Genomic DNA, 72,089 nt, shown 5'->3' with positions numbered 1-72,089 from the left:
TGCCCCCTTGTTTTTTGAGGGGGTTTTACAAGGAACAGGATTTCACCATATTTTTTGTATGTACCATTAATATATTTATATAAGTTAATCATGTCCCCCCTTAGTCGTCTTTTTTCAAGGCTAAATAGGTTTAATTCTTTCAATCTTTCCTCATAACTTAAATTCTCCATGCCCCTAATTAGCTTCGTTGCTCTTCTTTGTATTTTTTCCAACTCCAGGGCATCCTTTCTATGAACTGGAGCCCAGAACTGAACTGCATATTCTAGATGAGGCCTCACTAATGCTTTGTAAAGTGGTAATATTACATCCCTGTCCCGCGAGTCCATGCCTCTTTTAATACACGACAATATCCTGCTGGCCTTTGAAGCAGTTGATTGACACTGCATGCTGTTATTGAGTTTATGATTTACAAGTACACCCAGATCCTTCTCAACAAGTGAATCCGCCAGTGTAGCTCCCCCTAGGACATATGATGCATGCAGGTTGTTGGTACACAGATGCATAACTTTACATTTATCTACATTAAACTTCATCTGCCAAGTGGACGCCCAAACACTTAGTTTGTTTAAATCTGCCTGCAATTCATGAACATCTTCCATAGACTGAACTATATTACATAGCTTGGTGTCATCTGCAAAAATAGAAATAGTGCTATTAATCCCATCCTCTATATCATTAATAAATAAGTTGAATAATAGTGGTCCCAGCACTGAACCCTGGGGTACACCACTTATAACTGGGGACCATTCAGAGAAGGAATCATTGACCACAACCCTCTGGATACGGTCCTTGAGCCAATTATCAATCCAATTACAAACTATATTTTCGAAACCTATAGTCCTTAATTTACCCATTAGGCGTCTATGGGGGACAGTGTCAAATGCCTTTGCAAAGTCCAAAAACACTAAATCCACAGCGGCCCCTCTGTCTAGACTTCTGCTCACCTCTTCATAAAAACAGATTAGGTTAGTTTGACAACTTCTGTCCTTAGTAAAACCGTGCTTGCTGTCACTTATAATGCTATTTATTGTCACATAATCCTGTATATAGTCCCTCAATAGCCCCTCAAACATTTTCCCCACGATGGATGTTAAGCTTACTGGTCTATAATTACCCGGGGAAGACCTAGAGCCCTTTTTGAAAATAGGCACCACATTTGTGCTGCGCCAGTCCCTTGGCACTATACCAGTCACTAGAGATTCTCTGAATATTATGAAAAGGGGGACAGAAATAACTGAACTAAGCTCTTTAAGAATTCTAGGGTGTAACCCATCTGGTCCCGGGGCCTTGTGCACATTTATTTTATTTAATTTAGCTTGGACCATCTCTACATTCATCCAATTCAGTATATCAACTGATATATTAACAGCACTGGCACCGGCTACATCAGCTGCTCTTTCTTCTGTTGTATATACAGAGCTAAAAAAACTAATTTAGTAACTCTGCCTTCTCTTGATCCCCTGTGATCAACTCCCCATTACCATTATCTAGGGGTCCTACATGTTCAGACCTTGGCTTTTTAGCATTTATATACTTGAAGAATTTTTTGGGATTTGTTTTACTATCCTTGGCCACCTGCCTTTCATTTTGTATTTTTGCTAATTTTATTACATTTTTACAGATTTTATTAAGCTCTTTATATTTTACAAAGGCTACAGCTGTACCCTCAGATTTGTATTTTTTAAATGCCCTTTTTTTGTCATGTATTGCCCCTTTCACAGAAGGTGTAAGCCATGTGGGGTTTAATTTGAGTCGTTTATACTTGTTACCTATAGGAATAAATTTTGCACTATAATAACTCAAAGTAGATTTGAAAATCTCCCATTTATCATTTGTTCCATTATTTGACATTAGTTCTTCCCAGTCTATATCCTGAATTGCAGCCCTCATCCTGGGGAAATTGGCTTTCTTAAAATTAAATGTTTTTGCCCTCCCAGCCTGCGTTTGTTTTTTACAGTATAGATAAAATGTAACTATATTATGATCACTGTTACCGAGGTTTTCACGAACATTGACATTCCCAACAAGATCTGCATTATTAGAAATGACCAGATCCAACAGAGCTTCACCTCTAGTCGGGTCTTCCACAAACTGGCCCATAAAATTTTCCTGCAACAGGTTGAGGAAATGTCTCCCCTTTGCAGTTGAAGCTGAACCATGACACCAATTAATATCCCGGAAATTAAAATCTCCCATTATCACTACAGTACCCGCCTGTGCAGCCCGCTCCATCTGTTTATATAGCTGAACATCCATCTCCTCAGTTATATTGGGGGGTCTATAGATTACACCAAAAGTAATTTTTTCAGTGTTTACCTCCCTTTCTAGTTCCACCCACAAGGTTTCAACCTCCTCACAGTATTCACCCACTATTGTCTCTTTCACACTCGCCTTCATATCACTTCTCACATACAGACATACACCACCTCCTTTCCTATTTGTCCTGTCTTTCCGAAAAAGTGTAAAACCCTGTAGATTTACAGCCCAGTCATGTGAAGAGTCCAGCCATGTTTCAGCAACACCAACTATATCTATATTTTCTTCCAGTATCAAGGCCTCCAGCTCCCCCATTTTGCTTGCTAGACTTCTGGTATTTGTGAACATACACTTTAACTTGCCTGTCAGTTTTTCACTTTTATTATCAGAAATGTGATTTGACATTAATCGGGCCTTTTTATTTACACTGATGTTTTGTAACGAAAGGATCTCCTTATCTTGTTGTCTAGTCCTCTCCCCACATTCTGTTTCTACCCCCCCCAACAATATAGTCTGACCCCTCTCTAACCTGGCTACCCCTTTTTTTTCTACATTGACCTCCCTCCTCAGCCCTAGTTTAAATACTCCGCCACCCCAGCTAGAATTCTCTCCCCCAACACAGCGGACCCCCTTCCATTTAGGTGCAAATCATCTGCAGAATACAGTTTGTACCCCAATGAAAAGTCAGCCCAGTGCTCTAGGAACCCAAATCCTTCTCCTCTACACCAAGACTTAAGCCATGCATTTAACTCCCTGAGCTCCCGCTGTCTTTCCTGTGATGCGCATGGCACAGGCAGTATTCCTGAGAATACAACCTTGGAGGTCCTTCCCTTCAGCTTGTAGCCTAGTTCTTTAAAATTATTCTTAAGGCTCCTCCACCTACCATTTATTCTGTCGTTGGTACCGTCATGGACCACGACAGCTGGATCATCACCAGCCCCTCCCAGCAATTTGTCCACCCGTTCCACCACATGCCGAACCCTGGCACCAGGGAGACAGCAAACCATTCGGTTGAGGTGGTCTTGGCGACAAATTATTCTATCCGTCTTCCTGATTATAGAATCCCCTATGACTATCAATTGTCTTGGCTTACCTGCATTACCATCCCGCCGACTACTAGCTGGGCTGTTCTCCCGGCTGTTAGGGAGATCAGTATCCACTAGGGCTGCTATTTCTGAGACTGACACCCTCGCATCATCACCCAACTTGGCAATTTTGCCTGGAATGTCAGAAACCGGATCGGCCTTCCTTTTCTTTGACCCCTTTCTACTGCCCCTAACTACATTAACCCAGCTACTTACCTGATCCTGCTCACCCATGTCTTCACCCTCCAGTTGTAACCCACTAACTGCATGCTCCGTGAGCAGCAAATTGGTGTAAGTATGTAACTATAGGCATTGGCAGTGGCTGTCACACTTATATTGGTGCTATTGTAGCAATAACTATTCTTTGAGCATTGTTATGTGACTGACAAATCACTGAAAAAGAACTATATGGGTGGGTGTTTATCAGTATTTTGCACCTGTGTGATCTCCCTCTATGTAGCATTGTGGTTCGTCTGGGTCCTGCGGGGAGGTGTTATACCTGCCCTCATGAATAAGTATGGCCTGTTCAGGAGAAGTCAGTGACTACACTGTTTATATATGGACATAGCGAAGTCACTCACTTCAGAAGCGGAATCCCCGACTCTATGGCCGGGGATTCCGCTACAGGAGAAGTGAGTGACTACACTGTCCATATATGGACACAGCGATGTCACTCACTTCTGCAGCGGAATCCCCGACGCTATGGCCGGGGATTCCGCTACAGGAGAAGTGAGTGACTACATTGTCCATATACGGACACAGTGAAGTCACTCACTTCTGCAGCGGAATCCCCGACTATATGGCCGTGTATTCCGCTACAGGAGAAATGCGTGACTACACTGTCCATATATGGACACAGCGATGTCACTCACTTCTGCAGCGGAATCCCCGACTCTATGGCCGGGGATTCTGCTACAGGAGAAGTGAGTGACTACACTGTCCATATATGGACACAGTGACGTCACTCACTTCTGAAGCGGAATTCCCGACCTGTGGCAGGGAATTCCTCTCCAGGAGAAGTCAGTGACTACACTGTCCATATATGGACATTGAAGTCAGTGACTTCTCCTGGAAGGGGGGGGATGGGCGCAACCTACAGGGGGCTGGGTGGCATCACCTACAGGGGGCTGGGTGGCATCACCTACAGGGGGCTGGGTGGCATCACCTACAGGGGGCTGGGTGGCATCACCTACAGGGGGCTGGGTGGCATCACCTACAGGGGGCAGCATGGCATCGCCTACAGGGGGCAGGGTGGCATCGCCTGCAGGGGGCTTTGTGGCATCACCTACAGGGGGCTGGTTGGCATCACCTACAGGGGGCTGGGTGGCATCACCTACAGGGGGCAGGGTGGCATCGCCTACAGGGGGCTGTGTGGCATCGCCTACAGGCGGCTGTGTGGCATAACCTACAGGGGGCTGTGTGGCATCACCTACAGGGGGCTGTGTGGCATCGCCTGCAGGGGGCTGGGTGGCATCACCTACAGGGGGCTGGGTGGCATCACCTACAGGGGGCAGCGTGGCATCGCCTACAGGGGGCAGGGTGGCATCGCCCGCAGGGGGCTTTGTAGCATCACCTACAGGGGGCTGGGTGGCATCACCTACAGGGGGCTGGGTGGCATCACCTACAGGGGGGCAGGGTGGCATCGCCTACAGGGGGCTGTGTGGCATCGCCAACAGGGGGCTGTGTGGCATCACCTACAGGGGGCTGTGTGGCATCACCTACAGGGGGCTGTGTGGCATCACCTACAGGGGGCTGTGTGGCATCACCAACAGGGGGCTGGGTGGCATTACCTACAGGGGGCTGGGTGGCATTACCTACCAGGGGGGCTGTGGCATTATCTACAAAGGGCTGTGTGTGGCAACAAATTTAAATGAAATTCATCCGATTTTAAAACGGACAGGGAAAAAACGGATGCAAATCGGGTTCAAATCGGCCGGTAAAAACGGCAACACGGGCCAGAACGGAATCGGAACGGATGCAAACCGGATGCAAACCGGCCGGGAAAATCGGCCAAAAACGGCCGATTTTCCCGGCCGACACTCGGACCCTGTCGTGTGAATGAGGCCTAAGGGACCCCAGTTGGCCTTTGACTACCATTGCCTGGAAATCTTCGTCAATAGAGACAACTACCCAATCAAGTTCACTAGATGCAGTCAAGTTAAATGCCGTCATATTGAATAGAGGAACAAACAATGTAGTATGAGACTAGATTTAGCTCTCTTTATATAGTTATATATACTATATTTTGCATAATATTTGTAACAATAGGATATAATAGAAACAGTATTTTCCCAAAGTAACAATACTGTACTCGTCATAAAAATATGGAATTTTAAACTGTTCCAGAATTCAGGAAATACTCTGGATTGAAAGTGTATGGCTATGTTCACACAGGGCGGATACACAATGTAAAAGTACACAGCGAATCTGGCCTGGTCCCCCCCCCCCCCCTTGCAGGGAATTCTAGCCGAAAAACCGCACCAAATTGTGGTGCAGCTTATCGACTGGAATGTCCTGTGTGGAAAACAGCAGGTAAAAAAAAAAAGTCTATGATTACCCGTAGTCATGGCGACGCGTCCCTCTGGCACTTGCAGCCCGGTCTCCTGGGATGACGTTACATCCCATGTGACCGCTGCAGTATGTGATTGGCTGCAGCAGTCACATGAGATGAAGCGTTATCCCTGGGGCCAGGCTGGACGCAGAAGCAGAGAGATCTGGTTATGTATAATCTTTATTTTTTTTTCTGATTTACAATTTTTGCGGTGGAGTCGCAGCTTTTCCGCCACAAAAAAATGCAACATCTGCTATTTGTTACTGGATTTACTTCCCCATTGAATTCAATGGGAAAAGCCAGCAAAAGAAAAGCAGCGATTCCGAAGCATAAGTTCACATGCTGCGGATTAAAAAAACACACCGCAGGTCAATTTATGAACGGATTTTCGGCTTATTTTTCCCACAGCATGTCGATGAGATTTGTGCCAATCTCATCCACTCTGCTGCTACTGTATTATTATCAACATATGTCTCATGGGACTGTAGAGTATATGGGCTAAGTCACCAGCAGGTGCGGTTTTTATTATTGGACTCCCCAGTAGCAATAGAAACTCCAATCAATATTAAATAGAACACAAGAGAAAACGGAGTCAGAAACTATTAAATAATATAAATTGCCAATGGCATAGAAAAATACAAATTTTAATGGACAGTACAAATAACATGATTAAAATTAGACTACAAATCAGAGGAAACTGTATATCTCCAATAGTATAGGAGGGGAACTCAGGTCACAATAGTAAGACAAATAACGCTACAGACAATTCTATCAGTAATTCTGAGTAGTTGCGATATAATAGATACAAAGAGAAGAATGGCTGCAAACATGCACAGTAGTGTTTGCACTTAAAGAGGCTCTGTCACCAGATTTTGCAACCCCTATCTGCTATTGCAGCAGATAGGCGCTGCAATGTAGATTACAGTAACGTTTTTATTTTTAAAAAACGAGCATTTTTGGCCAAGTTATGACCATTTTTGTAGTTATGCAAATGAGGCTTGCAAAAGTCCAAGTGGGTGTGTTTAAAAGTAAAAGTCCAAGTGGGCGTGTATTATGTGCGTACATCGGGGCGTTTTTAATACTTTCACTAGCTGGGCGCTGTGAAGAGAAGTATCATCCTCTTCTCTTCAGAACGCCCAGCTTCTGACAGTGCAGATCTGTGACGTCACTCACAGGTCCTGCATCGTGACGGCCACATCGGCACCAGAGGCTACAGTTGATTCTGCAGCAGCATCAGCGTTTGCAGGTAAAATTGACTTACCTGCAAACGCTGATGCTGCTGCAGAATCAACTGTAGCCTCTGGTGCCGATGTGGCCGTCACGATGCAGGACCTGTGAGTGACGTCACAGGTCTGCACTGTCAGAAGCTGGGCGTTCTGAAGAGAAGAGGATGTTACTTCTCTTCACAGCGCCCAGCTAGTGAAAGTATTAAAAACGCCCCGATGTACGCACATAATACACACCCACTTGGACTTTTACTTTTAAACACACCCACTTGGACTTTTGCAAGCCTCATTTGCATAACTACAAAAATGGTCATAACTTGGCCAAAAATGCTCGTTTTTTAAAAATAAAAACGTTACTGTAATCTACATTGCAGCGCCTATCTGCTGCAATAGCAGATAGGGGTTGCAAAATCTGGTGACAGAGCCTCTTTAAGATAGGCTCAGTTTAAATACTCTATGTCGCCTTAGATAACAGGCTTCATTTTACGGAGACTCTTTCTGTTTTCCACTGTGTTCACTCCTCATTGCCTGCTATTAGACATATTGCTTTTGGTTATATGTAGCAATACTGTGCATGTTTGCAGCCAATCTTCTCTTTGTATCTATTATATCGCAACTACTCAGAATTACTGATAGAATTGTCTGTAGCGTTATTTGTCTTACTATTTTGACCTGAGTTCCCCTCCTATACTATTGGAGATATACAGTTAACTCTGATTTGTAGTCTAATTTTAATCATGTTATTTGTACTGTCCAATAAAATTTGTATTTTTCTATGCCATTGGCAATTTATATTATTTAATAGTTTCTTACTCCGTTTTCTCTTGTGTTCTATCTGCTACTGTATTATGCTGCGGATTTTCCACAATGAAATCCGTTGGGGAAAATCTGCATGTGTTTATGCTATATGTGGACATGCCCTATAAAGTCAATAAGAATATGATTAGATGGTACAGTGGAATTGCCCATAATTACTCTTCAAATAATTCGTAATAACCAGTCTTTTAAATATTTCTGGTGATTTGCATGAGAATATTAAGCTAAATGGATTTAGTATTAGTTATGAATAAATATGGCTCAGCATGTGGTACTGGTAAATATGGTATTGTCACGAATGTGTGGGTATGTGGACCCACTAAGCCGCACCGCCGTAGCAGGGAGGCAGCTGGCCAAACAACAGGGAACCCCAGCAATACAAAGTCCCGCACAAGTGTACCTGGATAGTCCAGACAGTGGCCGCAGCTCTGGCATGGATGAAGATGGGTGCAGCAGCAGTAACGGCAGACGTGGCGGATGACAGCAGGTGCCGCAAGTTGCGCCAGACGAGGCAAAACCCTCTGGACGTGGCAGATGACACATGACGTGGCGGATGAAACAGGTGCAGTAGACACGACTCCAACTAGTAGGAACAGGAACAAGAACACAGCACGGGATACAGGAACAGGTAACAGGGCACTGGTAACAACTGGAACGGGAAAAATGAAGGGACCATTTGCAAGACAGACTTGGGAATTACTAACAACGCTCAGGCAAAGATCAGAAGGGCTGGGGCCTTCTTATAGTCCAGGAAACCATGTGTGTTGATGATGATGAGCGGGCACAAGCGTGCTCGCGCACCATATGGGACACAGCGGACCGGACTGGAATTGAGCGCTGGCATCTCCTGGGAAGGAGATGGGGACCAGTCCTCACAGATCCATGGCTGTGGGTGTCAGGGGGTGACCCGACGGCCCGCGGCCATGGATGCTACAGTATCCCCCCTCTTCTTGGGACCAGAGCGAGAGAGGAACTTCTTAACAAGAGCAGGGGCATCGAGGTTCTCCTCTGGCACCCAGGACCTCTCCTCAGGACCAAACCCTTTCCAGTCCACCAAATAGAAAGCCCTTCCTCCTACCCTCTTGCAGTCCAGGATCTCCCTCACCTCGAACACATCAGAAGAACCGCTGGGAGCAATTGTGGAACTGGAAGTCTTGCTGTAGCAGTTCAGGACCACTGGTTTCAGGAGGGACAAATGAAAGGAGTTGGGAATTCTGAGGGTAGGAGACAGCCGCAGTTCATAGGAGACAGGGTTCATCTGTTGCAGAATCTCAAAAGGACCGAGGAACCTGGGAGCAAATTTGTATGAAGGCACCCTCAAACAAATGTTCCATGAGGACAGCCAGACTTTGGTACCTGGAAGATACTAAGGCGGCTCTCTTATCTTTGTATCCGCCCTTCGCTTCATGCGGTTGACAGCCAGCAAAATAGAAGACCGGGTCTGTTGCCAGATTTGCAGATTTGTGGAAGTGGTGGACTCGCTTGTGTGGTTGTTGTACGAGAACTCGGCCCATGGAAGAAGCTGTACCCAGTTATCATGCTGTAAGGAGATGAAGTGCCGGAGATAATTCTCCATGATCTGGTTGATCCTCTCGACTTGCCCATTGGACTGGGGGTGATAGGCTGAGGAATAGTCCAATCTCACATCCAGGAGTTTACAAAGAGTCCTCCAGAATTTCGAGGAAAACTGAACCCCCCGATCGGACACAATGTGAATGGACAAGCCATGTAAGCGGAAGATGTGCTAAATGAAGAAACTCGCCAGCCAGGGAGCAGAAGGTAGGACGGTCAACGGGATAAAATGTGCCATCTTCGAGAACCGGTCCACCACCCCCTATACAGTGTTGCATCCTGCTGGGGGAGGAAGGTGAAAAAGTCCATCGCAATGTGCTGCCAGGGGGCACTGGGTACAGGCATAGGTTGAAGCTGGCCGGCAGGCTTGGAGTGAGTAACTTAGTTAGAATCACACACTGTGCAAGTAGAGACAAAGTCCACAACATCCTTTGGCAGCGCGGGCCACCAGAAGTGACGGGCAATCAGGTCTCGGGTTTTACAAACACCAGGGTACCCAGCTAGTTTAGAACTGTGTCCCCATCGGAGAATTCTTCTCCTGTCTGTCAACCAAACAAAAGTCCTCCCCGGAGGGATGTCTCTAACCTGCAAAAGATTGGCCGTGACAATGCAGGACGGGTCGATGATACTTTGAAGGGACTCCACCGTGTCATCCGTCTCAAATGACCTGGACAGGGCATCAGCCCTCACATTCTTGTCAGCGGGACGGTAGTGGAGCACAAATTGGAAATGGGTGAAGAACAGCGACCACCTGGCTTGACGGGGATTTAGTCGTTGAGTGGACTGAAGGTAGGTGAGGTTCTTGTGGTCGGTGTAGATCAGGATGGGGTGAGCTGTGCCCTTCAGCAGATGTCTCCACTCCTCCAGAGCCAATTTGATGGCCAGTAGCTCCCGATCCCCAATAGATTAATTGCGCTCAGCAGAAGAAAAAAGTCTCGAGTAGTAGCCACATACTACTGCCTTTCCTTTGGAGCTCCTCTGGAACAGAAGTGCACCTGCACCAACAGAAGAGCTGTCCACCTCCAAAGAAAACTGCCGAGATACGTCAGGATGATGGAGGATCGAGGCTGAAGTGAAGGCTTTTTTGAGACTAATAAATGCGGACTCTGCCTCTGGGGTCCACACCTTGGCGTTCACACCCTTCTTGGTAAGGGTGGAAATGGGTTATGTTAGTGATCAGAAGTTTGGGATAAACTGCCGGTAGAAATTGTCAAATCCGAGGAAATGCTGTATGGACCTCAGGCCTTGAGGATGTGACCACTCCAGGACTGCTCTCACTCTCTCAGGATCCATCTTGAGACCTTTATATGAGATGATGTAGTCCAGGAAGGGCAGAGAACTCTTTTCAAAGATGCACTTCTCCAGCTTGGCGTATAAATGATTCTCCCTTAATCTTAGCAGAACTTGACGGACATGCCTCCGATGAGTCGTCGGATCTGGGGAGAAAATCAAAATATCAATCGAGATAAACAACAACACAGATATAGAGGAGATCTCGGAAGATATCATTAACTAATTCCTGGAAGACCGCGGGAGCGTTACACTGTCCAAATGGCATCACCAGGTATTCATAGTGACCGTCTCAAGAGTTGAACGCCGTCTTCCACTCGTCACCTTGACGGATTCGGATCAAATTATAAGACACACGCAAGTCTAGTTTAGAAAAGATTCTGGCTCCTCGTATACGGTCAAACAGTTCAGACATAAGTGGCAACGGGTATTTGTTCTTGACCGTGATCTGGTTGAGCCCATGGTAGTCAATGCAGGGTCGAAGGGATCCATCTTTCTTTTTAACGGAGAAGAAGAACCCAGCCTGGGCCGGGAGGAAGACTTTCATATGAAACCCCTCTCCAAATTCTCCTTGATATAGGCCGACATGGATAGAGACTCTGGCAAGGAGAGAGGATATACTCGGCCATGGGGGAGAGAGGCATTAGGAACCAGTTCAATGGGGCAGTCATAAATCTGATGTGGAGGCAGCGTCTCAGCCTCCCTTATGCTGAAGACATCTGCAAACTGAGCGAACTGCGGGGGGGGCAGTCCCGCCAATGACTGATGCAGAGGAGGCTGGACAAGAAGAATCTGTAACAGACAACAACCAAGGCACTTAGAGCCCCATTGGAGAACCTCTCCAGAATTCCAGTCCAGGACTGGGGCATGCAGTTGAAGCCAAGGCAGGCCCAGCAGAACAGGATTGATGGGTTTGGGCAAAACAAGGAAAGAAATTAGTTCAGAATAAAGGACTCCAACGGCTTGGTTTTAGAAACGATGGGATCAGGCAGAGGCAGTCCAAGGTATCTCTAGGTGAACTGTGGGCAACTGAAGATGATCCCCTAGCTCCTTCTGGATGAAGTTTGTCGCAGAACTAGGGTCAAGATAGGCAGAAACTTGATGCGTCCTCTCGCCGGATACTAGGGTCACAGGAATAGTCAGCTTGGAACAGAATGCTTTATTAGGTACCGTTCCACCTAGGGTTGTCTCTCCAACCAATCCTAGGCAATGGGGTCTCTCTAGCCTCTGGGGAAACAGACGCACAATATGGCCTCCGAGGCCGCAATACAGACAAAGTCCAGAAGTGCGTCTGCGTTGTTTCTCCTGGATAGACAATGTGACATGGTTTATCTGCATAGGATCCTCTGATGGGACAACTGAGGAGGATAGTAAGGATTACTGGAAAGTAGAATCCAGCCTGGGAAGTTTTCTCTCCCAGAGAACCTCTTGGGAATGCTCCCGTATCCTCATGTCAACCCGGGTGGCAAGTAGGATAAGATCGTCAAGGGTAGATGGCAGATCGCGAGCGGCCACCTCGTCCTTAATCCCTGAAGACAGCCCCTGCCAGAATGTGGCCACCAAAGCCTCGTTGTTCCAGGTTAACTTAGCAGCCAGGATACGGAAATTAATGGCATACTCGCCCACGGAGAGGTCTCCCTGGTGTAAGATCAGCAGAGATGCAGGTTCCTCAAAGATCGAGCGGAAGGACGGTAAGAAGCACTGCAATTCACGGGTCTCTGGTCCCTGATGTTCCCACAGAGGATTTGCCCATGCTAGGGCTTTGCCAGTAAGGAGAGAGATGATGAATGCGATCCTGACGTCATCCGAAGTGAAGAACCTGGCATGTGCTCTGAAGTGGATCAGGCACTGATTGAAAAATCCCCGGCAGGTCCTCGGGTCCCCGTCATAGCGTGGAGGTAGCGGCAAGAAGCTCAGGGGATCGGCACTGGTACAGACAGGAAGTGTAGCACGAGGAACAGCAGGAATGGGTGCGGTGTTGACTGTGGTTTGAGCAACCAGCCAATGGGCAATGGCGTTCACCGACAGGAGGAGTTGGTCTTGCCGTGACTGGAGGTCTTGCATCTCGGCCAGCACGGCTTGTGTCATCAAGGTCTCAGGTTGGCCAGCGGGGTCAATTGCCTGAGTGTACTGTCACGAAAGTGTGGGTATGTGGACCTACTGCACCGCCGTAGCAGGAAGGCAGCTGGCCAAACAACAGGAAACCCCAGCAATACAAAGTCCCACACAAGGGTACCTGGATAGTCCAGACAGAGGCCGCAGCTCTTGCACAGATGTAGCGGATGACAGCATGTGGCGGATGACAATATGTGCCGCAGGTTGCGCCAGACGTGGCGAATCCCTCTGGACGTGGCAGATGACACAGGACATGGCGGATGACACAGGTTCAGTAGACACGACTCCAACTAGTAGTAACAGGAACAAGAACACAGCACGGGATACAGGAACAGGTAACAGGGCACGGGTAACAACTGGAACGGGAAACACTAAGGGACCATTTGCAAGACAGACTTGGGAATTACTAACAACGCTCAGGCAAAGATCAGAAGGGCTGGGGCCTTCTTATAGTCCAGGAAATCATGTGTGTTGATAATGATGATTTTCTTCATGTGCGCGCGCTGGCGCTTTAAGAGCGGACGCGTGCTTGTGCGCACCCTACGGGACACAGCGGACCGGAGCAGAAGTGAGCGCTGACGTCTCCTGGGAAGGAGATGAGGACCAGCTCTCACAGATCCATGGCTGCGGGCGTCAGGAGGTGAGTAGACCCGATGGCCTGCGGCCATGGACACTACAGGTATTATTTCGAACAATATAATATGTTATCTCAAATAGCTCAATATGGTTGCCAGATTGTATTTTTAGAATATTTGAGAGACTTTTTAGAGGTCTAGTTTCGTAAGGAAAACCTAGGATGAGACTTTTATACTTGCAAAAACTTACAGAAAGGCGGGTGTGAATTAAACTACTAGTAAAAAAAATAATATTTTTTAGCATTTCAAATAAAACTTATGTAGGTGATAAAAAGGTTACCTATAAATAATTCTTAACCCCTTATTGACCAGGCCTGAAAGGACCTAAATGACAAGCTACATTTTTGCCTCTCTGCATTTCCGTGCCCCGAACTTTCTTTTTTTTTATTTAAATGTTTTATGTGGGAGAATTGTATTTTTCTTGGTGCAGTTTGGAGTGTAAAAATAAATGACTGTGCAATTTATGTAAAAGAAAAAATTGGCATGTGAATATAGAATATAGTGATTTTTGTTTATTTTTATACCGTTTTTCATTTCATACTAAAATAACAAAATATATGTAAATAACCTGTTACAGTAATTGTAGGTTATTATGGTTATGTGCATATCCAATAAGTGCATGTTTTTTTTATCTAATGTATGCTCAATAAAATGTATTTTATTCTAATTAATTTTAAAATATATATATTTTTTTGCGGACATTTACATTTTTTACATTTTTTTCAATTTCATGAAGGGATTACTATTTAAAAAAATATAGATATTATGTTTATAATGCAATATAATAGCATACTCCTGTATACAGATGTAGCCATCTTTATCTTGGCTTTTAATGCAGTAATTTCACAGTGGCAAGAAACTTTAACTTGACCTTTTCAATGGATTTTCAATGGCTTTTGTTGTGTGATATAATGCTACAACAAGTTATCAGAGTCAAGTTAAGGATTGCTACATTTTTAAAAGTACATTATACTCTGTCCCTATGACACAGGAGGATTTTAAGCTAAACAGGGCAGCGATCAGCCGATAAACGAGCGTTTGCTGATTGTATCGCTGCTAATTGTATCGTTTATGCTGCACAAAATATTAAAAGGGAGAAGTGCTGCCAACATTATAGAAATGTATGAAAATGAGCGATCGTAGTAACAATCGCTTCTCTCAATATATAACCAAGCAATGCTCATTGTGAAAGAAGCAAACTAACGCCGATCAAGGCTGTCTCGTTGATCCGCGCTCGTTTGCATGGCCCATGTAAGAGGACCCTTAGTGTGCCATAACAGTAGGCTAACTGTACAGACAGCCCTGGGGTCCTTTCTGGGTACCTAGGGCTGATTGCATTGCATGTCATCAAAAGACAGTGGGCGGTCGTTAAGGTGTTAAGGAAAATGTATTCATTTATACTAAACTACAATATGAGTGAATTATTAGAAATTTTGACTTATTAAACAAGTACTCCACCATGAAATTATTACGTTTTGAGGTCCATAAAGTGCATAAATAATAAAATTTAAGGGAAAGGCACGTAGGGGTGTGACCCAGGAACAATGGACAAGCATTTTTACGAACATTTCCCAGCTCTCTGAAAGCCTGACCTATAGTCTTACCCAATGCTCATGATCTAGAGATCATACTTTACTCTTTGCAGGTTGGCTACATTTGATAAGAATAATGACACAAGATGCCTTAAACGTAGGGAAAGTATTAGGGACTTGTACCATATGTTACTGTCCTAGAATCAGGCAGTTTTGGAAGGAAGCGCTGGAGTGTATAAGTGAAGTGTATAATATCTTCATATCAGACAACCTTATGTTATGTATATTAAAAGACTTGGCTTTGACCGAACTTGTCAGGGGCAACGTAGGTAAAAACAAAGCTATTGTTCTTTACGAGGAAAGTCACAATGTCTAAATAGAGTATGTGAATTTATGCCTTGCAATATGAAAAAATACATTGTTATAAACTAAATTCGAGGCACATTTGTACACATTTGTTACATAGTTACATTGGTTGAGAAAAGACACAGGTCCACCAAGTTGAACCTTTCTCAAATAATTACACGCCTTTTATTGCCTTTTATTGCTAGATCACTTACAACCCTCAATACCATTGGTGATTAAAAAAAAAAAATAGCCCTTTTTAAATGCTGATCTGCCATTGCTAACTTTTGGGGTAGGGCATTCATTAGTTTTACTACTCCAACTGTAAAGAGCCTTTTCCTACATTGATGTAAAAAAAATGCCTTTCTTTCAAATGCAATGAATGTCCCTTTGTCCTTTGTAGAGTCCTTGGAAAGAACAAATTGTGCTAATTCTTTGTATTGACCACACATATTCCCTTACATGCTAAAAAGATCACTTCTAAGGCGTCTTTTTTCAAAGATGAACAAACTCAATTTGTTTTAGCATTTCAATGTAGGTAGGAGAGACCTCATGTCTATTTAATAATGTAACTGTCCGCCTTTGAACCCTCTACAACTCTCCTATATCATTTTCACAATGTGGAGCCCAAAAGTGAACATATTCAAGATGTGGTCTTACCAGGGATTTATAGAGGGGTAATGTTTCATTTGAATTACAGATTTTTATCTCTCCTTTTATCCATCCTAAAATCTTATTTGCTTTTGCAGCTGCTGCTTGACATTGAGTACTGCTGCTTAGCTTTCTTGTGGTCAGCATACCCAGGTCCTTCTCTTGTTGTTATCCCCAGTTTTATTCCATTTAATTTATTCACATTAATACTATTACTGTGGCCTAGGTGTATCCGTTTTCATTTATCAACATTAAAATTTATCTACCATGTTTTTGCTCATGCACCAGTTTATCTAGGTCTTTCTGTAATATTTTACAATCAAGTTGAGTTTTACAAAGTAATCATAAACTTACACCTGACTATCAATCCCATTCACAAGGTCATTAACAAAAATATTAAAAAGAATTGGGCCTAACATAGATCCTTGTGTGCTCCCACTGCTGACTTCAGCCTATTTTAAAGAGGCTCTGTCACCAGATTATAAATGCCCTATATCCCACATAATCTGATCGGTGCTATAATGTAGATAACAACAGTGGTTTTTATTTTGAAAAACAATTATTTTTGAGCAAGTTATGAGCAATTTTAGATTTATGCTAATTAGTTTCTTAATGCCCAACTGGGCGTGATTTTACTTTTGACCAAGTGGGCATTGTACAGAGGAGTGTATTACGCTGACTAATCAGTGACCAATCAGTGTCATACACTTCTCATTGTTCCAGCCCAGCTTCTTTCACTGCACAATCACACTGTGCTGTGAATCATGCTGGGCTGGAACAATGAGAAGTGTATGACGCTGATTGCAAATAGAGGAGGGACCCTAGTGGTTGGCAGGCAGGTAGCGCATACAAGAAGAAATAAATGTGCCTGGGGCACACCAAAAGCCAAATTTCCCAGCCACTAACAGATATATTGTATTATTAAAATATAACTTTTATTATTTTACCATTAAAGATGTCCAAAAGGACATATACAATGAGCACAGACGATTAAAATTTCCAGCCAGTATTAGTTTAGCACACGCTCTGTTGGCACTCTCTCTGCATGCTTGCCAGATAGAGTGTGAGTAGATTAGGTTCAAACGTATCAGGCCAGCAGCTGCAGACTGCTCAGCCTCAGTATATCGTGATAGGCGTGCTCTGGTTGCTAACAGGACCTGGCTGTTTAAAAAATTGTGTATAGCAACCCCCGACATGTTTCGCTGTTAACACAGCGTCCTCAGGGGATCAAAATGGGGCTAGTAAGCGCGTGTGTCGAATGTTACTCCTTTTAAAGACTACAATGTACGTCACACAGGGAATCACCTGTGTGAGAGCCAATAGAAACTCTGTTAGAAGGCCAAGCCTTCATTTTAGAAGATTGGCACAGAAATTGGCCAATCAAGAGAATGTATGCTGGACCAATTAAAATGTGCCACGTGCGCCTGCGTGCTTCAGCTATACCTGGACTTAGTAAATTTTGATCCAGGTATGTGACAGGCGCATGCGCATATGGTCAAACAGTTATACTTAGTTATACTCAATGTTGCCCATCACATTATCTAATCTGGATAAACCTTCAACCAACTGAGCGAAATAATTGTCTTGTATTGTGTATAAAAACGTACAGCTTTTAGCACATCCAGCAGCCTCTATGTCCCAATTAATGTCAGGATAGTTGAAATCCTCCATAATAAGGACCCCATTATTATTTGCTGCCTTTTCTATTTGTTGCAGCATTTTATCCTCTGCCTGTTCCGCTATGTTCAGAGGCTTATAACAAACTCCAATTAGTAGTTTACCGTTATTGCCCGCTCCAAGAATATTTACCCATAATGACCCCAAAATGTCACAGTCTTCCCCAGTGTCTTCATTCAGCACTGGTTTTAGGCTGGATTTAGACAAACTCAATTATGTTTCCCCTTTAAGATGTAAAGTTTTTTTTAGTACAGAATACAACAACACTGCTCATTCAAAAATTACTAAACCTTCACCACTTCTCGGCTTATGACATACAGTTAGGTTACAGCCAGGTAGGGGATTTATGAATCGGGCTGATGGGCTGATCCCGCTCCATACAATGTAGGTGTCGGCTGTATGTTACAGCCGACACTTCACCGTAACAAGCGGGATAGCGCTCGAGCACGATCCCGCTAGTTTAACCCTTTAAATGCTGCGGTCAATAGCGACAACAGAATTTAAACCATTAGAAAGAGGGGGCGACCCTGTCTAACAGCCCATTTCACTCCCCCCCCCCCCGCAAAGCGACTGCAGGGTACCGATGGTTGTTATTGCAGCCTGGGGGCCTAGTGAAGGCCCCCAGGTCTGCCATTATTGTGCTCCTATTAAGCCGTGCCTCTGGCAGGGCTTAATAGAAGCCTGTCAGAAAGACGATATACTGCAATACATTAGTATTGCAGTATATAGTGCAAGCGATGCAACGACCGCAGGTTCAAGTCCCCTAGGGGGACTAGTAAAAAATCTGTTAAATAAAGGTTTATTAATGTTAAAAAATAAATAATTTAAAAGTTAAAAAAAACTTCCCATTTCCCCCTAAAGCATTGTAAAAAAATAAATAAAAAATAAACATAGTTGGTATTGCTGCATCCGTAATAGTCTGGACTATTACAATATATCATTGTTTAACCAGCAAGGTTGAACTCCATAAAAAATAACCCCACCGGAATCGCTGTTTTTTGGACACCTCATCACTCACAAAAAAATAGAATATAAAATGATCAAAACCTCGCATGTATCCCAAAATGGTAGCAATAAAAACTACAGCTTATCCCGCAAAAAATATGCCCTCATGCCGCTCAATCGACGGAAAAATATAAAAGTTATGGCTCTCAGAATTTGGCGACACAAAATGAATTTTATTTTTTACAGTTAGTTTTTTCGTTGTAAAAGTAGTAAAATATAAAAAGACTATATAAATTTGGTATCACCATAATTGCATTGACCCGCCGAGTAAAGTTAACATGTCGTTTTAATTGCACAGTGAAGAGGTCGTAAAAACGAAGGGCAAAATATAATGGCGGAATCGCTGTTTTTTTAAATTTTCTACCTTACAAATATTTTTTTTCAGATTTCCTAGTATAATATATGGTACAATAAATGGGGCCATGAAAATCTACAACTCATCCCGCAAAAACCAAGCCCTCATAAGGGCTTGTCCACACGCCATTCCGGACGGAAAAAATGCAGCGGAATACAGTAGTAGCATAGTGGATGATATTTAACAAATCTCGTCCACATGCTGCGTAAAGTTTCAGATAATAAATTTACCTGCGGCGCGTATTTTTCGTACCACAGCATGTCAATTCCTGCTGCGGAAAGTGGACTGAATTGCTGCGTTTTTCAGAGGAGATGTTTTTTCCGCAGCGGAAATCCTGCTAGTTTCTGCAGCAATTCCGTTACGTGTGCACAAGCCCTAAGACTATATAGACGGAAAAATAAAAAAGTTATGGCTTTTGGAAGGTGGGGAGGAAAAAATGCCAATGAAAATAATAATCTGGAAAATTGCTGCGGCAGGAAGGGGTATTTACCACATTAAACTATGGCCTTGTGCTCAACTATGCACTTTCTCACTTTCGCACTTTACTGCACACTTGCAAACCTCACTCTAGTTAACAAAACCTTGCTTGCAGTCACTGCAGCTTGCAGCTCAGACTTCGGTCAAGCTACAGATGCAGATTTTTTTTGGGTGGAATTCTGCAAGCCTTTGTTATCAATTAATGCATTAACCCCTTCCTGCTGCAGCCACTTTTGACCTTCCCGACAGAGCCTTATTTTTCAAATCTGACATGTGTCACTTTATGTGGTAATAAGCGATTCTGAAATTGTTTTCTCGTGACACATTGGACTTTATGTTACTAGTAAAATTTGGTCGCTACATTCAGTATTTAATTGTGAAAAACACCAAAATGTCAAAAATTAGCATTTTTACAAATTTAAATGCATCTGCTTGTAAAAAAAGATAGCAATACCACACAAAATAGTTGCTAATTAACATTTCCCATATGTCTACTTTAAAGTGGCATCGTTTTTTGAACACCCTTTTATTTTTCTGGGATGTTACAAGGCTTAGAACTTTAGCAGAAATTTCTCACATTTTCAATAAAATTTCAAAAGGCTATTTTTACAGGGGCCAGTTCAGTGGTGAAATGGCGTTGAGGGCCTTATAAATTAGAAAGTCCCCATAAATTAGAGTTTAGGAAGGGGGAGGTAAGATCGTTGTTTTTTTTTTTTAGTATTTTAGATATTTAATATTTTATATTTTCTAACTTTAGCTTGTTTTGAATGAATAGAAAAAAAGATATGGAATAAGTGCAATCGTTTGTAAAAAAAAAAAAGTAATCATGGCACCTTCCAGTACTGTAAACCAAATAAGTACAATCCTACTGTGCCCCGTTATAACATGAGGACAACAGGCCAGCAGAATTAATGGATAGGATTAGCTTCTGTACTTTTACTGACAAAGGAAGCTTTAAACATTTTGGGATCAGTGGCATTCCAAATACACATATACAATATAGTACACGTTTACAATGACCTATTGTCATCTCATGTATTTTAACTTACTGGAGATGTCAGCATAAAATGTTTAAAGCATTTATTCAATTCTGAGCACTATTTTACATTATAAATAAGAGTAACTTTCTAAACATATTGCATTACTTATTTTGGGCTGATGCTGACTTAAATCCTATATTATAAGTCAGTGCTGCTTTTATAATTCTGCTGGTTAATATTGGAAACAGTCACCAAACCCAGGGCCGGCCTTAGGATAGATGGCGCCCCGTGCGAAATGATCTTTCGGCGCCCCACCACATCATTAAGAAAACAATGCCCCATAAAAAAAATTATAATGCCCCTTTAGTGCCCCCATACAGTATAATAATAATATTTAATAATATATTACAAGCCCTTCAAGGACAAAGTATTTTGTCCTCTAATTGTGTCCACAGTATTACGCCACCTGTAGTACCCCTACACAGTATAATGTCCGCTTAGTGGCCCCCACACAGTACACTGCCCCCCCTTTAGATTTTGCCATACAACCTCCCGGTAGACAGTGCCATAATCCCCCACCTCCTCCTTGTAGATCGTGCCATACAACCCCCCCCCTCACCTCCCCTTTGTAGACAGTGCCATACAGTCCCCCACCTCCCCCTTGCAGACAGTGCCCCCAAACTAAAACAAAAATTGTACTCACCTGGGCCCCGTTCCCATAACGAACTGAGCTGCTCCACGATGGGATCCTGAAGCCTAGTACAGAGTTTCCCAGACTTTCTGGACTCGAGGCAGCACTGGAAAAATAAAATTTCCTCAGGGCACCCCTACCAAAAATTGTTTCGAGAAAGACAGAAAATGGCTAAAAAAAAAAGCACTGCACTCGTAAGGATATACACACGTTATTTGTAAGGCAAAAAAAATCTGCCTCAAAATTCCTTCAGGAACTGACCGTTGTTTGACCTTTTTTTGTGTTTTTTCTTAAGCCGTTGAAGCTAAAGCAAAAGATGCAGGCAAAAAAGCTCCAAACGGGCGCCGCAGGTATTTTCTGCCTCCTATTAAGTTCAATTGGAGTTCAGAGGTGGAAACCACTTGAAGACCATCAGCCCCCAACTCACAGTAAAATAACCATCAGCCCCCCACTCACAGTAAAATGACCATCAGCCCTCCACTCACAGTAAAATCACCATCAGCCCACCACTCACAGATTCCCCCTGTAGGTAGCGCCACACAGCCCCTTGTAGGTAGCGCCACAGAGCCCCTTTTAGGTAGCGCCACACAGCCCCATTGTAGGTAGCCCCACACAGCCCCTTGTAGGTAGCGCCACACAGCCCCCTTGTAGGTAGTGCCAGACAGCCCCCTTGTAGGTAGCACCACACAGCCTTTTGTAGATCGCGCCACACAGCCCACTTGTAGATAGCGCCAGACAGCCCTCTTGTAGATAGCGCCACACAGCCCTCTTGTAGATAGCGTCACACAGCCCTCTTGTAGATAGCACCACACAGCCCCCTGTAGAGAGCGCCACACAGCCCTCTTGTAGATAGCGCCACACAGCCCCCTGTAGAGAGCCCCACACAGCCCCCTGGTAGGGAGTGCCACAAAGCCCCCTGGTAGAGAGTGCCATTCAGCCCCCTGGAAGGGAGTGCCACAGATCCCCCTGGTAGGGAGTGCCACAGAGCCCCCTGGTAGGGAGTGCCACACAGTCCCCTGGTAGGGACCGTGACATCAGGGGAAACTCCTGCAGCGGAGTCCCCATCCACAGTGTTGCCAACGCTGTGACCGGGGATTCCACTCCAGGAGAAGCTCCTGTCTTCTGTGTCCATTTATGGACAATGACGTCATTGTCTTCTCCTGGAGTGGAATCCCCGTTCACAGCATCTGCAACGCTGTGGACGGGGATTTCGCTGCAGGAGTTTCCCCTGATGTCACTGTCCATATATGGACAGAGACATCACTGCGCTCCAGGAGCAGAATCCCCAGACACACGGGGATTCTTCTCCTTCAGGGAGCTACAGTGGCGCTAGTAGATAGCAGAGCAGGGAGATACCTCCCTGCTCTGCTATAGTGCCGTTGCTACCACTGTAGCAGCCGCAGTGGTTGCTAGAGGCACCACCGCCCTCATCCCCAGTGTCGCCGCTAACAGCCGCTATGGCTGCTACAGCGGTAGTGATGGCCACTAAGTCAAGAAGCGCTGCTGAGTCACCGGGCCCGGGCGCTTCTGAAACAAGCAGGGGAAGGGAGCCAGAGCAGCGCCCAATTCCACCTGCTGGAGTGATGCGCCCTGTGCGAAGGCACAGGTCGCACAACCCTAAGGCCGGCCCTGACCAAACCCCTAATGGCTTGTCTGAGCTTCTATGTGACAGTGGGACCATTTTTTATACATCAGATTGCTATACGTTGTCAGGTGTAAAAACTACACTTATCAGGAATCACCGAATAATCTGTGGAGACATTGAACCCGCAAAGTATACTGGTAGATTTTAGCTCTAAAGTATTCAGAACTGTGCAGTTTTAGGTTATATTACATGCTGTAACACAAGATCAGTACAATATAAGTATTTACCAGGGGCGTAACTAGGAAAGACTGGGCCCGATAGCAAACTTTTGACTACCTCCCCTAGGTGCCACTCGCAGCCCTCCTTATAGATAGTGCCCCCTGTAGATTATGCCATACACCCCCCTGTAGACAGTGCTATACAGCCCCCCCTGTAGACAATGTCACACCCCACTTGTGCATAGCGCCCCCACCTCTCCCTTGTAGAAAGTGCCATACAGCCCCCCCCAGTAGATATCGCTATAAGGGACCCCTGTAGACAGTGCCATACAGCTCCCCCTGTATATAGTGCTACACAGCCCCCTCCCTTGTATATAGTACCACACAGCCCCCCTTATAGATAGTGCCACCCAGCCTCCTGTAGATATTGCCACACACAGACCCCTGTAGATATTGCCACACACAGCCCCCTGTAAATAGCGCCACAGCCCTCCCCTTGTAAATAGTGCCATACAGACCCTCTAGTAGACAGTGCCACACAGCCACACAGCCCCCCTTAGTAGTGCCACACAGCCCCTTGTATATAGTGCCACATAGCTCCCCCTTGTGTATAGTACCACACAGCCACCCCCTGTATAGTGCCACACAGTCCCCCTTGTAAATAGTGCCACACAGCCCCCCTTGTATATAGTGCCACACAGCCCCCCTTTTATATAGTGCCACCCTGCTCCCCCTTGTATATAATGCCCCCCTCTTCTCCCCTCTTGTATTAAGTGCCACCCTGCTCCCCCTTGTATATAGTTCCACCCTGCTCCCCCTCCTTGTATATAGTGCTACCCTGCTCCCCCTTGTATATAGTGCCACCCTGCTCCCCCCTTGTATATAGTGCCACCCTGCATCCCCCTTGTATATAGGGCCACCCTGCTATCCCCCGTGTATAGTGCCACCCTGCTCTCCCCTTGTATTTAGTGCCACCATGCTCTCACTTTTATATAGTGCCACCCTGCCCCCTTGTATATAGTGCCACCTTGCTACCCAATTTGTATATAGTGCCATCCTGCTCCCCCTTGTATATAGTGCCACCCTGCTCCCCCCTTGTATATAGTGCCACCCTGCATCCCCCTTGTATATAGGGCCACCCTGCTATCCCCCGTGTATAGTGCCACCCTGCTCTCCCCTTGTATTTAGTGCCACCATGCTCTCACTTTTATATAGTGCCACCCTGCCCCCTTGTATATAGTGCCACCTTGCTACCCCCTTTGTATATAGTGCCATCCTGCTCCCCCTTATATATAGTGCCACCCTGCATTTTAGGATGTTACAAGGCTTATAATTTTAGCTTAAATTTCTCACAGCTCATGTATATTTCAAAAGCCTCTATTTCAAAAGCCTCTTTTTTTAGGGACCAGTTCAATTCTGAAGTGGCTTTCGGTGGCTCATAAATTAGAGGCCCCAATAAATCAACCCATTTTTAAAAAAAAAACTGCACCCCTCAAAGTATTCAAAACATTTAGAAAGTTTCTTAACTTATTAGGCGTTTCACATGAATTAAAGCAAAATGGAGGTGAAATTTACAAACATTTTTTTTTTGCAGAAATAACATGTTAACCCATTTTTTTCTGTAACAGAAAGTTATCAGAGAAACACAACTCAATATTTATTGCGCAGAATCTGCCGTTTTTAGAAATATCCCAAATGTGTCCCTACTGTGCTAATATACTGAAACACAGGCCTCAGAAACAAAAGAGCACCTAGTGGATTCTGGATCCTTCTTTCTATTAGATTATATTTTAGGCACCATGTCAGGTTTTAAGAGGTCTTGTGGTGCCAAATCAAAAGAAACTCCCCAAAAGTGACTCCATTTGGGAAACTACACCCTTAAAGAATTCATCTAGGGGTGAAGTAAGCTGTAATATCTGGGTAGGGAGACGGACAGGTGAGCCCTAATCTACCCGCCACTCAGTCCCTGCCTACTTGCACGGCCCGTCCTAGGCGACGGCGTACAACTGGGCGACGGTCCCTACGCTCACTATGTGAACGACAAACAAAACAGACAAGGGAACACAGAAGCAAGGGAAGAGGGGCAGTTGCCCACGGAAACACCGTGAGCAACAGAGTAGTGAACGAGCCGAGTCAAACCTGGAGAGTACGCGGTAACAAAAGCAGAACAGGAGAATAGTCAGTCAAGCAGGATCAATATAAAGCAGAGGTCAATGGTATTAGCAGGACCAGCAGAGCCAGAAAACACAAGACTCACAGGCAAAGGACAGGCAGCAAATGAAGGTCTAAATAGACCAAGGGTGGGAGCTAGAACCGTCTGGCCAGGCTGTGATAGGTTCTCCCACTCCTCAGCCTACCAGCCTGAGTGGTAGCAGATCGAGTCACTCTATCAGACCTAGGGACAGGTGCAGACTGATTAACCATGGGTGTCGACACAGAAGCTGTGTCAGGCAAATCCTTCATATAAGCATTTTGATCCCACAGGTGTTTTATAGATTTATTAGAATTGGGCAGTGAAAATATTTTTTTTTACATTTTCTCAGCAAATAAAGTAAAAAAACAAACAACATTAGTAAAGGAACTTCTCCGGAATACGGAAATACTCCATATGTGATTATAAACTACTGTTTGGGCACACGGTAGGGCTCAGAAGAGAAGGAGAGCCATTTTGCTTTTGGTGTGCAGATTTTGCTGGATTGGATTCTGGGCAGCATGTCGTATTTGCAAAGCCCCTGTTGGGCCAAAACAGTAGAAACCCCCCAGAAGTTACCTAATTTTGGAAACTACACCCCTCAAGGTATTCACCTAGGCAATACCAAATTTTTTGGCACATTTTTATGTTTAACAACTCTGCACAATAAAATTACTTTTTTGTAAAAATAATGCTTTTTCTGTTGCCATGTTCTTTTTAAACTATTTGTCGACGGAGCTGTATGAGGGCTTGTCTTTTGCAAGATGAGCTGTAGTTTTTATAGGTACCCTTTTTGATCACATTTTATTCCAATTTTTGGAAGGCAAGGTGTCCAAAATGAAAAGCAATTCTGGAATAGTTTTTTACATCATTCACCATGCGGGATAAATAATACAATATTTTTATAGTTCGGTCCATTATGGATTCAGTGATACCAATTATGTATAGTGTATTTATTTTTTTCATTTTTTCCAATAATAAAGGACTTAAGGTAAAAAGGGTGATTTTTTTCATTTTATTACTTGAAACTTTTACTCTTTTCACTTTTTTTTTTCACTTTTTATTTTATCCCACTAGAGGACTTGAAGGTCCAAATGTCTGATTGCTATTCTAAAACATTGCACTCTCTATGTAGTGCAATGCATTGGAATGGTCAGTCTAATGCCTTGGTCAAAATCCACCACGGCATCTAAGTGGTTTGTAGCCGGCACCCCTACAAACGTCGCAGGGATGCCGAATCGGCTACAAACCACCTCTTCTTTTTGTAAGTATGGCGCTAACAGCAAGCCTATTAGGCCCTGCCTCCGGCTTCTGTACTTGGCAGACCAGGAGGCCATTGTTCAGCCTCATAGCCTCATAGCAGCCATCGGCATCCGCCCGATCGTGCCGTGGGGATGCCGTTCAGCTACAAACCACTCAGAAGCTGTGGTCGCCTTTGATTTAAATGTAAACAAGATCGTTTCATCCCCTGACAGAAAGCAGTACACTGAAATTGAAACACAAATTATATTATTACAAAGCATAAAATAAAAACCAGAAAATCTCTTTAAAAAAAATAAGATTGATAGCTATGGTACTTTTTACTTTTATTCCTCCATCCAAGCTTGCATAGCATAATATATATATATATATATATATATATATATATATATATATATATATATATATATATATATGGTGTATACTTTCCATTCAACATTTCTAAATGTTAAATTTTATTTTTTTTCTTATGAAACAATCTCTAAACTGTATGTTTATCTCCAAATGAACACCTATTCACATTCCTTCCTGAAAGAAGCTGGAGTCGGAGTGAGTAAAAATTTTATAATTTTTGTATAGTATATTCTGGCCAGGATTTGTTGCCTGCTTTACATGTCAAAATGACAAGCATCTTAGCTAGGCTAAAATTAGTTTGACATCGCTTCTGTAAAAGTAGCAGTTCTTGCTACTGCTTTTGTTCGGAGGAAGCCCTGACCAGTTTTCAAGAAGCCCCAGAATTCAAGGGAATTTTTGGTTAAAGAGACACTCTGGCCAAAATGAAACTTTCCCATGTGTACTATTATGGTATTCCATGTGTCAGTCTCTCACCTGTTATTTATCTCTATATATCAGACTGGGATGGATGGTTGCTTAGCAGCAGTGTGAATCAGGCTCAGTGACACGCTTTCTCTGCTTGATTCTATGGAGATCTATGTGTCACCCATCACAGGCTTCAGCAGTTACTGTACCACACTAGGGGCTTTTATTGTCAGCTACCTCTCATACTTAGACAGGTTCCTGTCTAAGCTTATTGACGAGAATATAGAGATAATGATAATCACAGTGTCACCCAGAATGCAGAAATGGTATGGTCTTTAGCTGGTTATTTGATGTTGCGCTGAAGCATCATGGGATTGATAGCAAAGCAGAGAGGAAGAGAAAGTTGGGGAAATCTAAGAATTAAGATAGTAAGTTCAAATAGTAAGTACACGATACATAAAATAAGTGTAGAGTTTGTGGAAATGCAGACATGGAAAGTTGTGTTTCCACTGGAGGTCTTCTTTAAGAGAGATATAACTGTAAGCGCCTACTATTAAAGCTGTATTATGCTAACAGTATCATATAGGGGTGATATTTTACTATGTCTGTCTTTTAAATTCAAGATAGGTTGAATCATATGCTCCTCACCAAATTATTATTTTAATAATGAAAATAATCACAACAACCTTACCAAAGAGGAAGAAAAAAGATTATGCATTTGTCTAAATCCCCCCTATTTTTTATACAATTATGATTCCAATGTATCTGCATAATAGCTGTTTTATACAATGTAAAGTGCTGATAAAAAGTCTATAAAAATATTAAACTCTAAAAACCTAATGAAATATGCATGGAAATTTTCTAGTTTGTCCCAGATTAAGTATTGATAGCATAAATAACACTCATTGAAGTAATAGTCATTTACGAACCCATTCCTGTTGCTGGAAGTACCACTTACTGATTAATGTTTGCATCTTGTCAGGTCATTAATTACAAGATTATGAGCACTTCATCATAAGGAAGAGCCACCACAAGAAGCTTAGAACATATTTAATCTTCAATGCAAGTTTAAATGAAAATTGAAAGAGTTCTTTTTTCCCAACACTTATCAGCATTACCTTATTAACTGAAATTCGTGCACAAAGAATTCTAGGTTAAGGTGCTGCAGCATGATTGTTCTTACATAATAATAGAGATGAGCGAATCATTTCTAAACTTATCAAATTCATTCCAAATTTCCCCAAAGTTTCGGATTTGGCGAAATCCAAGACTTTTGGAATTGCTGCACACGAATCGGACATTTAACAGATTAGAAAAAGAAAGAAGAGATTAGAAAAAACAATTAAATACTTACCTGGTTTCCCATAACCGGGCGCCCCTGACAGCCTCCTGAGATGACGTTGTTCTGTCCCATGTAACCGCTGCTATGACGTATCCCTGGCGAATTCTTGAGTTGACAATCACTGGCTATAGTGGTCATACGGGACATTACTATGTCATCTCAAGAGGCCACCAGGAATGCATCACCGCAGCTGTTCACATGGTACCAAAGAAATAGTTAATATTTGTTAGTGGCTTACTAGAGAGGCTCCAAGCGGGAGACCCCTCTCTATGACATCCTAATAGGATATATGGAAAAGGATTGTCTTGGTGAGGCAATCCCTTTTAGGTGGACCCATTTATATTAGGGCATATATAAAATGCCCCAGCAAAAATAAGTTGGCAATAAAATACAAGGCAGTCCTTCCCCCATGTACAAGTCCTTCTCAATGAATTAGAATATAATCAAAAAGTTCATTTATTTCCGTAATTCAATTCAAGAAGTGAAACTCGTATAGTATATAGATACATTACACACAGAGTGATCTATTTCCAGCATTTTTTTTTTAATGTTGAAGATTATGGCTAACAGTTAATGAAAACCCAAAATTTGGTGTCTCAGAAAATTTGAATATTGGGTAAAAGTTCAAGATTGTAGACACATGGTGTCACACTCTAATCAGCTAATCAACACAAAACACCTGCAAATGTTTCCTAAGCCTTTAAATGGTCCAACAGTCTGGTTCAGTAGGCTACCCAATCATGGGTAAGACTGCTGACTTGACAGTTGTCCAGAAGACAGTCATTGACACCCTCCACAAGGACATTGCTAAAGAAGCTGGATGTTCACAGAGTGCTGTATCCAAGTATATTAATGGAAATTTGAGAGGAAAGAAAATGTGTGGTAGAAAAAGATGCACAAGCAACAGAGATAACCGCAGCCTTGAAAGGATTGTCAAGAAAAGGCCATTCAAGAACCTGGGGGAGATTCACAAGGAGTGACTGCGACTGGAGTCAGTGCTTCAAGAGCCACCACACACAGACGTATCCAGGACATGGGCTACAACTGTCGAATTCCTTGTGTAAAGCCACTCATGACCCAGAGACAACGTCAGAAGCATCTTACCTGGGCTAAGGAGAAAAAGGACTGGTCTGTTGCTCAGTGGTCCAAAGTCCTGTTTTCAGATGGAAGTAAAGTTTGCATTTCATTTGTAAACCAAGGTGTCACAAACAAATACACAGTAAACAGTGACGTCCCTGTTTTTCCTAAACCTGTGTCCCTACCGACTTGTTCGACCAGACCTAAACGACGGAGCACAACTAGGCGGCCTTCCTTATACTGGTACATGTGAAACTGACAAACGGATAAGACAGAGACAGTATGAAACAACAAAGGGTAACTTGGGAAGTACATGGAGGGAGAGGCAGGGCAATTGCGCCATGAACAAGTCCGGGCACAAAAGACGGAGTCAGGCAGGCAGGGTCAAAACCTGGAGAGTGCAGAAAAGACAAAAGTCAGAAGGCAAAGAAAAGTCAGGAGTCCAGCCGGGGTCAGGTCACAAATGCAAGACGCTCAGGGAAGTCTGGAACAAGGGAAAGCACCAGGTTAGGTAACTCTAATTACAGACAAAGGCCTACAATCCCAGACTGAACTAAATAAGGAGAGGGCGGGAGCTCAGGAACATCAGCCAGGCTTTGACTGGCCTGATGCTCCTGAGCTCCAATTGGCTGCAGACTGCCTCAGTCTGCCAGACCGGGCGACGCCCGAGAAAGTAGCTCTCGACGTCCCGGAGACCAAGGGAGCCGCAGGCAGAGAGTACGTGACACAAGGTCCCAGAGTCTGGAGGAAGAGTGGAGAGGCACTCAATACAAGTTGCTTGTGGTCCAGTGTGAAGTTTCCACAGTCAGTGGTGGTTTGGGGAGGCATGTCCTCTGCTGGTGTTGGTCCACTGTGCTATATCAAGTCCAGGGTCAACGCAGCCATCTACCAGGAAAGTTAGAGCACGTCATGCTTCCCTCTACTGACAAGCTTTATGGAGATGCTTATTTCATTTTCCAGCAGGACTTGGCACCTGCCCACACTGACAAAAGTACCAATACCTGGTTTAATAACCACAGTATCACTGTACTTGATTGGCCAGAAAACTCGTGTGAATGCAATTTAGCATCCCACTACGCCTTGAGTTTCATCCAGCTCCAAATTAGCTTTTAAAAATCAATTTATGAATATGAGCAGCTCGGAGTAGCAAAAACACACAGACACATTACTGTATGAAAATGCTTCTACTTTATTTTTTATCAGCAGCGAATATTTATAGTCAGACAATAACAAAATGACAATAACAAATGAGTCAGAAAGTTTAGATATAGTTCCACAACTCAATTTGCTCTTAGAGGGGCCATTCACTCATCTTCCCTAATATTGCTGCATAGTGCTTCGCACATGGCGCTATGATTCTCCATTTTAATTATTATTATTGTTGCGTAGTGTTTTGCACACGGCACTATGATTCTCCCTTTTAATTATTATTATTGCTGCGTAGTGTTTTGCACACGGCACTATGCCTTAAAGTCCCAGAGCACCTACCTTCTAATATAACTAACTTGTACAAACATATAAGGATATAAGTATATAAGGTATACAGTAGGTATAAAACACTTTGGAAAAATACATTTCCTTTCACACTCGCCTGACCTAAACCCCATAAAGAATCTATGGGTTATTGTCAAGAGAAAGAAGAGATTCACCAGACCCAACAATGCACACGAGCTGAAGGCCGCTATCAAAGCAACCTGGGCTTCCATAACACCTCAGTAGTGCCACAGGCATTTGCCTCCATGCCACGCCGCATTGATAAAGTAATTCAGGCAAAAGGAGCCCTGACCAAGTATTGAGTGCATATACTGTACATACTTTTCAGTAGGCCAACATTTCGGTTTAAAAATCAGTTTTGAAATAGGGCTTATATAATATTCTACTTTTCTGAGAGACTAAATTTTGGGTTTTCATTAACTATTAGCCATAATCGTGTGAAGGTTCAGATAGCACCAGATATGGGGGGGGGGGAGGTTTGCATGGATAGGGGCCCAACACGGTTCTGAATAATAAAAAACTATCCGGCACACTAATTGGAATAAAGATTATTTTTATTTATCTTAAATGCCAATGGTAGAGTGCAAAGTTTCGGTCTTAATCACCTTCTTCAGGCACTGAGCTGCTCTGGGGATAATGTTAGAACGACCACTCTGTTAAGTAGAAGGGGCAGGCCACTGTTTGGTAGCGCCACCAAACAGCGGACAGCCGCTTCTACTTAACAGAGCACTCGTTGTAACATTATCCTCATCACGGCTCAGTGCCTGAAGAAGGTCGTTAAGACCGAAACGTTACACTCTGCCACTGGCATTTAAGATAAATAAAAATAATCTTTATTCCAATTGGTGTGCCGGATGCTTTTTTCTTATTAGCCGTAATCATCAACATTAAAATAAAAAAAATGCTGGAAATAGATCACTCTGTGTGTAATGAATCTATATAATATGAGTTTCACTTTTTGAATTGAATTACTGAAATAAATCAACTTTTTGATGATATTCTATTTCATTGGGAAGGACCTGTATATCTGGTGTTTTTAACTGTATACTTATATTTTCTATTGTAATATGTGTGTACATAAGAAATAAAACTTTTTCTCACCATTATATATCTTGTATATGTCTTTTTTTTTTAGCAGTTTTCCCCTCTGCAGGCTCTCTCTCTAATTCTCAGTTGTCTCTGAGTTAGTGGGGGGAGCCTAATGGCTATCATGTCTTCTATACACTGCACACATAGAAGAGGAGAATCCTGCTCTGTAGCAGTGTAATCATGCCAACCAGTTTTCAAAGACTGCAAAAAGGGACAACTGATGCGGCACTCCGCTAACCCCACCCAATCCCTGTCCATGCATACCCCCATACACTAATACTGCCTTAATTTTTGTTTCAAACTGTCTAGGGCTTTTAAGAGCCCCACACACTTTCATAGTGACCTCTTTGCGTGGCACACAGTTAAAGAATTACCACACAGTGATGATACCTCCTAAGTGATCCTTACAGTAATGATGCCCCCTTAGTTCCCCCAACAAAGTATTATGCCCCCATAGTGGCCCCAAGCATTTATGATTATGATTCCCCATAGTGCTCCACACACAATATCATGCCCCCATAGTTCCCCCACAAAGTGTCATGCCTCCACAGTGCCTTCACACAGTACCATGCCCCCATAGTGCCCACACACAGTATCATGCACCTATAGTGTTCCCTATACAGTATCATGTCCCCATGGTGCCCTCAACACAGTATAATGTCCAGACACAGTATAATGCCCCCATAGTACCCATACACAGTATGATGCCTCAATGGTGCCCCCACACAATATGATGCCCCCAGAGTGCCATTCACACACTATAATGCCCCCATAGTACCCCACACAGTATCATACCCTCATAGTGCCCCCATACAGCATCATGTCCCCATAATGCCCCACACACAGTATAGTGCCCCACACACAATATATTGCCATCACACAGTATAATGCCCTCATGAAGACCCCACATAGTATCATGCCCCCATGGTGCCCCCGGCAGTATCATGCCCCCATAGTGCCCCATGCAGTATAATGAAACAACAGTGCTCCAAAACAGTACAATACAACCATAGGGCCTCCCACACAGTATCATGTCCCTATCAGGGCCAGCCTTAGGATAGATGGCACGCCATGCAAAATTATATTTCGGCGCCCCACCCCATCATAAAAAAATGTCCCATAAAAAACGTATAATGCTCCCCACAGTATAATGCCCTATATAAAATACCAGCATAATATACAGCCCTATATACAAAATTTGCTTGATTCATTCAATATTTAAATGTGAAAAACACTAAAATTTGGTGAAAAATTGCAATAATTAGCATTTTTCTAAATTTAAATGTATCTGCTTGTAAGACAGGCAGTTATACCACACAAACTTGTTGCTAATTAACATCCCCAATATGTCTACTTTAGATTGGCATCGTTTTTTGAATATCGTTTTATTTTTCTAGGGCGTTACAAGGCTTAGAAGTTTAGCTGCAATTTCTCACATTTTTAAGAAAATTTCAAAAGGCTATTTTTACATGGGGCAGTTAAGTTGTGAAGTGGCTTTGAGGGCCTTATATTAGAAACCCCAAATAAGTCACCCCATTTTAAAACTTCACCCCTCAAAGTATTCAAAACAGGATTTAGAAAGTCTCTTAACCCTTTAGACGTTTCACAGGAATTAAAGTAAAGTAGAGGTGAAATTTACAAATTTCCTTTTTTCTTTTTGCAGAAATTAATTTTTAATCCATTTTGTTTGTAACACAGAAGGTTTTACCAGACAAATGCAACTCAATATTTATTGCACAGATTCTGCAGTTTTTAGAAATATCCCACATGTGGCCCTAGTGTGCTATTGGACTGAAGCACCGGCCTCAGAAGCAAAGGAGTACATAGGGGATCTTGGGGCCTCCTTTTTATTAGAAAATATTTTAGGCACCATGTCAGGTTTGAAGGGCTCTTGCAGTGCCAAAACAGTGGAAATCCCCCAAAAGTGACCCCATTTGGGAAACTAGACCCCTCAAGGAAATTATCTAGGGGTATAGCAGATTTATTGCAGAAATTATTGGAAGTAGGCAGTGAAAATTAAAATCTACATTCTTTCAAAGAAAATGTAGGTTTAGCTAATTTTTTCTCATTTTCACAAGGACTAAAGGAGAAAAATCACTGACACATTTGTAAAGCAATTTCTCCCGATTAAAACAATACCCCACATGTGGTCCTAAATGGCTGTTTGGACACACGGCAGGGCTTAGAAGGGAAAGAGCCCATTTGGCTTTTGGAGCTCAAATTTAGCAGGAATGGTTTGCAGAGGACATATCAGATTTGCAAAGCCCCTGAAGGGACAAAACAGTGGAAACCTCCCACAAGTGACCCTATTTTGGAAGCTACACCCCTTGAGGAATTCATCTATGGGTGTAGTGAGCATTTTGACCCAACAGGGATTTTTATTAGAATTGGGCAGTGAAAATAAAAACAATCTTTTTTCTTCAATAAGACATAGCTTTAGCTCAAAATTTTTCATTTTCTTAAAAAATAAAGGAAAAAATGCACCCCAACATTTGTAAAGCAACTTCTCTGGAGTACGGCAATACCTCATATGTGCACATAAACTGCTGTTTGGGCACACGACAATGATCAGAAAAGAAGGAGCGCCATTTGGCTTTTGGAGTAGAGATTTTGCTGGATTGATTTCTTAGAACCATGTCGCTTTTGCAAAGCCCCTAAGGAACCAGTACAGTGGAAACTGTCCAAAAGTGACTCCATTCATGAAACTACACCCCTTGAAGAATTCATCTAGGGGTGTAGTGAGCATTTTGACCCCACAGATGTTTCATAGATTTAATTAGGATTGGGCAGTGAAAATAAAGACGTAGCTTTAGCTCAAAATTTTTCCTTTTCTCAATAAATAAAGGTAAAAAAAGAATCCCCACTTTTGTAAAGCAATTTCTCCTGAGTTTATGTGTTCATAAACTGCTGTTTGGGCACACAGTAGGGCACAGAAGGGAAGGAGTGCCATTTGGCTTTTGGAGTACAGATTTTGCTGGATTGGTTTCTGGTTGCTATGTCGCATTTGCAAAGCCCCTGTGGGACTAAAACAGTGGAAACCCCGCCACAAGTGACCCATTTTGGAGACTACACCCCTCAAGGTATTTACCTAGGGGTGTAGTGAGCACTTTGACCCCACATATTTTTCATAGATTTTATTAGGATTGGGCAGTGAAAATAAAAAAAATCCTTTTTCTTCAATAAGACGTAGCTTTAGCTCAAATTTTTTAAATTTCTCAATAAATAAAGGAAAAAAATAACCACAATGTTTGTAAAGCAATTTCTCCTGAGAACGGCAATTGGTTTCGTTCACTATGTTGCATTTGCAAAGCCCCTGTGGGACCAAAACAGTGGAAACCCCCCACAAGTGACCCCATTTTGGAATCTACACCCCTCAAGGTATTCACTTAAGGGTGTAGCGTTTTAACCCCGCAGGTGTTTTGACTAAATTAATGTGCAGTCGATGTTGCAGAGTGAAAATTGTATTTTTTCCAAGGATATGCCAATATGCGGTGCCCAGCTTGTGCCACCATAACAAGACAGCTCTCTATTTATTATGCTGTTTCTCGGTTTTAGAAACACCCTACATGTGGCCCTAATCTTTTGCCTGGACTATCGACAGGGCTCAGGAGTGAGAGAGTACCATGCGAAATTGAGGCCTAATTTGGCAACTTACGCAGTATTGGTTCACAATTGCAGAGGCTCTGATGTGAAATAATAAAAGAATCCGCTGAGAAGTTACCCCATTTTGGAAACTACACCCCTCAAGGAATTTATTAAGGGGTGTAGTGAGCATTTTCACCCTACAGGTCTTTTCCATAAATGATTGCGCTGCGGATGGTGCAAAGTAAAAATTTTAATTTTTCCCTAGATGTGACATTTCAGTGGGAAATATGTTGTGCCAAGCTTATGCCACTGGAGACACACACCCCAAAAATGGTTAAAAGGGTTCTTCCAGGTATGGCGATGCCATATATGTGTATGTAAACGGCTGTTTGGGCACGCTGTAGGGCTCAGAAGGGAAGTAGCGCCATTTAGCTTTTGGAGCGTGGATTTTGCTTGGTAGTAGTTTTGTTTGGAGTTTTACTGATATTTCAGTTTATAATGTGGGGCATATGTGAGCTGGGCAGAGTACATTAGGGGCATAGTCAGGTGGTATAATAATGGGGTAAACAATAAAATAATCCATAAATATTTGTTACGCTGTTAAGCAATCCTTTCTGCACAGGCTGGTGTCGCACTGATAAATGTCCTTTCTTATCCCTCTTTTGGTCCACACTACGCTCCTTTGCAGTTTGGGGAATTTTGCTGGGAAGTGTTGTCCTGGTATAATACGGGCACCCTCGATTCCAGCAGATATGTTTGGGCCCTCCCTTCCTGGTTCCCTAATTTTAGGGCCTTGATAAATCGCCACTTGAAACAGAAGAAATGTTCCCCCTCGGGCCTGCACAACTGCATATTTTTCTTTCCTGACTTATTGGAGCCTTAACTAATTTTATTTTTTCATAGATGTAGTGGTATGAGGACTTTTTTTTTTTTTTTGCGGGACATGCTGTAGTTATTATTAGTACCATTTTGGGGTACATGCGACTTTTTGATCACTTGTTATCCTTTTTTTTGGGAGGCAAGGTGATCAAAAAGCAGCAATTCTGCCATAGTTTTTTAGTTTTTTTATACAGCGTTCACCATGCATCATAAATTACATGTTAACTTTATTCTGCGGGTCAGTACGATTCCGGCGATACCAAATTTATAGAACTTTTTTGATTTACAACTTTTTGCACAATAAAATTACTTTTGTAAAAACAATGTATTTTTTTTTGTCGCCAAGTTGTAAGAGCCATAACTTTTACATTTTTTCGTCGACGGAGCTGTATGAGGGCTTGTTTTTTGCGAGACGAACTATAGTTTTTATAGGTACCATTTTTGGATACATGCGACGTTTTGATCACTTTTTATTTCAATTTTTGGAAGACAAAGTGACCAATAAAAAGCAATTCTGGCATGAATTTTTTAGTTTTTTTTTTTTACGGCGTTCACTGCGCAGGACAAATAACATAATATTTTTGTGGTTGAGTTCATTATGGACATGACGATTCCAAATGTGTATGGTTTTATTATTTTGTTTCAATAATAAATGACTTGATAAGGGAAAAAGGGCGATAGTGTTTTATGTTATTACTTGAAACTTTTATTATATTATTTATACTTTTTTTACACTTTTTTTTTTTACACTTTTCTTTAGTCCCACTAGGATACTTGAAGGTGCAACTATTTGATTGATGTTCTAATACATTGCATTACCTATGTAGTGCAATGTATTAGAACTGTCAGTTGTTCACTGACAGCAAGCCGATCAGACTTCGGCTCCGGTTGGGGCCTAATTGGCTTCTGTAATGGCAGACAGGAGGCCATTGTTAGGCCTCCTGTTGCCATAGTAGCAGTTGGCAGCCTTGCCATCGCATGGCAGGCTGCTGATTTGCTACAAACCACTTTGATGCAGAGATCGCATTAGATCGCTGCATCGAAGGGGTTAATGGCAGGAAGCTGAGCCAGAAGCTGAGTCGGCGCCATCTTGCCGATGGTACCGGAAGACTTTCAGGCCCCGCCGGTGAGCGGGGCATAGGAGGCTTCCATTGCTGGCAGACCGGGAGGTAAGTATTAGGCCTCCAATTGCCATTGCAGCCACCGGCAATCCAGCGATCCCGTTGCTGGGGTGCCGGTGGCTAAAAACTCCTCACATGCTGCGATTTTTATTGAACGCAGCATCTGAGGGGTTAATCGGCCGGATCGGATGATAGCTCCAGTCCTGGCCGATACCTCAGGATGCCAGCTGAAACATACAGCTGGCACCAGGCGGTGATAGTGCGGGCTTAGCTCCTGAGCACGCATTGTCACCGCGACGTAGTGGTACTGCGCTTTGCAGGAAGCCCTGCCCGACAGGCGAATGACGGGTAGGGGTTAATGATCCAGATCATGTCCAACTGCCATAGGTGTGTCAGAGTTCTCTCTTGTGAAAAGACATATACTTATATCAGTTAGATATAATCAGGAAAGGCATTAAACCTCTACATATATGAAAGAATGTTACTATTCAATCCCAGCAAGCAGAGTTCTTGAAAACACTGATGCACAAATTAAATTAGGAAGTTATAAAAAAAACTTTTTAGGACACAATGATTAGTCTTTATTTAGGTAATTACAAAAATAAACCCTTCTTGTCACTTTTGTTAGAAAGCAGGTGCAGGTATTAATAAGGTAAATATATGAGGCAGCAAATCATAACAAAGTAATTACTATGTGGGACTTTAACTACCCTGAAATAAACTCGGAAGCAGAAAGCTGCATGTCCAACAAAGAAAACAGGTTTCTGACAAGAATAAAAGATAATTACCTTTCACAGCTGGTGCAGGACCCAACAAAGAGGAGGGGGCACTTCTAGACCTAATTTTAACCAATAGGCCACACATGACATCAAAAGTTCACTTCAGGAAGACTAATTTTCATCGGCTAAGAGATGTCCTTAATGGTATAGACTGTGACAATGTCCTCAAAAATAAAAATATCCAAGCTAAAGGAGAGATTTTTAATAGCATCATAAATAAGTCCTGTAGAAGAAATACTGTGTACTTTATGGAAATGAACAAGTTAAAAACAGGAGGAAACCAACGTAGGTAAATAAAACTGTAAGAAGCACAATAAATGATAAAAAGAAAGCGTTTACACTACTAAAATAAGAAAGTAGTGACTAGGAATTAAAAACTTATAAAGGAAAAATTAAATTGTATAAAAGACAAATACGGGCAGCAAAGATTGCAACATAGAGAATCATTGCCAAAGAAAGAAAAATAACCCAAATATATTTTTCGAAAATGTGTGTAATTGGGTTGATAACTGGCTAAAGGAGGAAAAACAGAGCATGGTTATTAATGGAATATATCCTCTGATTGGGCCACTGTTACCAGTGAGGTACCACCAGGGGTGGATTGGCCATTGTAATTACCGGGAAGATTCTCGGTGGGCCGCTCGTTTATAATACATAGTGGGATGCCTGGCCCGCCCATCCCTTCTCTGCGCTCACATTTATTTTATTTGTATATTTTCTCCACCTGGCCAGGCACACATTGTCCTGGCCAGGTGGGCAGAACTGGCGTTGCGGCGCACACAACGTTCTGACGCTGGCCATGCCAGCATCAGGACATTCTGTGTGGAGCTAGCGCTGTCATCAGACTCAGAGTCAGTATTAGTCTCCGTCTCCCCCTCTTCCAACCCCCCGTTGGCACGCGGCACCTTCATTGTCTTCTGGCTCCTGAGCTGAGCCTGACGTACATGTGAGAGAGCAGAAATTCAGAGTTTGAACTTTGAAGTGTGTGTGTGACAATATGTGTGTGTCCATATGCCTTTTTATTCCCTAGGCTGATATCTATGACTTATGGGCTGAAATTATTTCTGTTCTAGGGGCTGATAATCAGCCCCGCCCTCAAGGCTACATAAGTGACAAGTCTCCCTAGTACAGAAATCATGTCAGCCCACACATAAGTAATCAGTCCCTAGACATGATGATTTCTGTACCGGGGCTGATTTAACTTATGGAGCCTAGGCGTTGATTATCAGTCCCCAGTACAGAAACCATGTCAGCCTAGGATAGGGAATACATGTGTGATCGCTGGGGGTCTGATCATTGGGACCCCAGAGATGAGGAGAACGGGGGACTGAAATTCCCTTGAAGTTCTCGATGAGAATGCAGCGCTGGTGCCCATGAACGATCATTCAGGTGCACCAGAGCTGCATTCTCGCAATTTTGGTCCCCCATTCTCCTCGGGCTCGCTGGGGGTCGCTGGGGGTCGCTGGGGGTCCCAACAGTTGGATCCACAACCATCACACATGTTTTCCATATTCGACAAAACAGCTTTTTTTTTTCATTCCCCCTTCAACAAAAGATGTGATAAAATTTAATTAATAAGTAGTTATGGCTTTTTCGACACAACGAAGCAAAAACAAATTATTTTCTATTAAAAATGTTTTTATTGTGCAAAAGTACTAGAAAATTTTAAAAAAAACTATACATATTTGATATTGCCGTAATCATGTCAAGCCATAGAATAAAGGAAACAAGTTATTTGTGCTGCACAGTGAACGGTGTAGATTTAATATGCAAAAAATAATTGTGGAATTGCTGTTTTTTTTCTCCCCTCCCAAAAGTTAATAAAAGTTGATCAATAAACTAAGTGTAAGTAAAAATTAATCCATTAAAAAATACAACTTGTGTCGCAAAAAATAAGCCCTCATACACCTATATTGACAGAAATCTAAAAAAAGTTATGGCTACTTCAATTCGACAATGAAAAACTGAAAAAATTGCATGGTGTTTAAAATGTCCCTTCAAAGGTGCCTTCTCGACTGATCTGAGATCAGGCGTGGAGAGCCGTAATTGCACGCTGGACAGTGCAGGTACCGCCCAGCATGCAGTTACGGACTCTCCACGCTTGATGTCAGATAGGGCAGGATAGTACCTTTGGAGGGACACTTTTAAGGCTTTAGGTTACAGCACTTGATTTTTACGGCGCTCTATTTTAAGTGCCCTAATAGGATGCCGGTCAGTTTTACACTGACAGGCACAATACACCGCAATCAAACGATGGCATCTTCAAAGTCCCTTGTGGAACTAATAAATGTTATAAATAACAATTCAATAAAGTGTTATTTTAAAAAAAAATTCACATAATTGGTATCACTGTGTATGTTTTTATTGCTTTTTTTTTCAAAAAAAAAAAATCTTGCCTACCAAAAAACATAATAAAATCTGATAAAATCGATCATGACTGATTTTCGTCCCATACATTTCAGTCACAGAAGCCACTGCAGAACACGGTTAGATTGCACCTCTCATTCACAGGAAAGTTCCCAATGGTAAGGACTACTGAGACATGGAACAGTAGAGACATAATAAATATAATAAATAGATCGGACATCTTGAAAACGAGAGAGGCAGAGGAAGAATACACCACCGTAGTAGGCAAGGATCACCTAGTACTGTGGTGCGTTCCCAACTTGTCTGTGCCTCTCTTTGCCGTGCACTATACAGGCTGGCTGATGCCTACTAGCTCAGTAATGCCTCAGAGGATTCTCACCTGGCTATGTTAGGTAAATCATATTATTATTGGGGTTTTCCCACAATCATCAATAATCACCTATCAACAGCATAGTTGATAATTGTATGATCGATGGGGGTCCCACCGCTGAGACCACCACCGATCACGAGAACTGGGGTTAGCCCCACTTGCTACCAATTTTGACCCACTCACAACATGTGGTCACTTTTATATTTTTTTCCAGGGCCTCTTTAATTTCCCAATCCTGGGTACCACGGGATGGACTATTGGGCCCTTATCTAATGACCTTGTAGAGCTCTTACAGAGTATAATTTAAATATTTGCAGATACTAAGTACTGTAGAGGAATCAACACTGAGAAAGACAATACAATATTACAGAAGGATTAGAGGAAGATGGAGGTGTGAGCAGAGAAATGGCAAATAAAGTTTAATGTGGATCAATGTAAGGTTATGCATTTAGGCAAGAAGACAAATCTACAATTATATATTAAATCATGAAATAGTAAAACACTGGGTAAAACTGCCGGTGAAATTTACGTTGGGATATTGGTGGACAGTAAACTGATCTTTAGGAACCAGTGCCAGGCAATTTCTGCCAAAATAGATCACACATTAAAAATTGTGCACAATTTTGTTCACCTGTGTGTCAGAAGGTCAGAGCTGAACTTGAGCCGGTGCACAGGAGGACAACCAAGGTAAATAAAACATACCTTAACTTTCAGGTGACTTCTGAATTAGCTGTTATACAGTATGAGTGTGCATAAGGATTACCAATATTTCTGGCCATTATATGACTTGTATCCTGCATTTTTTTTAGCAGTTTTTCCCTCTACAAGCTCTGGCTTTATTTCCAAGTCTTCTTTGAGCCAGTAGGTGGAGCCTTACTGCTATTGTGTCTTCTATACACTGCACACAAAGAAGAGAAGAACCCTGCTCTCTTATCTCTATTTATAACATTCAGTGAAGGAAATAAGTATTTGATCCCTTGCTGATTTTGTAAGTTTGCCCACTGTCAAATACATGAACAGTCTAGAATTTTTAGGCTAGGTTAATTTTACCAGTGAGAGATAGATTATATTAAAAAAAAACAGAAAATCACATTGTAAAAATTATATATATGTATTTGCATTGTGCACAGAGAAATAAGTATTTGATCCCTTTGGCAAACAAGACTAAATACTTGGTGGCAAAACCCTTGTTGGCAAGCACAGCAGTCAGACGTTTTTTGTAGTTGATGATGAGGTTTGCACACATGTTAGATGGAATTTTGGCCCACTCCTCTTTGCAGATCATCTGTAAATCATTAAGATTTCGAGGCTGTCGCTTGGCAACTCGGATCTTCTGCTCCCTCCATAAGTTTTTGATGGGATTAAGGTCTGGAGACTGGCTAGGCCACTCCATGCCCTTAATGTGCTTCTTTTTGAGCCACTCCTTTGTTGCCTTGGCTGTATGTTTCGGGTCATTGTCGTGCTGGAAGACCCAGCCACGAGCCATTTTTAATGTCCTGGTGGAGGGAAGGAGGTTGTCACTCAGGATTTGAGGGTACATTGCTCCATCCATTCTCCCATTGATGCGGTGAAGTAGTCCTGTGCCCTTAGCAGAGAAACACCCCCAAAACATAATGTTTCCACCTCCATGCTTGACAGTGGGGATGGTGTACTTTGGGTCATAGGCAGCATTTCTCTTCCTCCAAACACTGCGAGTTGAGTTAATGCCAAAGAGCTCAATTTTAGTCTCATCTGACCACAGCACCTTCTCCCAATCACTTTCAGAATCATCCAGATGTTCATTTGCAAACTTCAGACGGGCGTGTACATGTGCCTTCTTGAGCAGGGGGACCTTGCGGGCACTGCAGGATTTTAATCCATTACGGCGTAATGTGTTACCAATGGTTTTCTTGGTGACTGTGGTCCCAGCTGCCTTGAGATCATTATCAAGTTCCCCCCGTGTAGTTTTCGGCTGAGCTCTCACCTTCCTCTGGATCAAGGATACCCCACGAGGTGAGATTTTGCATGGAGCCCCAGATCGATGCGATTGACAGTCATTTTGTATGTCTTCCATTTTCTTACTATTGCCCCAACAGTTGTCTCCTTCTCACCCAGCGTCTTACTTATGGTTTTGTAGCCCATTCCAGCCTTGTGCAGGTCTATGATCTTGTCCCTGACATCCTTAAAAAGCTCTTTGGTCTTGCCCATGTTGTAGAGGTTAGAGTCAGACTGATTAATTGAGTCTGTGGACAGGAGTCTTTTATACAGGTGACCATTTAAGACAGCTGTCTTTAATGCAGGCACCAAGTTGATTTGGAGCGTGTAACTGGTCTGGAGGAGGCTGAACTCTTAATGGTTGGTAGGGGATCAAATACTTATTTCTCTGTGCACAATGCAAATAAATATATATATAGAATTTTGACTATGTGATTTTCTTTTTTTTTAAATATATAACCTATCTCTCACTGGTAAAATTAACCTAGCCTAAAAATTCTAGACTGTTCATGTCTTTGACAGTGGGCAAACTTACAAAATCAGCAAGGGATCAAATACTTATTTCCTTCACTGTATATAGAAGCAGCAGCAGTATGGAGTAGATTACACAGCAATAATGAACAATGTAGCTGTGAATCCAGCACTGGGGTCAGAGAGTGCACTTACTTGAAGTTGCAGCAGTGTCTCTGTGTGCCTCTTTCTTTCTGTCTCTCCCCCTGTTCCTGCTCCCTACTTCAACTCCCCTCTCCATACATTTTTATTGGCAGCTGTAAGCTGATTCTTCAGTGAGCTAATAGTTTATCTTGTCTTGAGGAGACGGAAAAAGCTGTAAATTCAGAGTGAGTGAACAGTTAGTAAGGGAGGGGGAGGAGCCTGATAAGTGAAGAAGAGGCATTTTTCTCTAGTAAGATATAAAAATGTACATCAATACAGACATCTGTCTAATTATCTTTTTATACCTAGACATATAACCATAAGAAGTGGGCATCCACTATATCTAGGGGAAAAAAGGCTTAGAGTAGGGACCCACTTAAAGGAGGTCACCGTGAAGTGGCAAGTGGGCTTATACAATTTGATCAAAATGTTAACAAAGAACCTCAAGTTCATGTTTATTGATTAATATTGTGGATGTGCGATCCTTATTTTCTTCTCTTCAATTTCAGTAATATCATACAGTCTTACCCCTATTTTGCAATTTATGGTACCAGCACTCCACTCTTTTGACCCAGCTTATTTTAATTTAGAAATGATCTCATAAGTGTCTCTGCGCTTGTGCTCTCAGTTGGCCACTGGGGGCGAATCTAAAGGTGAGTTAATTACATCATTTCACTTGTTGTGGTGCTGTGTGGTGGTGTCTGTTGCTGTGGTGCTGCACTTGTGGGGGACGTGGCCCAGAGCCAAGGTTGGCTTGGCCTGGCTTCAGGGGTGCTTCTGGGCCTCTGGGTTGTTCCCTCTGCGGGTGCAGTATTGTAGTGGCGGGCGCCGCCATGCGGTGCTGCAACCAATAGGGTAGGGACCCACTGAAAGAAGGTCGCCGTGAAGTGGCAATCTCCTTGCGGAAGCACATTGATATTTAGGTTCATACCTAGTGTGTATACTTATCTTCCCTTGGAGTGTATTATGCTGAGTTGTACTTTTCACTGTGATTCCTACTATGTATATTGTTGCCCCCTAACTACCACCACATTTATGTTTTTAATTGTGTGTTATTTTAGGTCTTGATGGCCAATAGATTTTTATGCTATTTCTAAGAAAGTATTCAATGTTTGTAGGGTACAAATTGTTTGCTATTAGTTATTTTTTGATTTGGATATAAATATGTCTACATATATGCTTATAGGTATTGTTTCTTGGATTTAAAAAGGTGGTCTACTTAATTAAATTAATGTAATTTTTTGCTTCATTCAAAGTTAGCAAATTTTCCCATATTCTTTCTGAATTAATTCCTCATGGTCATAAATTTCTCTGCTTGCTGTTGTTCAGAAGGAACATTTATTATTTGCTTCCAGTGGATACAATTCTGTCCATGGTCATGTGATGGTGCTGGGATCATTAGAAGACGCAGCTCTTATACACATACTGTAACTGTAACGAGCCGTGCACTTGTACTTGGCAAAAAAAAGTGCAAGGATGCCAGCATTCACCCTAGTTTCAAGTCCTTATTTCCTTCAACATCCTACACAAAGCGAAGAGTCTTTTTCAAGTGAAAAGTTATTATACAGGTAAATTTTTAAATAGCCATAGTGGGTATGCAACATTAGATACAAAACATGTACAGTAAAAATTATAACAGTAAATTGCAGTTTATTAAACATAATTTACCAATTACAAGTATCATGAATACATAGAGTGTTATTCCCCAATAATATCATGAGAAATAACCAAGCAGCTGCTGGAGAACATGGAGTTTATCTCAAAACAATTTCCACAACTCATGTCTTCATACTGGCATTCATGAAGCAACCTTTGCCATGTTTAATGACATGCTCACTCTCAGTATTTTCAACAGAGAGCAATACTGATACATAGAAGCCAAGCATTCAACTGAAGAGCCACCGGCAGCTTATTCACCGATCCACTGCCAATCCCTTCTCAGGCTCTAGGACACCAATGGTTGTCTTAGTGACGCGCTGCAGCACAAACAGTTGCAATCGCAATATTATTTCAGCTAAGCAAACATAAGTATTGAATAATAACTTAATTGTAAAATCAGCTCTATACCAGAAGATCATAGGCGATTCCACAATATTTGTTGAAAATTGATTGCCACTCTTCCTTGTGTCCTTCGCGGTCTAAGGTCAGTATCTCTACAAAAGAACAAAGAAAAACAACATAACATAAGTATATGTAAACGTGAAAAATTAAAAGCAGGACAAATTAGCTGACTGATATTTACCATCAAATTTCAATCAAATTAAAAACAGATATTAAATATGGTAGAACCGTTTACACTACCCTGAAGATGTTAATCACAAAGACTATACAAAATGTGTCTCATGATCATAAAGAACTAGAAAAGCACTAAATACCTCCAAATTTAAATTCAAGATTGAGGCCGTTGGGATGTAATGCTTCCAAAATATATATCCATCTTAACTCTGTTTACGAAGAATACTCTCACGATCATCTCTCCTGCTCAAGATGGTTACATGATCGATCACCCTGAAACTAAGTTGATTAACAGCTGTCGATAAAGGGCTTAGCAAAATGTAAGCTGTTCAGAGACCTTTTAAAGGTGCTCTTTTGTTTATGGATCCATTCAAGAATCTCCATGATCGTTTCGCCCATATAGACCATACTGCACTGATATGTAATCATGTATACTACATAACTTTTCTCTCCCCTTTGATATTATACAGAGTCTATCCCCTCTGTTGTTTTGTTTTACTTGGTACCAGCACTCCACACTTTTGGCCCAGCTGATTTTAATTTAGGAATGACCTCATAAGTGTTCCTGCTCCTGCTTGTACTCTCAGTCGGCCACTGGGGGCGCATGGCAAGGTGAGCTCATTCCATCTGTTCACATGTTGTGGTGCTGTGTGGTGCTGTGTGGTGGTGTCTGTTGCAGTAGTGCTGCACTTGTGGGGGGCGTGGCCCAGAGCCAAGGAGGCTTTGCACGGTCTGAAGGCATGGGTGCTTTTGGGCCCCTGGGTTGCTCCCTCTGCAGGAGCGGTGCTGCGGTGGCGGTAGCCGCCATACGGTGCTGCAACCGCTAGAGTAGGGACCCACTTTTAGAGGTCGCCGTGAAGTGGCAAGTGGGCTTGCATACAATTTGATCAAAATGTTACAAAGAACCTCTCGTTCATATTTAAATATTTTGCCTAGCCGCATTGATCATAGTATACAGTGGATGTGCGGTCCATGTCTTTTCTCTCCCCTTTGATATTATACAGAGTCTATCCCCTCTGTTGTTTTGTTTTACTTGGTACCAGCACTCCACACTTTTGGCCCAGCTGATTTTAATTTAGGAATGACCTCATAAGTGTTTCTGCTCCTGCTTGTACTCTCAGTCGGCCACTGGGGGCGCATGGCAAGGTGAGCTCATTCCATCTGTTCACATGTTGTGGTGCTGTGTGGTGGTGTCTGTTGCTGTAGTGCTGCACTTGTGGGGGGACGTGGTCCAGAGCCAAGGAGGCTTGGCACGGTCTGAAGGCATGGGTGCTTTTGGGCCCCTGGGTTGCTCCCTCTGCAGGAGCGGTGCTGCGGTGGCGGTAGCCGCCATGCGGTGCTGCAACCGCTAGAGAAGGGACCCACTTTTAGAGGTCGCTGTGAAGTGGCAAGTGGGCTTGCATACAATTTGATCAAAATGTTACAAAGAACCTCTCGTTCATATTTAAATATTTTGCCTAGCCGCATTGATCATAGTATACAGTGGATGTGCGGTCCATGTCTTTTCTCTCCCCTTTGATATTATACTACATAACTAGACCGGCAGGTATAGCTTTCCCTGATTTTGAACTTCTCTCCACCATAGGAGTGATGGAAATAGTCACCTTTTAATAAATTGCCACAATTAAAAACATCCCAAATTACCTTTCCCCAGGGGGACCAGGTGGGATTGTACCAGTTCCTTATTCAACCGGCCTACATCTGCCCTTACCAACTTGTAATATAGATTTCCACTATATCGATACGACATAATGGGAGAAATGTCAAATTCTGGAAGCCACGGACATCTTTTATGTAACAGTGACCATTCTTTACTCAAGATTTCAGAAACCTTGGGGATATAATTGAAAATGTGAGAAAAATTTAATATGTGATACTTTGGGCCAATTTGTCTTGACAAGCAACCAGATCTGTTATAATTAAAAGCCCTAATTTATTTTTTCTCCAGGAGTCCTTCTGAATAGCGTCTCTGAATAAATCTATCGCACAATTTATTCTATCCGACCGGGCAATTTGCAACCATCGGAGACCGGCATATAACATATACCACATATTGGTAAGTAGCACCTGTTTAAACATAATATAGGTACATTGTTTTATAAATTGTAAAGAAATAACCAGTCCTACTAAATGAGAGGCAGCATATTTTGGACCATAAAATAACAAAAACTTTGGTGGTTGGTAAGATAAAATGACACATATGAATTACAACAGACAATACTTCAGTTTTAAATTAATATTGAGGCCCTGTGGCTGTAGAGTTTCTGAATGAAAAATCAAAAAGGTTTCTCTTTGGTTAATATAAGCAACCGGATCACCTCCATGCCACCTATTTGAACTAATTTAAGGGATAGAAATTGTAAACACTTTGAGGTACAACCATGAACAGTTTTGAAATGTGCAGAAATACTATGGGAGAGATTTATTATATGATTTGTGGGAGTTTTCTGACAGATTTTGGTGCACAACTATTTTTACACTGCTCTTGCCTCTTTTCCAAAAGTGAGCAGGGCTGAACAAAAGGGGCAGGGCAACTCAAGGCCTGGCAAATTTACTATAACTCACTTCAGAATATGGCGTAAATTATAACAGAAATCTATGCTAGTTTTTATTTTTTCATCTTTGTTTTTATTTTCTCCCCACATTGTATTTTATTTTTCCATCGACATAGCAGTATGTAAGATTTTTTTTGTGGGACGAGCTGTAGTTTTTAATGCCACCATTTAAAGAGGATCTGTCACTAGTTTATTAATTCCCTATAACCTAACTGGTCTAACATGCCGATAACTCTAGTGTCAATTTTTTTCAAAAACGTTTAAGTTATGTGCTTTTTTTAAAATATGCTAATTTGGCTATACTTGCCAAATGGGAGGACACTCTTTCTTTTCACTCTGGGCGGTGTAATGTTTGCTGTATGGCGCTGTCCAATTAGCTAATACAATTCTCTTCCCGCCCAGCAACACAGTGTGATTATATAATATACGGCTTTCATTCCCAACTGTGTCTTCAATTGGTGATACCTCCGGTTGTTTCACAGCTAGAATTGTGATCCATATTAGAATGTGATCTTTCATATGCTACCAGAACCATTGTTCTAGGTGATCCACAGCCGGCGATATGGCTATTTGAAGTGATCCCCCTTCCCTCTGGCCCCACTCTCTCACACTGTGTGAAGCAGCTTCATGCTGATAGGACAGCGTCAGAGGCTGTGAGGTAGCTCCACTTCAGGAGAATCGCAGGGGTTGGCACCCTCTTGTCTAGTATAGCCTAATTTGCAAAGCTCTTAACTTTTGGCACACAATTTTCACTAGAATTATCAGTGTGGCAGCATCTATTAGATTAGCTAGGAGATTGGGCATTACTAAACTAGTGACAGAACCTCTTTAATGTACCATATAATGTACTGAGAATATTTTTATCCCTGAGGGATATTATTAGTCAAACTTGGCTAATGGCAGCTAGTGACATCTATGTATGAATTACTATCGGTGGTTTTGAAAAAACATTTTGGAGTTAATAGTATTGTTCCTAATAAAGATATTTATGTCTAAAAAATCAACTGATGTCCGATTTTTTTGTAACTGTGATTTTTATTAGGTTTTTGAGATACAGGAATGAGAAAAAGAGGGCAGGGGAAAAAAAAATAATAGCTCTGTAAGAAAACTTGAGATGTAGAATTACAAGCAAAGGGTATTGCAACTGGACCCAAAAGGTCACTATATCAACAAAACACAAAATATTAATATCACCATATTAATATGACATTGGTACCTCTGGCAATGGAAGGAAAGCAAGAACTTGGTTCTAAATTTCTGAATTTTCTTTCATTATGATTGAAAAAGCTGCCCAATCTCCTACTTAAAATAGTCTAGCATGCCTATGGTAATCCATTTAAAATGATTGCATTGGAGCAACTTCAAGGAATATATAAGTGAATGGCATAAATACCAATACTCTAAAATAATGTTATTACTGGAATCACTCCCTTAAGTTTCAGGAGAGTCTTGATGATTAAACAGGACTGCTCTGCAGATCCATTGCAGGCTATCATTTAAGGCAGCCTGCATTATGTCAATAGGATCACGACTACATACTGACATAAAACAGATTGACCTGCAGAGCAGTACTTGGGAATTTCAAGTACACAGAGCTTTTCTATAAATTTGTTCTAGCACATGATATGTATCGGAGCACCCAGACTGCTACTGATCTGACATAGAGACACATCCGAAGTTTATTGAAATCATAGGTATGCCTGTAATCTATAATACATATGTCACGTTGGGTACGTGGACCCACTGGGCCGTACCGCCTTGACGGTATGGCAGCTGGCCAACAGGATGCAGGTCACAGTCTATAGTTCGTATAGTGTACCCGTGGCAGCTCGGACAGTAGCGAGACAGGCTCGGCTGGGACTAGACAGCAGGAAGACGTCAGGCGTGGTGTAGCAGGACAGGCATGGTATATAGCACAGCATGACTTCAGCTCAGCATGGCACTTAACCAGGATAGCACGGGATACAGGATACAGGTACAGGAACAGGGAACACTGGGAACTGGGGAACACTAGGAGACCATCTGCTTAGACAAACTTTGGGTACGACAAAAACGCTCAGGCATGGGAGGAAGGGGCTGAGCCCTTCTTATAGTCCAGGGTACTCATGGGCTAATTTTGACATTAACTTCAGGTGCGCGCGCTGGCACTTTAAGAGCGGGCACGAGAATGCGCGCGCACCCTACTGGAACCGGCCAAGGTAAGCGGAAGTGAACACTGGCGTCTCCTGAGGAGGGGACTGGGGCCAGCGCTTGCAGATCCATGGCTGCGTCGTCAGGAGGTGAGTGAGCCTGACGGCTCGCAGCCATGGACATGACAACATACACATAATATTACACTTATTTGTAGAATCTATGTTATTACTGTAGCTCCGCTTCCAACCCCTTTAGTGTATTCTACAGAAAAGTGTTATTTACCGATAAACCACTTGTCTTCTCGTCAGAGTGACGCCAATATTAGAACACGGGGCTACATGTTTTGAAGTTATAGTTCAATCTGCTGTAAATTTGACGTTTCTACATTGTACACATGCCACACACACTAGGCAACAGAACAGGATCTATGTATCCTCAGGATAAAAATAAATTAGACAAGGAGGAACAGGTGAAGGAAATAAAAATGTGGTTATGGAAATAGATTGGGTTAGTTAAGGGGCATAACCGGCAGAAAAAGGTGGTTGTAGTGCATTGCAAAATATTTAAAAATGACCTCAATTTATCTTAAGTGTCTTTTGAGCCCAATAGAACAATTAAATAAGCACAAAAGGAGTAAGTTATGTTCCGAAAGCAGAGATTGGTGCAACCATAGAAAGGGCTTGTACAGCATAAATTCACTTCTATCAAAACTGACTCCCTTTATTTGCCTCACCAACAACTGAGGGGGCGCCTGACTTGCCTCACAATTTGAGAACGACTGGGTTAGTGTTATACATTAATGGTTATTGTGAGAAGGCATTTGAATTGTAACTATTTTTTTATTATGTTTTCGTTTCTCTACTACATTTCATAATCACATGATTGTGTATTTCTTGAATGCTCTGATCTTTCAGTTGTCACATTATTCTTTCATATGCACAATGTATTTTCCTCTAGTGGTGGCTGAGTTTTGTAAAGATGCTTTCTTCAGCCTCTCTGCTCTTTAATTATTTTATAATCTTCATGGGTGAGTACAACCTGGCAGATTCTGTCTCATAAAAACACCTTAGTTCTAAGGTTTTGGGCCTTAAAAAAGAAAGGACTTTCTTTCATTTTTCTGTTGTGTGCCAAAACACAATTTTTTCATTATAAAATGACCCAGAGCACACTTGAACTACACAGACCAAGCCAGAATATCATAGAAGCAAATAAATACATACTTTTCAAAGTAGAAAATGTAGGCACATTTTTGTTATAACATTCAGCACCTCAAAACTGACTAAGTTTAATATATAAAATATCGCTATTTTCTCATTTTGAAAACTGAAAGATGGATAAAAATAATCATATAGATATATACGTATATAAATGTCTTACATTTTATAATCATTTAAAGCTGTGAAAATGTAAAAAGATTTTTATTACTATACTATTTTAAGTATTGTCTACGTTACTTCTAAATCAAATAATTTTTCAGTACAATTACGGTTTGATAAAAATAATTGAAAAAATTATGTAATTGCCATTGTATAAAGTGGTGAACAAAGTAATTTCCAATTAATTAAAACTAAATATGTGAACAGTTCTAGATATTCAAAAATCAATAGTCAACGTTAAAAGCCAATGGTAAAGCAACAGTTCATTAAATGGGGGGAAGTTTCCCGCATTGGACTGGGGTCCCTTGGCTCACCAGAGGGAATGACTTGGAGGGCTCACCCACCACCTCTAAGGAATATGTGCACATCCACTTTTTGTTTTAATTGTACGCATAGGACATATTGTCAAAAAGGTCTTAAAGGTTATTTGTGAAATTACCCATAAGCAATAGGCCCTATTGGCAGGTGCTTAGCTCCCAAGTTAGCTCCAAATGAGGTTGTCTTCTGCTATACCTTTTGGGATCCATTATTGGGTCAAAGTCTGGGCCCACCAGAGGATCTTCTGGTACTCTGGTGTGCCAGTCCAACCCTGGAAGTTTCCATAAATAAATGTAAATATAAGTTTTAATATGTTGCATGCTGTTTCCCCAATAAACAGACCATTTGTTGTGAAATCATACATACCCTTGAAATGTCTGCCTTCAGCCAGTGTATAGTAAGTTGTTATAGGGTCCAACAGCAAAATTTTGAATGATGCTCCATTCTATCATGACCATGTTCGATTGCAAGTGACTTCAAGCGCTGACTTAGCGTGCCACATTTTTCTATGTGGATTTTAACCCCTCCTCGACATTAGACGTATGGCTACGTCATAGCCGGGTAGGGAAAGTATGGAGCGGGCTCACGGAGTGAGCCTGCACCATACAATGCGGGTGTCGGCTGTATGTTACAGCCGACACTTCACAGTAACTAGCTCGTTTAACCTGTTAAATGCCGCCAATAGCGACTGTGGCATTTAAATTGTTATAGCAGCTCATGGCTCATGGCGCCCCCCGCAATGCAATCGCGGGGTGGCGATGGTTGCTGTGGCAGCCTGGGGGCCTAATGAACAGTGAACAGTTCTAGATATTCAATAGTCAACGTTAAAAGTCAATGGTAAAGCAACAGTTCATTAAATGGGGGGAAGTTTCCAGCATTGGACTGGGGTCCCTTGGGCCCACCAGAGGGAATGATTTGGAGGGCTCACCCACCACCTCTAAGGAATATGTATGCATCCACTTTTTGTTTTCATTGTACACATTGTCAAAAAAGTCTAAAGGGTCATTTGTGAATTACCCATAAGCAATAGGCCCTAGTGGCAGGTGCTTAGCTCCCAAGTTAGCTCCAAATGGGGTTGTCTTCTGCTACACCTTTTGGGATTCATTATTGGGTAAGAGTCTGGGCCCACTGGAGGATCCTTTGGTACTCTGGTGTGCCAGTTCAACCCTGGAAGTTGGCATAAAATAAATGTAAGTACAAGTTTTAATATGTTGCATGCTGTTTCCCCAATTAACAGACCATTTTTTGTGACATCATACATACCCTTGAAATGTCGGCCTTCAGCCAGGGCATAGTAAGTTGTTATAGGGCCCTACAGCAAAATTTGGAATGATGCTCCATTCTATCATGACCATGTTCGATAGCAAGTGACTTCAAGAGCTGACTTGGCATGTTTTTATATGCTGATTTTAACCCCTTCCCAACAATAGACGTATGGCTACGTCATAGCCGGGTAGGGGAAGTAGGTGCGGGCTCACGGGCTACAGCCGACACTTCACAGTAACGAGCTCATTTAACCCGTTAAATACAGCCAATAGCGACCGCTGCATTTAAATTGTTAGAAAGAAGGGGGCGACCCCCTCTAGCAGCTCATCGCACCCCCCACAATGCAATCGCGGGGTGGTTATGGTTGCTATGGCAGCCTAGGGGCCTAATGAAGGCACCCAGGTCTGCCATCTTTGTGCTCTTAATAAGCCCTGCCTCTGGGCCCTGCCTTATACTGGTATTGCAGTATATAGTGCAAGCGATGCAACAATCGCTGGTTGAAGTCCCCTAAGGGGACTAATAAAATAAGTAAAAATGTGTCAAATAAAGGTTTTTTTTATGTAAAAAAAAATAAATATTAAAAGTTTGACAAAAGTCAAGCCCTCATAGGACTATATCAATGGAAAAATGAAAAACTTATGGCTTTTGGAAGGTGGGGAGGAAAAAACGAAAATGAAAATCTGAAGGTTGTTTACGACGGGAAGGGGTCAAAAATTTGTTTGTGAGTAGTAATAAACCTTGTGTTTTTTGCAATTTACTGGTGGTGCTACTCTATGTGTCGTCTCTCCTGTAGTAGACCTGTTATAACATCTTGAATAGGCCGGGACCGCTGTAGAACCCTTAAACCCAGACATCATTGACATCTGCTGCACCAGTAATATTGCATTGTTACCTTCCCTCAAGGTGGAAAAAAGGAGAATAACTCAGGATTTTTGGACTGAGGTTTTGTGGACTTATTGGGTCATCTGAGCGGCTAAGTATTTTTTTTTTTTATGCATGGTATCTCCACTCTGCCCCTTGTGTCTTATCCTGCTTTCCTTGATCTCTTATTGATATACATTCAACTTTTCATTGCCTTTCCACTCTCCCTTCCCCCTCCATCATCTACTTGTAAGTGAAGGTGGGTTGCCATATTGAAGAGCTGCTAAAGATGACATTGAAGTTTACCCCTAGTGTCAGGAGTTTTAGCCATTCAAAGCAGAATGCTATTGGGCAAGCTAACATACAAAGGCAAAATAAAAACTTATAGACCAATGTAAGCTGAAAATGTTATCAGGTCAGCTTTCTGTAACGCAGGCGGCGGGTGCCACTCCTAAGCCTAAAGACCTGTTACGAATTGTGACTTCTAATCTACACCCATTTGCCAAGGAATCATCTGCCAGTGCCTGTACTCACAATGTACTTCACCGTTATCTCCTGGCCGCTGGGTCAGCTGCTACTCACACAGGGACCACTTCAAGAGGTAGCGACCGGATAAACTCCACACAACTAGGTCCAGATCCCTGTACTGGGGTTAAAGGGTTAATATTCAGGAGGCTACTTAGACATCGCCCTTAGAGGTGGTCCTAATTCAAAGCAGTTGAGTAGCACAGTGGGTCCACAACTTGCTGGTCATTACAATTTCCACCATTTGTACTAGACAATTGTCCTTCTTTATATCATGTACTGTGCAACGTCCTTAGAATATTATATGAGCATTTAGTGAGTCAACTCAGCCATTTCAAATAGTCACAATGTTTTCTCTTTGTTGGACAGAAGTATGAATTAAGTTTTTCTAGTGTACATTGACATTTTATGTAATGAAATTATTTTCTTGAGTGTAAAAGTTTCAATCTAAGGTATTTCTTTATTATCCATTAAAGAAACACATCAGTCAAAAACGAAAAATTGGAAAATGCTATTAAGCCCACAAGTTTCATGTTTTTTTGGGGGGGGCTAGCGCAAGGATGGCCTATCCTTAGGACAGGATTGGTGAGGGTATGACCCCCGGGAATGAAGTGGGTTGAAAAAGTCTGAGCTACAGTATCACACACAGCCACATGTACGTATAAGTCACTGTGCCTGGATAAACGTTAATAGTGCTGTGGCTAACGATTGTCAGGAGTCCTGGTGGTCAGACTCTCATTGATCAAACATTGATGGTCCAATGTTTTAGTCCCAGAAAACCTCTTTAAGACATGTTTACATGAGTGTAATGTATAAAATAATCAACAATAAAATATATTGTTTATCATTTGGGAAATGTATCATCCATACATAAACATAATTGTTATGGTTTGTGGAATAGAGTTCATTTTTAACATGTAAGTAGTTGTTCTACGAGTACATATTTGCCTGTTTACAAGAAGGTTGCACGGAAATTAGATTTAGATTCTGTAATATGGCTTTTGTGTCCAGTAAGTATGATGGTACACTTGACGGTAAATTACGTAAATACCAATCAAGGTAGCGAGACAGATGGTCTGGTAGGATATCATTATTCTGCCAGACGTTTAAATCAAACATTTAGATCAATATCCTTACGTAGTAAAAATTGTAAACGTGACTAATAGTTTGTTTATAGGATCACCTGACAATTGTACATATGTGGGTTTTATTAGACAATTGACGCATAGGTTCTATCAAGTCATAGTTCCTATGCATAATCACAATATTCCCCCCTTGTTATTATTTTTCAACCGTTGCAAGGCTTTTTTTTTACCATCTGCAATGTTGTATGTGACCTCAGGATTTACTGTATTAATGCTCTGACGTCACAGATAATGGCATTGTTAAAATTTTACAAAGAACCCCCTTCCCCCGGTGAAAATGAGGGGGGAAAAGAACATTTAACACCTACCCTAAAAGTATTCACCTGTGAGGGCGAAAAACTTTCAGATTGACATTCTTCGTTTATCAACTCAAATAACTACATATTTGTCATCAGGGGTTAAATTATCACCCATCTTAAAGCCCAAAGGGCCTATAACAGTTGGTATATCTACTGAAGATATTTCCATATATGGATTATTCTACGAGTATTCTCTGTAGTATGTCTAAGCTACAGTTTACTATACTACCTGTAGGTGAAAAAGAGGGAGCAATTGTGAAACAGGAATATTCTATTACTCACTAGACAGTTCCTGTAAAGTATATAATAAATATGTTATTTTATATTGTCACGGGCACTGGGTTTGTGGACCCACTAGGCCGCTCCGCCGTAGCGGGGAGGCAGCTGACCAGGTCACAGTCTATGTGAAAGTAGATAGCAGACAGTAATGTTTAGGTACCTGTAATAGTCCGGGTGGTGACTGTGGCCTCAGCACGGATGGAGACAGGTGCGGAAAGTGGTGCCAGACATGGCGGGCAGTATCCGATGAGCCGATGGTACTTGACGTGGCAGATGGCACTTGACGTGGCAGATGACACTTGACGTGGAAGATGACACTTGACGTGGCAGATGGCACTTGACGTGGCAGATGGCACTTGACGTGGCAGATGACACTTGAACACGGGTAGGCACAGGAACAATGCGGAATACAGGAACAGTAACAGGGCACGGGTAACAGCAGGAACGGGAGACACTAAGGGACCATTTGCGAGACAGACAGGGAAAGACTAACAACGCTCAGGCAAGGATCAGAAGGGCTGGGGCATTCTTATAGAGCAGGGAATCACGTGGGTCAATGATAATTGATTCCATGTGCGCGCGCTGGCCCTTTAAGAGCGGGCGCGAGCGTGCGCGCGCACCCTACGGGACCTGGCCGGACGGAGCGGAAGCAAGTGCTGGCATCTCCTAGGAGGGAGACGGAGGCCAGCGCTCACAGATCCATGGCTGCGGGCATCGGGAGGTGAGTGAACCCGACGGCCCGCGGCCATGTGCGCGACATATATGATACAGCAACCTAAATATTTGTGAAAATGTCACAAATTGCACACAGAAATATTACACAAATATATTTCCATTTCTTCCTGTTTAGCCATGTCATTGCTTTCTACATTTCTTTCCTTACTAGGTGGTTTTGTTGACTTTGTTAACTTTAATTTTTCATTGAGCCCTGCACATTTTTAAAATACAATAATGGATTATGAAGTGTTAATTCGCTATATAACAGTATAAAATCATCTTCATAGAGTATATCTATATTTGGCATATATCGATGACGCAAAAAAAGCTAAAATATTTCTAGCTATTTCCTGATTTCTGCCCTTTTTCAGTTACAAAGTGTTAACATTCTTAGCAATGAAATGACAGGTATATAGTTACATAGTTACATAGTTACATAGTTAGTACGGCTGAAAAAAGACACATGTCCATCAAGTTCAACCAAGGGAAGGGAAAAGGGAAGGAAAAATTTCTACACATAGGAGCTAATATTTTTTTGTTCTAGGAAATTATCTAACCCTTTTTTAAAGCCATCTACTGTCCCTGCTGTGACCAGCTCCTGCGGTAGGCTATTCCATAAATTCACAGTTCTCACTGTAAAGAAGCCTTGTCGCCTCTGCAGCTTGAACCTTTTTTTCTCCAGACGGAGGGAGTGCCCCCTTGTTTTTTGAGGGGGTTTTACAAGGAACAGGATTTCACCATATTTTTTGTATGTGCCATTAATATATTTATATAAGTTAATCATGTCCCCCCTTAGTCGTCTTTTTTCAAGGCTAAATAGGTTTAATTCTTTCAATCTTTCCTCATAACTTAAATTCTCCATGCCCCTTATTAGCTTCGTTGCTCTTCTTTGTATTTTTTCCAACTCCAGGGCATCCTTTCTATGAACTGGAGCCCAGAACTGAACTGCATATTCTAGATGAGGCCTCACTAATGCTTTGTAAAGTGGCATTATTACATCCCTGTCCCGCGAGTCCATGCCTCTTTTAATACACGACAATATCCTGCTGGCCTTTGAAGCAGCTGATTGACACTGCATGCTGTTATTGAGTTTATGATTTACAAGTACACCCAGATCCTTCTCAACAAGTGAATCCGCCATATGAAACGTTAAAGTGAAGGTTTTGATCTTCTGTTGTCATACGGGGATAATTAAGCTCAGGAGATATACGCAGTATCTTCGGAATGTAATTGTTGTCATGTGTATCCGGAATGACAAGTGTTAAATGAACCTACGTATGTGCATTGACTCCTAGACAGGAAGGAAATTTCTCATCACTTTGGTTACAATTTGCTGCTAAAGCAAAGCACTTATTCCTTTGACAACTCACAGAATGAAATAAAATATTCACTTACAAATTGTTTGTTATTGGGTATCTTGCAATAAAAATAACTTCGATATCTCCTATTTGTTTCTGCAAGATCTGTTGATGTGACTCATTGAATTTGTCTATTCTCTCACATTATAAAGAAAAAAGTTTTCAGTATAAATAAGTTACAGGTAAAATGTCTCATGGAATCAATCGTGTTGAAGATCAAGTCAATGACATATTAAATTTGTTATAGGGCATCGCCAAGAATAGTGTCTTTTATATCAGTTAAAAGGATTGTAGAAATATGTTCCCAGTATATGGGTGATTTTTGTGAAGTCAACGATATTTCATTTGAGGAAAAAAATTCAAATGGGAAAAACATGATTACTTTACTATCCATCTTCTTTCCTTCTTTGTCTAAAAGTAAGATATAGCACACAGTAACCAGATAAAAATGAAGTGAATCTATTTTGTGAAAAATGTCAAAGCCTGCTAAGACATAAGGTGCATTGTCTAATATTTGCCACTCATCCAAATGACATTGGTGCTACCGTGACCTTTACAATATCAGACCTACCTGTAGGCAGTTGCAGATGATTCTTCAACTCAGAGATGGACTGGCCATTTAGGCATTAGGACAGTGCCTAAGGGACCATGTTCAAAATGTAACAATTTGTAGCAATACAAGGTTGGGAAAATAATGCGGTTTGAAGTAATTGTTTGCATTAAAATGGAATGAGTACTTTTAGAAACATTGTCTCTACCTCCTGGCAGCAATTTAAAAAACTGCCCCGGTGGGGGCGACCCTACCAAGAGCCTGAATCCTTATCCCCTTCCCGACATCGGCCATATATATATGGTGCACGCCGGATGGGGGAATATGGAGCGGGCTCACGGGCTCACAGAGCGAGTGTGTCGGCTGTGTGTTACAGCCGACACTTCCGGGTTATGAGCGGGATCCCGTATTAGCGCGATCACGCTTGTTTAACCCGTGTAACCCGTTAAATGCCACTTTCAATAGAGATCGCGCCATTTAAATTACTAAAAACAGGTAACGTCCCAACGGCCCCCCCCCCCGCTGCGAGATCGGGGGAGCCATTGGTTGGCCCGGCTGCCTGGGGGCCTGACGAAGTCCCCCAGGTCCGCCATCTTTGTACTCCTATGAAGCTCTGCCTCCGGCAGGGCTTCATAGGAGACTGTCAGAATCACGATATACTGCAATACATTAGTATTGCAGTATATCGTGCAAACGATTTAACAATCGCTGGTTGAAGTCCCCTAGGGGGACTAATAAAAAAAGTAAAAATTAGTTAAATAAAGTTTTTTTTGTGAGTCAAAAAAATAAAAAAATGTAAAGTTAAAAAAAAAACCTTTTCCCATTTTCCCCCTAGAGCATAGTAAAAAATTTAATAAATAAACATAATTGGTATCGGCGCGTCCATAAAAGTCTGAACTATCACAATATATCATTATTTAACCTGCACGGTGAACGGCGTAAAAAAAATTGTAAACGCCAGAATCTCTATTTTTTGTTCACCTAATCTCCCACAAAAAATGAGTTAAAAAGTGATCAAACCGTCGCATGTACACCAAAATGGTATTATTAAAAACTACAGCTTATCCCACAAAAAATAAGCCCTTATACCACTTAATCAACGGAAAAATAAAAAAGTTACGGCTCTCGGAATTTGGCGAAACAAAATAAATTTTCTTTTTTACACTTAGGTTTTTACTTGTAAAAGTAGTAAAATATAGAAAAAACAACATATATTTGGTATGGGCGTAATCGTATTGACCCATAGAATCAAATTAACATGTTGTTTTAATTGCACAGTGAATTCCGTAAAAATGGCGCGCAAAAAAACATGGAGGAATTGGTTTTTTTTTCATTTTCTACCACACAAATATTTTTTTTCCAGTTTCCTAGTACATTATATGGCAAAGTAAATGGGCTATGAAAAACGACAACTCGTCCCGCAAATATCAAGCCCTCATAGTACTATATCGATGTAAAAATAAAGGCGTTATGGCTTTTGGAAGGTGGGGAGGAAAAAACGAAACCGAAAATCTGAAAAAGGGCTGCGGCGTGAAAGGGTTAATGAAAAGCCCTAAAAAATACCTTTGCTACAACTTTGTGCTGATGCGTTTCTTCCAGACCTTAACACTAGATTCAGAGATGAGCGAACTGATTCAGCATGTATCAAATTAAGTCCAAATTTCCCAAACGTTTCGGATTCGCTTAAATCTGAAACTTTTGGAGTTTGCGGCACATGAATTGTCAGAATGCCAGCCGCTGGAGAGTCCAATGTGACCACTGCAGTCAATCACAGGCCGATCACATGGCCGATCACATGGGACAGCAACATAATTTCACCTTTTCGGCAGGGACGCATCGCTACGGAAAACCGGGGGAGGTGGTGAGTATGTTTTTTTGTGGAACTGCAAGTGCAGTCATTGCCTTGTTTGACTCTCTGATTCTGACACTGCTATCAGAGGACTTGCGATTAGTGGCAAATTTATGCTGACCAAAATTAATTTAATGGCTGAATCGATACAATCAGCCCCGAAACAGATTTCAGGAAATTTGCTCAAACATTAACGAGTTTCATCAAGGGACCAGAGGGACAATGCAGATGCGGAGCATGGACCTCATGTACATAAATAACATTGTTATAGTGGAGTGAATAGGGGGACCAGGATCCTGCACAGTATCCATTTTTTTATGCTAACGAAATTCTGGATACTTCTGTCAGCATGTTATCCTATAATAATACTTACCATGTTACAGCTACACATTGGTAGGTACTTCCATATCAAAACATGTGCATGCAAAACATCAATGTTTAAAACTTCAGGCAATTGAATTGGTACGTCCTCCTAAACGGGGAGGGGATTGGGATAACCTCATTCTGCGTAAAGAGGCCCAATGGATCTACAGACTGGCTTGCGTACATCCTGAAGGTTTAAACGAGCAAACAAATTATACCTGTTTTATTTAATATACAATCCATATCAAGTCATAGGGCTTTTTTGGTCCTGTGGGTGGGGGTATGGTAATGCATTCCTAGTCCCAGTGTAGTCACTTGTAATATATCAATCAATAAGTAGCAGGTATGGCAATTGAGTCCAGGAGTGTGTCATATGTTTTATGTGAGGTTTACAATAACGTCATTCTTCCATCCATATATTATGTATTTTCAGGGTAGGTGCTCCTATCGTGGTAGTCCAATTGCGGTCCTGAGCTGATCCGCAACATATATCCAACCTAATAGTGTTATACTCCATCCTTGAATAGCATGAGGCTTTGTGTAGCAAACAGATACTTCTACAGCCTCCCATTGAGTCAGCATGCTCTGTGTTGTTTACATTGTTACTTCCGGGTATGTCAGCTGACAGCCGGGAGTCACATGGTTGAGCATCATGGATGTGCTGGGCCAGTGTGATTGGCTGTTTGATGTATGCTGCCGGAGCCAGGGGGCAGATTATTCAGTTCATAGTGACTCAGAGTCCCAGAGTGAAGCATGCCGCTGACATCTATGCGTGCATGCTTCCGTGTTGTGCAGTAGAATACCTGCTGCTGAAGATATATCGCTGGCATCCTGGCCAGACTGACAGACCCCTGATGATAAGTATAGAAACGCGTAGGGTCGGGTGAAGTGAGGGAATTTTGCGTAGGGGGCAGTGGCATTGTTGTGCATCTGTACATTGGGAGAATCTGGTGCGGTTAACGCAGGCTCCTGTGTGAACGAGGGTCCAAACCACTGCTTTACCAATGTTATACGCTGATTCCATATTTTGATATCTCTGTTTACATACCCAGTCACAAAGGGTTCGCAAACGAACTAGGACTGGGAGTATTGTGTTTAATACGTTTTTAAATACACGGTTGGGCTTTTCACAGTGGTGATTGTACCCCTGTTTTTAGATAGCTATGAAATAAAAATTATACATTTTACTCATTTATCACTTCAGTGAAATTTTCAAATGTTCATATTTGTGGGAGCACAATATATATCGTTAAAATACAGTGAATTATTAGCTACACATTGGTCGCTACAATCAGTGTCTCTATAATAATTTATTTTATTATTTTGGCATTATCACTACTAATTACTAGATTCTATAACCTATGTACATTATAGCTTCCACTGTTTGTAAACATGCTCTGCTTTTGTATACAATTTGTAGGCTTGACTGCATTATCTAAGTATTCGCTACCTTTATCCAACACTTACTAACCAAATCTCTTGTTTATAAACTATGGGATACCAGAGATACCCGCACTGCCTAAGGGTATGTTCACACGTAGTTTTTTCAGGCGTATTTCTGAGCATAAACGTATTGAAATCTGCCTGGAAAAACACTAGCAAAACGCCTACAAAAAGCTTCCCATTGAATTCAATGGAAAATACGGCGTGTAGTTTAGACGAGGCATATTTTTATGCCGCTGAATTAAAAAACGGCAAGTGAAAAAACGCCATGTAAAAAGAAGTAGCATGTCACTTCTTGAGGCTTTTTGGAGCTGATTTTCCTTTGTCACGATGAAAAACAAGCCTAAAAAAACCTTCAAATGAAGCTTCAAATTAAAAAAAGCTTCATTTTCAGCTACCAAAAACGCCTTGAAATCAGAGGCTGTTTTGCCTTGAAAACAGCTCCGTAATTTTCAGCCACTACTTTTTGTACATGCCCTAAGGGGCAGCTAACACGTTGCATAAATACTGCAGATTTTCAGCAAATACAGTAGCAGCAAAGTGGATGAGATAAAATAAATCTCATCCACGTAAATACTGAGCGGAAAAAAATGCTCATAAAAGGATCTAGGGTGCAGAATTCTATTCCACAGCACGTCAATTGTATTTGTGTAAATGATGCTTATTTGTTGTGGGTTTTCCCCATCTAATTCAATGGAGAGGTAACAAAAAACAGATGTTGTGTTTTTTGCAGCGGGTTCGCAGTGATTCCGATGCCAAAAAAATTTTTTTTAGACTTACCCACGAGTCTGTGTTTCCTCCTCCAGGCTGGTCCACTGTGTTATGTCAAGTCCAGAGTCAACGCAGCCGTCTAGCAGGCAATTTTAGAGCACTTCATGCTTCCCTCTGCTAACAAGCTTTATGGAGATGCGGATTTCATTTTCCAGCAGGACGTGGCACCTGCCCACACTGCCAAAAGTACCAATACCTGGTTTAATAACCACAGTATCACTGTGCTTGATTGGCCAGCAAACTCTCCTGACCTAAACCCCATAGAGAATCTGTGGTGTATTGTCAAGAGGAAGATGAGAGATACCAGACCCAACAATGCAGACGAGATGAAGGCCGCTATCAAAGCAACCTGGGCTTCCATAACACCTCAGCAGTGCCACAGGCTGATCGCCTCCATGCCACGCCATATTGATGCAGTAATTCATGCAGAAGGAGCCCCGACCAAGTATTGAGTGCATATACTGTACATACCTTTCAGTAGGCCAACATTTCAGTATTAAAAATCATTTTTGAAATTGGGCTTATATAATATTCTAATTTTTTGAGACACTAAATTTTGAGTTTTCATTAACTGTTAGCCATAATCATCAACATTAGAAGAAAAAAATGCTGTAAATAGATCATTCTGTGTGTAATGTTCATATATAATATATGGGTTTTACTTTTTGAATTGAATTACTGAAATAAATAAACTTTTTGATGATATTCTAATTCATTGAGAAGGAATAATAATTTTTTTGGTCTGTTATATGTATTTCTTGATTAAAAGCTATGTTTTAATTAGTTTTACCCTCTTTGATTTCGATGCAAGTTCAAATAAATCCCCCTAAAAATGTTGTCTGCTGTAAGCTTTATTGCACTATATCCGTAATTGTTGCTTTTCCCTGTGAATAGTGAGGAGATTAACTTGTCGAGACTAAGTGTTTGCCCAAAAGGATTTTTAAAGGAGTTCTATAGTCCTCTTCAACTTCCTTGGAAGTCGAGAAGAACTATTCTGCTCTATTGTTTTTGTATTGAGGCTGCTGGTTGAGCACAAGTACTGTAAGCATTTGAATTATTTAAGAAATTGGACACTTTTCTGTATTGTTGTTTGCACCCAGCATACTGAGTTTATTGTTTGTTAGTGGACCCATTCCCAATTAATATTACATGTAGTCTGAAATAAACTTAACTGGGTTTTCATAAGTCAACGTTTTGCAGGGTGCGTACATTACTCTTAGCAGCGAAAAGCAATTGCAGGATAATGCAAACTTGTCAACAGTTTTTCAGTGGAATACAGACTGAAATTGTCAGACAACTATTTGAATGTTACCCAGGAGGATTCTACGAAATTAAATATAATATAGTGCACTGATAATACATAATGTATCATCCCAAATAATGCTCTGTTCAAGGCATAACTTTATACAGCGCTCTATAAAAGTATCTGCTTCCCTTTTTGTGCAGTTCTCAGTGACAAACTTTAAATGGAGCATATATTAGGACATTACACATACAAAATCATTTAAAATTATGTCATTGAAAATATGATAATATATCTTCTATTCTAATTTAGTTCTCAAGTACTGATTTCATCTGTGGGTGAATGTTTATGTATTTGCTTGTATAGGCAGTCAATCAACAAGGCTTGCACATATAAGGAAAAAGAAACTCACTGCTTTCAGCATTTTTTATTGTGTGACTTATCCTGTATTCCATCTTTTAACTTGTCCAATGTCTTTATTCAATAAAATTTGTGTATTTTTTGTATCTCCATGTGCTTAGTCGATCATTTTTTCTTGGTAGTTCCAGCATTAATGCAATAAACACTTGCCTTCACATGTTCTTTCAAAATGGAATGTAAGATAGGTTATAAGGTTGGAGAACATATTAGTGATCTTATATAGGCTTATATGGCCTTACGGACTCGTGCCAATGGCCGTATTACAACTACATGATCCCTATATTTCGTGCCAAGGATGGAATTTGATTTGGTCCTCGAAGATCAGGAAAACTACTTCCAATGAAGGAACTTCCAGGATGGAATCAAATCCCATCCTTGGCACTAACTTTACAGTGCAAATTAGGCATGGAGCTTTGATTTGCATCACAAGTATTCCTTAAAGGGATTGGCTAATTTAAGAAAAGTATCAGCAGTACATTGTAAACAGTATTTTTGAGACTTACTATTTGACTTTAGTTTCAGTTCACAGCCATATTCCTGGGGTCATAAGTCATGCCTTCCTGTTATAACAGCTGTATCTTCGCTATGGCCACGGCTCCCATCCATAATATGGCCGAGGATGGAGTAGCATGTGACTAGACACATCACTCTGCATACTCTATTGTAATATAGTGCATCATAGAAACTAGTGCAGGCACAGTGTGTTACAATGGAGGATGCAGATTGACATGTTTAATCACATGCTCCTTCATCCTCGTCCATATTATAGCTAGGATCCATGACCATAAGAAAGATACAGGAGTCTAACAAAGGGACGTGGCTTACAACCCTGGGAAAACGGTGCTGAACTGCAAATAACGTCATATACTAAGTTTACCAAAAATACTGTTTAGAATGCACTTCTGATAGTTATCATAAAGTGACCAAAACTTCTAAAGAAACAGTACTAGTAAAATACCCAATACTTCTATTGTTTGTGGTTTAACATTCTTTTTCTGACCTGCCATAAATGTTCTTGCTACGTTGGGTTCGTGGACCCACTGGGCCGTACCACCTTGGCGGCATGGCAGCTGGCCAACAGGACGCTGGTCACAGTCCACAGTTCGTATAAGGTACCTGTGGCAGCTCGGACAGTAGCAAGGCAGGCTCGGCTTGGACTAGGCAGCAGGTAGACGTCAGGCATGGAGCAGCAGGACAGGCGTAGATACAGCACAACACGACAACTACACAGCATGGCACTAGCACAGGATACCACGGGATACAGGATACGGGATACAGGAACAGGGAACACTGGAACTGGAAAACACTAGGAGACCATTAGCTTAGACAAACTAGGATATGACAAACAACGCTCAGGCATCGAAGCAAGGGGCTGGACCCCCTTATAGTCCAGGGCACTCATGGACTGATTAAAACATTAAACTCCGGTGTGCGCGCTGCCCCTTAAAGAGCGAGCACGAGCGTGCGCGCACCCTACGGGACCCGGCCGAGGTGAGTGGAAGTGAGTGCTGGCGTCTCCTGAGGAGAAGACTGGGGCCAGCGCTCGCAGACCCATGGATGCGGCCGTCAGGGGGAGAGTAAACCTGACGGCCCGCAGCCACGGACATGACAGTTCTGCATCTGGCAGCAGTGACCAAAACACCACAGAAAAGAAACATGTGAACCCAGCCATAAAGAGAATAGATTAACTAAACAACTATTAAGATGGCTTCTAAAGTTTTTGAAACAATGTGTTTAAATTATAGTTTAAAAATTCAATCTAAAAAAAAAACCTTCAAAACAATAAGATGACAGTATAAAACCGAGTGCATATGCTAACGTTTTGTTTTGCCTTGAAGAATCTGAATTGAAACAGCAACATTAGAAAGGCAAAGTAGTTACATTTTCTATGGCCTGATGACTGCCTTCAGCAAAACATCATTTCTGTTTTCAGTATTTTATTAAATCTAATACTTATGTGTGGTTAATGTGACAGCCTTGAATTCATACAGAAAGTTTGAAATAAAATTAATGTTATTACTTTTTCATAGCAGAAAGAATAGTTTACACAAGTACAAACTGTTCAGCAATTCTTTGTCCCTTTAAAATATATTTTTGAAGACAGAATGCCACAGAAAGATATAAAATTTATTTATTTAATTATTTATTTATTTATTGAAAATAAATGGTGACAAATTTATAAATTTTCTGGGAGTTAAGACATTTTCTGGGAGTTGTGTGTGTGTGGTTCCTTCTCTCTCTTTGGGCTACAGTAGATGGACAGGAAGTCTTCTTCAGATCCCAGATGTACTGCAGACCATCCTCCAGCATTTAGCTTACGCAATGTATGAGTCAATAAAAAGGCTGTCTGTTTTGACATATTTTCCAAAGTTCACCTCTTCAGAACCTAACTAATAGTGATTACACCAAAACCTAAAAATGAAACGAAAAAACAGCAACATCGTGCTATAAGGATAGCGTGTTAAACTTTTTATTTAAATTTACAGATGTTTAAATTACTTCTTTGCTTTTTACAGTTCATTATACATATTTTGTCATGTGAACCATTAAAGGGGTTTTCCTATCCACAGGATATATAATAAATGTCATATAGATGCAGGTCCCACTTCTGAATGGTAGTTACGGAAACGGTGTAGCTCCCATGCCACGCTGCTTCCATAACTGCCATTCACCACTATGGGAGTTACGGAAACAGCGTAGCTCAGCCATTGAAAAAGTCAAGTTAAAGTTGCTTAACACTGTGTATTTAATGCGTTAAAAGTCAAGATAAACATGGCTACATCTGTATAAAGATATTAACCAGTAAGGAGTTTTTGACCTAAAAACAACATTGTATTTAAAGGTGGACATTCACAGATACAAACAACTCCAAGACCAATTCAATTATTGGACTCCAATCCTTTTTAGACTCTTTTGAGTCTTGGTTCTCTTTCCTCCCTAAGGTCAACACACCCCATATAAAGGACACCCTTCTCCAGCTGGATTCCTTATTGGCAGACATGTCTAGTAATCTAGGAAAGCTGAATAACAATTTCTGTGGGAGCTGTAATAGAGGCCATATTCCTAGTAACAGATATACAGTGAAGGAAATAACTATTTGATCCCTTGCTGATTTTGTAAGTTTGCCCACTGTCAAAGACATGAACAGTCTAGAATTTTTAGGATATTTTAATTTTACCAGTGAGAGATAGATTATATAAAAAAGAAAACAGAAAATCACATTGTCAAAATTATATATATTTATTTGCATTGTGCACAGAGAAATAAGTATTTGATCCCCTACCAACCATTAAGAGTTCAGCCTCCTCCAGACCAGTTACACGCTCCAAATCAACTTGGTGCCTGCATTAAAGACAGCTGTCTTACATGGTCACCTGTATAAAAGACTCCTGTCCACAGACTCAATTAATCAATCTGACTCTAACCTCTACAACATGGGCAAGACCAAAGAGCTTTCTAAGGATGCCAGGGACAAGATCATAGACCTGCACAAGGCTGGAATGGGCTACAAAACCATAAGTAAGACACTGGGTGAGAAGGAGACAACTGTTGGTGCAATAGTAAGAAAATGGAAGACATACAAAATGACTGTCAATCGACATCGATCTGGGGCTCCATGCAAAATCTCACCTCGTGGGGTATCCTTGATCCTGAGGCAGGTGAGAGCTCAGCCGAAAACTACATGGGTGGAAACATTATGTTTTGGGGGTGTTTCTCTGCTAAGGGCACAGGACTACTTCACCGCATCAATGGGAGAATGGATGGAGCTATGTACCGTCAAATCCTTAGTGACAACCTCCTTCCCTCCACCAGGACATTAAAAATGGCTCGTGGCTGGGTCTTCCAGCACGACAATGACCCGAAACATACAGCCAAGGCAACAAAGGAGTGGCTCAAAAAGAAGCACATTAAGGTCATGGAGTGGCCTAGCCAGTCTCCAGACCTTAATCCCATCGAAAACTTATGGAGGGAGCTGAAGATCCGAGTTGCCAAGCGACAGCCTCGAAATCTTAATGATTTACAGATGATCTGCAAAGAGGAGTGGGCCAAAATTCCATCTAACATGTGTGCAAACCTCATCATCAACTACAAAAAACATCTGACTGCTGTGCTTGCCAACAAGGGTTTTGCCACCAAGTATTAAGTCTTGTTTGCCAAAGGGATCAAATACTTATTTCTCTGTGCACAATGCAAATAAATATATATAATTTTGACAATGTGATTTTCAGTTTTTTTTATATATAATCTATCTCTCACTGGTAAAATTAACCAATCCTAAAAATTCTAGACTGTTCATGTCTTTGACAGTGGGCAAACTTACAAAATCAGCAAGGGATCAAATACTTATTTCCTTCACTGTAACTAGGAGTAGGGTGACAGAAGAGGACAACTGGATGGCACAGATTAACAATACATAAACAATTAATAAGTAATTACATGAGGAATATGGACATTTTAGTCAGGTCATTCTATATGGGATTAGTGAAGAGCAAAATGTAAGAAATGGCTGTGTTTCTATGAATCTCAGGGTTTCACGGCTGCTGCTGTTCAGTTAGTGAAGGGCAAAGTGTTATATTAACACTCTCCACTATGAAGCCATTCAGAGTAATAAACACATGACAGCCATAGATGTGTAACTTTAAAATAATTCTAGAGCAATTAATAACAAAAAGTGAAATAGAAATATCTCCATTATAGCAAATAATATAATTCAGTGTAGTCATTATTTAGTATTTCAAAAGAGAAGATAAAAATTTATTTAGCCAAAAATATATCTATTCACAGCATATTTGACTGTAGAGCGCCAGAAACCTGCAAAGTCAAAATTCAAAAGCAAGATATTCTGAGCTCAAATCAGCTTTTACCAAAAGTAAATTAATACGAACCTTCTGTTTCCTGGTTTTCTTTTATTCTCTTTGATATAAAACAATGGCAACATGTTTTAACAATTTTATTAGGTTTTCGGTAGAATAACAGAACTGAATATTTCAACAGGAGCAATACATAAAATATCCAGCGAGGAGGCCGAGAATATGCAGTCTGTGTATAAAGTCTGCGATTGTTGCCACCCAGAAGCCATAATAAATTAAGTCCAGAGGTGTAAAGAGACAGCAGATGGCCCTGTGCACAACTGTATCTGGGCCCTTTGGTCTCCAACAGCCAATCGGCAAGACTGAAATGCTTCATTGTTGATCACCACCCTTTTGGCACTTTTGCATGCAAAACATTCACCAATTTCATTGGTGGACGGCAAACCAAAAGTAAATTTTTTTTTAATTATAGTTATTCAATCTTTATTTCAAAGTTCCATTGCAAGTACATTACTAGAGATGAGCGAACCGGGACAACCGAACCCGGTTTCGGTCCGAACTTCCGGAAAAGTTCGGTTCGCAGCGAATCCGAACTTCACCGGGTTCGGCCGAACCCGTTTTGACCGAACCCGGTCAAAAACATTATACAAATCGGCAGCCACTTATCTCTATCAATCATTGATAGAGAAAAGAGGCTGCTGATTAAAAATAAAATAAAAAGCATTTCATACGTACCCGGTCGTTGTCTTGGTGACGAGTTCCTCTTCTTCCTCCAGTCCGACCTTTTTTGACGCGGCAGCCTGTGATTGGCTGCAGAGGCCGCGGCAGCCTGTGATTGGCTGCAGCGCTCACATGGGCTGCATCGTCATCAAGGAATGTCGGGCCGGATGTCGAGAGGGATGCGTCACCAAGGCAACGGCCAGGAGACCGGACTGGAGGAAGCAGGGAGTTCCCGGTAAGTATGAACGTCTTTTTTTTTACAGGTACTGTGATCGGTAGTCACTGTCCAGGGTACTGAAACAGTTACTGCCGATCAGTTAACTCTTTCAGCACCCTGGACAGTGACTATTTAGGGTATGTGCACACACACTAATTACGTCCGTAATTGACGGACGTATTTCGGCCGCAAGTACCGGACCGAACACAGTGCAGGGAGCCGGGCTCCTAGCATCATAGTTATGTACGATGCTAGGAGTCCCTGCCTCTCTGCAGGACAACTGTCCCGTACTGTAATCATGTTTTCAGTATGGGACAGTAGTTCCACGGAGAGGCAGGGACTCCTAGCATCATACATAAATATGATGCTAGGAGCCCCGCTCCCTGCACTGTGTTCGGTCCGGTACTTGCGGCCGAAATACGTCCGTCAATTACGGACGTAATTAGTGTGTGTGCACATACCCTTACTGACGTCGCCTAGCAACGCTGCCGTAATGACGGGTGCACACATGTAGCCACCCGTCATTACGGGGCCTCATGCACACGACCATAAAAACACCCGTTATCACGGGTCGTAATTACGACCCGAAATAGCGGGCCCATAGACTTCTGTTAGCCACGGGTACCTTCCCG

Source organism: Rhinoderma darwinii, chromosome 3, assembly GCF_050947455.1.
Source record: "Rhinoderma darwinii isolate aRhiDar2 chromosome 3, aRhiDar2.hap1, whole genome shotgun sequence".
NCBI classification, from domain to species: domain Eukaryota; kingdom Metazoa; phylum Chordata; class Amphibia; order Anura; family Rhinodermatidae; genus Rhinoderma; species Rhinoderma darwinii.
The sequence above is the reverse complement of the archived record's forward strand: the minus strand, read 5'-3'. Positions refer to the sequence as shown.